A 67947-nucleotide genomic window follows, 5' to 3' on the forward strand; every position below is an offset into this window, starting at 1 on the left:
GGCATCCTCAGAGCTGCTCAGTTGTCAAAATGGGGCATCTATGCACTGGTGAACCCAGCAGCCTCCTGTGGAGCCAGGCCTGCTTCTAGCAGCAGTTGGCAAATCATGGCAGAGACGGCTCACTTGAACAGTTCAGTGTAGTGAGGAGCGAAATATCTGACTCCAGCAGTTTTGCTGGAGTCTCGGGTTCATGCGAGCACTTCTCTGCAGCAGGTGTTTTCCCATCAAACTTCATCCTTGTCAGCATGAATGCATCTCACTTCAAGCCCCATTTATTGTTAGAACAATTTGAGCAATTATCCCGGCAGTCAGAAATAATCACTTTGTCCCTGTTGAATAGAGCTGTTTTTGTAACGAAAGCCCATCTCTTTTGTGGGTGTGGATGAGTGTGGAAGGGGGGCGGTCAGGTGGGGGAGAGTGACAATTGTGCTGATGCTGAATGTCCAAACTCTAAGGCCGATTTGCATGGAGCTTAAGAGTGTGTATGAGTGACTTTACTTTCCATGACTGCATTACTGTACGTTGCTTGCTGAAATAAACATATGTTTGAGTTGAAGGAAGGCTGTATCACAGAATGGAAGGGACCTTTGATGTCCTCCAATCCACCCCACTGTTCAGTGCAGGATGCAGCTGCAGCATCCCTGACTGGTGCTTAAATACCTCCAGTGAAGCATAACTATATTCCTAATCAGTTGGGAGAAATTTTCATTCTAAAATATTGTGTGGTTAATATAGGGGATCTGCTGTCATTAGGTGTTGTGATGGCCGCTAGTTCAGCTAGCTGTAAGGAGATTAGATAAATTAGTGGAAGGGGAGGAGGAGAGGTCTTATCAAAGCCTAGTAAACCCTGATAGCTAAATGGAACCTCCATGTTCAGAGGCAGTATACCATTGAATACCAGTTGCTGGGGAGCAACAATGGGACAATTGCTTTTCCTGCCCTGTCTATGGGCTTCTCAGAGGCATCTGCTAGGCCACCAAATGTGGAAAAGAGGATGCTGGATGAAAAAGACTTTTAGTCTGATCCATTAGGGCTCCTCTTATGAGAGTTTGTAACAAATGGAAGAAGGGAGAATAGTGTTCTATCCCTTTATGAAAAAATGTAGTCAGAATCCAAAACCCACGTGGCTTTTCCAAGCATTAACTATGGACAGTGATTGGCAACAACTGAGCTTCCTCCTGGCAAATACTTCCTGGATTTTTCCAGAAATAGTGTTTCTACACACACACACACCTTCCTACACAGAAATAATTCTCATGGGGGAAAACATCACTTTGGAGGGAAATCCAAAATCTACAAACATGTATTCCCTTTATGAGGGCCAATTAAAATGTCACAAAGTACTGAACAAGCAATTTTGAGTTTTTCAGAGACTCCTGACTAAGCTTAGCAGTTTTGGGATAAGGCTATGAGTTATCTTATGGGTCAATAACTGGTTGAGTAGCTGAAAGCAGCAAGTAAGAATAATGGGGCAGTTCTCACAAGGAAGTGGGTCCCTCAATGATCTATATCAGGGGTGGCCACCTCCCAAGAGACTCTGATCTACTCACAGAGTTTAAAACTGGGGGTGATCTACGCCCTTTTGGGGGGGTTCAGGTCAAAGCTGTTGAGTTTTTTTAAGGAAGGGAAGCCCTGTTTTTTGGGGTTTAGGTCAAACTTGTTGAGCTTCTTTTAGGAGGGAGGGAGGCCCATTTTTGTTTAGGGCTTCAGGTCATAGTTCAACTTTTTTGAGGGAGGAGGAAAATTTTGGGTGAGCTTTTTTTAGGGGTGCCAGTGACCTACCAGTGATCTACCACAGTCATCCAGTGATCTACTGGTAGATCACAATCTACCTGTTGGACGTGCCTGATCTATATTGAAATCTGCTTTAAACTGGTTTTAAATATTGTATTTTAATGTTGTGACCTTCCGTGGAACCTTAGGGTGAAGAATTTGTAATCATAATGGAATATTAATTATCATCATCATCATCATATTGGGATTAATGTTTTTTTCCTTCATAAATGATCTGGAGTTAGGGATGAGCAGTGAGGTTGCTGAGTTTGCTGATGACGCGAAATTATATATAGGGCTGTAAAACCATAATGATTTTAATCTGTATTTCAGTTGATTGCTGAATTTTATGTTTTGGAGTATTACGGTTTATATTTTGATGTTAGCCGCCCTGAGCCCGGTTTGGCCGGGGAGGGCGGGATATAAATAAATAAATAAATATGTTGTTGTTGTTGTTGTTGTTGTTGTTGTTGTTGTTGTTAGGATAACTAAGAGCTCTGAAAGGATCTTTTCAATCTGGGAGAATGGGCATTAAAATGGCATGTGAAGTTCAATGCAAGCAAATGTAAAGTGATACACAAAAAGCCCAGCTTTGCATATACTGATGGGGTCTGAGCTGGGAGTCACTGGTCCAGAAAGGGATCCTGGGTTTGGGATGGATAGCTTGAAGAAAAAGTGGATTCAATGCATAGCAGCCATGAAAAGAAAACTTCCACGTTGGAGATAGTTAGGAAAGCGACTGAAAATAAAACTGTCAATATCATATAGGGTTGGATTGAACTAAGTTCTACTCAGAGTAAAGGTAAAGGTAAAGGTACCCCTGACCATTAGGTCCAGTCATGACCGACTCTGGGGTTGCGCGCTCATCTCGCATTATTGGCTGAGGGAGCCGGCGTATAGCTTCCAGGTCATGTTGATTCAGCCTAATGCCTTTACACAAATCTGTGGTGTGACTGCTCTTGTTTTGTGTACAGGTCTGGTTGCCACCCCCCCCCACACACACACATACACACACACACTGGAAAAGACCTGATGTTGGGAAAGATGGAGGGCACAAGGAGAAGGGGACGACAGAGGACGAGATGGTTGGACAGTGTTCTCGAAGCTACGAACATGAGTTTGACCAAACTGCGGGAGGCAGTGGAAGACAGGAGTGCCTGGCGTGCTATGGTCCATGGGGTCACGAAGAGTCGGACACGACTAAACGACTAAACAACAACATACACACACACACATATATTCACACACTAGCTGGCCCTGCCACGTGTTGCTGTGGGTTATTTGTGTGATTTCCCCTACCCTGTGCCAATATATATGCTGTAAAACTGGCAGAAAGGGTTAACAGGCAACGATCAAGGAGATGGAGCACCTCTGCAACATTTGAGTCTTTTTTGTTTGGAAAAAAAGCAAAAAAGTAGGGATATGACAGAGGTGTAAACAATACGCATAGTGTGGAAAGAAAGCAGTCCCCCCCCCTTAAATATAAGAAGTGAAGCTGAAAGTTGGGAGATTTGGGACAGATAAAAATAAGTACTTTCACCAGTTAAGCTATGGAATTCAGGGCACAAGTTGCAGTGATGGCTGTCAACTTGGATGGTTCTTAAATGAGTTTAGACAAAATCACAAAGATAAGGCAATATTTCTTGCCTTCAGTATGCCTCTGAATATCAGTTGCTGGGGGTCATAAGTTGGGGAGTGCTACTGTGAGCTTCCCACAGGCATCTGGTTGGTCACTGCGAGAATAGGATGCTGGATTAGAAGGGCCTTTGGCTTGATCCAGTGGGTCTCTTTTTATGTTCTCAATTCTTCTTTAGGCTTAATGTTTTGCTTAATCTTCAGCCTGAAAGAGTTCCAGAAAACTCAAAATCTTGCTTATAGTTTATAGTATTTTGGTTGGTCCTAGTAGAAAGATATTGGCAAAAAACAAACAAGCCCAGTAATGGGTCCTCTGGGCTACATACAAGTTGTGTGCAGTTTTGATTAATTAAAGGAACTACCGTAGTTGCAGTATTCCCCGTCCATGGTACTGAATTGCCATGAGCCCCGATTGCAGATGCTGTCCAACGTCCTGAAAAGGCTAAATAGGTCAGACTGACCAAGTTAAGCTATTGCAGCTGCCCAGAGTGTATTGCACAAATCTTCCCGCCTTCTCTCTTCTCTCTGTTTTTCTGATTTTTCTTATAATGGGACACATAGGCTTTGAAGCTGCCTCTCTTCAGATTATGTTAAATTTTCCCCTTGAGTGTTAAAGTTTCTATTATTTGCTGGAGTATTTATTGCAAATGCTGTGAAACGGCCTTTTAATGACACAGAAATGGTGATTGGATTAGAGCTCTGTTCCCTCTGTGCTCATGTGCATCCCATCAGGGTGGCTGCAATCAAAAGGAGGAATGTACAGGATATTCTGTTCACAGACTGGCATGGTGTGCACTGAAACTGGAAATGAAGATGGTCATCTAGGGACATACACCAGGAACGGTTTATCGAAGAAGGCAAGAGAAATAATAGGCAACCAAGTTGCAGTCTTGATGATACACATTTTGGTGGTCTGTTGGTGGTCTACCAATAACGCGAGATGAGCGCCGCAACCCCAGAGTCGGTCACAACTGGACCTAATGGTCAGGGGTCCATTTACCTTTAAGCAGGAGTAGGCATTTTTGTGGAAGGATGGTGAGCTCTGTTCTGGTACTCAAAATAAATTCATGGGCTCGGTGCTCTTCAAGTGTAAGCCTGTATCATTTGTCCCAGGCTATGAATAGTTGGTCTTATTAAAGAAATAAAAGAAGATTCCATAAGTCTGAAGTTTGCCCACCCCTGAGCATCATACATTTGATGCTCAAAGCATTCATTTGGTCTTCTCATGATCCAGTTGAGACTTGGGGGAAGGGCAGGTAGAATATTCTGGTCACTAAAAAGGAAATGGCAGAGTTTCACAAACCTTGGCACAAGGTCTTCCCCCTCACCTCTTTCCCTGAAGATTGGAGCTCAGCTTTCTATCTAGAGTCCAAGCTGAGGAGAGTGTTGGGTGGCTCAGTGGCAGAAATAGATTGTGGTTTGGATAGTTATAAATACATAGATTTATGATACTTCCATGACCATGACCGAAATTGCTTTGGGACATCTGTGTGTTTTCCTGTCCAGATTTCTGTTCAGTAATTCTCTGTGAGCTGAACAGGCATTCTTTCGGTGTGGAGACTTACCCTGAATTGAGCTTACCCCACAATGTGACTGATAAACACAAACAAAAACTCGCAATGACTTGGCTTTATTGATCATGCATCTGTTCACTATTTTCTGCCAACCAACCAAATTCCTACTGGAAGGCAGAGCATCCTGATTATTGTCCTTACCAGTGACTAATCAAGAGCTACTAAGAAGTTTTCCCACCTAACTGGCCTAATTTGTCTAAGATGGGGTAGTCAATGCAGTGCCCACATATGTTGCTGAGTTGCAACTCCCATCATGCCTGACCATTGGCCATGTTAGCTGAGGCTCATGGGAATTGCAGAGTACTGCTGTGGTTACCCTTGTCTAATAGAAAGGGGAGAAACCATCTATCACAGGCTTCCCCAACCTCGGCCCTCCAGATGTTTTTGGCCTACAACTCCCATGATACTTAGCTAGCAGGACCAGTGGTCAAGGATGATGGGAATTGTAATCTCAAAACAACTGGAGGGCTGAGGTTGAGGAAGCCTGATCTACCCTGTTTCTCATATTTTAAGACATACCCATAAAATAAGCCATAGCAGGATTTTTAAGCATTCAAGGAATATAAGCCATACCCCGAAAATAAGACATAGTGATAGGCGCAGCAGCAATGCTGGCCGCGGCAGAAGGAGGAGGAAAAAAATAAGACATCCCTTGAAAATAAGCCATAGTGTGTTTTTTTGAGGAAAAAATAAATATAAGACGTGTCTTATAATATGAGAAACACGGTATCAGGTGTGATTTAGTCAATCGAAATGAGTCCAGAAAGAACTTTTCTTAGGCTTTCTACAAGCCAGCTTTGATTCTTCTAGTTCTTAGTCTTTCTATTTTTCCTCTTGTTATCCCTGTGGGAACAGAGAACCCATGCATTATTTTACATAACAATAGATCTCAGAAGCCTTGGATATGCTAACCAAAGCAACCTGCTTCTGAGCTTAGATGATGGACTCCATGGGAAAATCCATGGGAAGTAAGAGAAATAATGTTGTTGCAACTTGTTTCTTAATTTTCAACAGTCCTCTTCCCACTGAGATCCAACTCCAAGAATATTTCCATGACCAGTAGACCAACCTTGTTGTCGATTGTGGTAGATGCCTACTGGGACAGTTAGAGCGGAAGGGAGGGAGATCAACAGCAGGTGTAGCCAACCCAAGGACAGGCAGAGCCAGCTACTTCTAGTTGGTACCCCTCCCCCCTCCTCCTCCCTAATGAGTTCTACAAGACTGAGACTAGGGCGGAGGAAGCTGGCAGACAGTGCCAACTCCTGGACCAGTTGTAAGTAAGAAGGCATGCAGGTGGGGGCTGGCTGTGGGAAGATTGAGACTGATGGGATAGTACCTCATTCTCCCTAGTGGACCAGATTCTACTGTATGATGCTGGGCTGTACATGTGCTCACGAAAGAGGGCATAAGAGAAGGCAGCAAGTGAGCTAAGCACTTTGTCACCAAGATACATTGCAAGGCTTCTTTGTGAGGGGTCTCTGTCTCCCCATTCTCCAGATACTTGGTGTCCTTCCCCTTTCACATTTCTGTTACTGGCTGAAGACATTGGGTGGGTGTGTCATTCTCTGCTTTAATTTATTACATTAAAGTCCACTTTTCCTTGAAGGATCTTAAGGCATCATATGTGGTTTTCAGGTCTCCCATTGTATAATCCTAAAGGAGGGAGCACAGATGATGTTGTAGGTGAAATGTGGGTACAGTTTGGCTTTGGAGTGCATTACTCATACTTGCACATCTTCTGGCAATTAGGCACAAAAGGTGGCCCTAGGGACTGAGTACCATGTTGCAGCCTTGTCATGTTATCTGGCCTCTATCCCCCTAGCTTAGAGGAAGATTCAGAGTGAGAGGAGTCCTCTCCACCCACTATAGACTAGAATGTGGCTTTGCTGGGTTCCTCAGACTTGGAACATACCCCAGATGCAGTTCTTACTGCCTCCACTCCGTAAAAAAACCCGTAACTGCAGAAACACAGGGAGCTTTTCAGCGAGGTGGTGTAAACAGCTTGACCAGCCAGCCTTCAGACGGCCTCAGCATGCTTCTGTGGCAACAGCTCTCCTTAGGTGAGCTGGAGCCAGTATGGCCACAGTGATCTGTCCAAGGTCCTGAAAAGGCTGGCCTTGCCTGTTGCAATCCTGCATAACTTTCCAATTCTGGACATGACCCTGTCCTTCTAGTACTGCATATGCTGTGGCTTCCAACCAGCATACCCTGGGAGCCCTGAGTCAAACTAAGGCAGAAGAAGCCTGGCTTTAACTCCATAGAAGCTGATACAAGCTTTTACAAAAGAAAAAAGAAAAAAAATTAATGAATAAATCCTGCCATTTCAAAGATTCAAAGAAAGGAAATCAAATCTCTGGCTTTGATTTCAGGCTCTCTATAGCCGCCAACACTATGCAAACAGACCTCTGTCTGTTCCTATGTGGCTGAACTTCAAAAAAAAGGAGAGGCTGATAGGAGAGAAGCATCAGTGGTTTTAAGCAGGGTTGCCTTTTAGGCTTCCCACCACTTTATTTGTAAAATAGACTGCGGCCTCAGCTCCTATTAAGAGGTCGCTGCTTTTCATCTCTAATTGGCATCACTGGTCTCCATCCAGACATGTCTTGTATGCGTAACTGTCGGGAAACATAGGACCAGGATTTTTTTGATTTTTTAAAAATGTCTTAGTGAAATTCAGAGCCTGATTAGACCCTGAAAAAGCAACACCCCAGTTGGACATGGAACAACCGGCACAATAACACAGCAGGGGTGTAATTCTGCACGCACGCACACACACACACACACACGTATGCATATGGAAAGCACATTTATTTCAGTGGAATTTGTGGGACTGCAACCATGCACAAGGTTCCAGCAATTGCATCATTTCTGTTGCTTCTTTAAAGTGGAGCCAGTTCTGACATTTAACAGAATCTGTGTAGATGTGGCCACCTCCTGTTTGCAAATTCAATTACTAAGCTGCCCAGACATGCCATGATATTTTGCTGTCAAGAAAATGCTGTACTGAATAAGCCAAGGTGTTTGCCCCACCAATTATTTGTGTCATTGCAAGGCATGCTGGGAAGAGGCCTCTGGGGTGACACCTAACTACTATGTGGGCACCCTCCCAAAAATCACTGCCTCCAGGAACAACACCATGATGTAGTAGCCATGATGGCTATGCTCTGCCTCCCTGGTTGGAGGCAGTTGGAAACCATGAGTGGGAGGGGATGCTCCTGCGCTTTGGTTCTGCTTGCAGATTTCCCACAGGCACATGCATTTGAGAACAGGACGCTGGACTTGATGGGGCATTGGCTTGATCCAGCAGCTCTTATTGAGATGCTGCTCATCTCAGCTCCTGTGAATTGGCTCCAACACCACTACTGTTCAGTAGCCTTACTTTGGGGCGCATTTTAACTTTCCACATCAGAAAAAGTGCAGAGAACAAGGGGGAACAGAACATATCCTTTTATTTGGCTGCCTCTTTTGGTACATCAAGTAGATTTGTCATGCAAACCTTAGGCAAACAACAACATCATAGTGAAAGACAACCACGTACCATGTGGAGGAGTAGGCAGAGCTGGGCATGGTGCCTCCACAGGAACCCAATGAACTTCATGCACAGGATGGGATGGTGAAATGGACATAAGTGCAATAGCAATGTATCTGGGGACCCTCTTAAGCCAGTCTTCCTCAGTCACGTATTTCTCCAAACATTTTGGACTACAATTTCCATTAGTCCCAGCCAGCATGGCTAATGGTCAACAGTGATGGGAGGTGCAGTCCAAAACATCTGGAGGTTGTGGAAGGCTGGCTCAAGCTGTCCACTGAGGCCACACCCTGTGTGCCATGTAGAGGGAGAGCCATGCCCCTAATGTCAATGCCCCCCCATGGTGCTGGGCATCAAGGGAAAGTTGAGGGACTCCAGCTGGTCAAGAGAATCAAGGATGGTTTGGGGTTGGTTTTCTCCAGTTGACATGTTCTTGCAGGGACTCTGCCTTTGCTCCTCTCATCTTTCTTAAACTATGGGGTGGGTGGCACCTGGCATTATTACAGCAACACACACCAGCAGTCAAGGGGAAAAGGCAGCACCAACTCCAGCAGCATAAGGGGGGAGGCATTTCCTCTCCTCTGTTCCCTCTCTCCTCTTCCACCATCCTTTCTGCTTCACTAGCTCATCCACTTCCACCAGGCCTCTCCATGGAAGCAAATGGGAGCTGCAGACTCCCTTGCCACAGTGTCATCCAAGAAGAGAGAGGCATATTCACCCTGGGGGTGAGGGTTGGATGGAAAGCAGAAGTAAACAAGGTCAGAACTACCTTTTTGGGCAATGGTGTGTGTGTGTGTGTGTGTGTGTGTGTGTGTGTGTGTGTGTGAATGATATGGGGACAAAGCTACTCATTCCGCCCCCACCCATTAAGCTTTCTGCATCCTTCCCTGCCCTGTCTCCCATCTCCCAATGGCCAACACAGGGAATGCCAGTTGCCCACCCAATGCCCTCTCTCCCCTTTTCTGTAGGTGAGATAGAAGTGGGTTTTCTCATTGTGCTTTAGGTATCTCCTGGGCCAAACTGCATACACAAGGTGTAGTGGTTAAGAGTGGTAGACTCGTAATCTGGGAAACCGGGTTCGCATCTCTGCTCCTTCACATGCAGCTGCTGGGTGACCTTGGGCTAGTCACACTTCTCTGAAGTCTCTCAGCCCCACTCACCTCACAGAGTGTTTGTTGTGGGGGAGGAAGGGAAAGGAGAATGTTAGCCGCTTTGAGACTCCTTCGGGTAGTGATAAAGCGGGATATCAAATCCAAACAAGGGAATTTGTCATACAGTGTGTTCTGCCTGGGGTAGTGGTGGCCCTTTTCTTTCTCTTGGGAGAGATGGGTCCTCCTAGAACTCACTCGCTTCCAAGGGGCCAGCTCTGATCTCTTATAGTGCCACTGGGAGAAGGACATGTGAGGGATGTGGTGGTGTTGGTGACAGGCTAGCCTTCTCCTCTCCTTTTTTGGTGGCTAAAGTTTCTTGCAGACCCGGGAACCTTATATCCTCCCTGGCACTGGTTTGGGCTCCCTTTTCTCTCTCTTCTACTTCACTGGGGAAAGGAACTGGTAGATGGAGGGAAGACAGACAATGTGGCTGAGGCCCAAAGGGGTGGGGGCCCTTGTCACTGGGGTGAGGGTGAGTTCAGAGTCGGGTCAGGGGTGCTGCCTTTGGGGCATCGGGGAGGTAAGGCCTTGTAGCTGTAATATTCCACAACCTGCTTGGGCACCTCTGCCAACACACATTTGGCCAGGGCAGTCGGGGAGGCCTGGAAGGAAGAGGAAGGAAAAGATTAGCTGGTCTCTTGCCCGTATCTAGAATTGATGCTGACATCAAAATGCATTTCAATGGCCATTTGGAAGGACATGTTGCTGTGCGCTGTCACTTTAGGATTAGGAACCTAGGAAACAGCCAGGCCATAGCTCAGTGTTGTCTACACAACCAGAGTGGAAAACTGGATTCAACCAGCAGGCAAGATTCCTGATTGCCACCCATTCTGCCCCTCTGGGTGAACTTTAACAGGTGAGCAGGGCTGCCCACCTGTCAATCACCTGGTGCCACAATGACAACAGGTGATTGACACCTGCCACAGTTCAAAAGAGGTGACCGTCACCAGCTGTTTGGCAGATACAGCAGCTTCCTTTTAAGATGCACTTCCTGTGCCAATCAGCTGACTGGGTCTGGAGCTTGCCTTCAAAGGTGCGGTTTACAGAGAGTTCCTCTGAAGTCCTTTTTGAAGCCATACTGCTTCCTCTGCTCCAAACTGCTTCCTCCAGCTGTCTTGGCTGCACTAGGGATTTCCCAGTGGGGAGCTCCCTAGTACAGGCGATCCCAACATAGCTCCCTGCCTGTGCTGATCAGGTGGTCAGCGCTGACCGGGAGCCCAGCTAGCAAAGGAACAATTGGGAGGTCACATTAAGCTCCCAATTGTTCATTTGTAGCTGCATCCTCCCCAGACCTGATGCCACATCAAGTGGGGGCAGGTAGATGCAGCTTGTAGTGAATGACTGAACGAACTAAACAGGGACCTATCCTGGGCCCAATTAGTCTACACTGGCTGGCAGTGGTTCTCCAGGGCTCCAACTCTTTTTGGAGATGATGGGGATTTACTGTAACTTGGAACTTTCTGCATGCAAAGCAGATGCTCTGCCACTGAGTTACAGCCCCTCCCCAAAATCCCTAATGCAGAGACCTCATAGCCTTGCAAGGTCCCCCCCCCCCCACAGAAGGAAGGCTCCTGCTTTGCTGCTTCCCTTCCTCCTCCTGAGCAGGATTGGGAATGTTGCTAGGATGAGGGCATTCTGAGGAAGGGCAAGTTGTCTCCCTCCTCCTTCCTGCAGAGAAGGTCCACGTCTGCCTCTCTCTCTCGACTAATAGCGCCTGTCACTTCTCGGCGCTCTTGGCGCCAGGGCCCAGAGGGTTAATCTCGCCTCACAGCTCACTCGGGCTAAGCAACAGACAGCTTGTCTCCCGAGGCCTAAATTACTGACAATCAAGCCCAATTAGGCCTTCGCAATGGCCAAGCGTCTTGTGCCTCCGGCTGCCAGAAATACCCAACTATGGATTTTCCTTTCCGACATGCTGTGGAGTGAGAAAACAGGCAAAGTGAGAGAGAAAACCCCCAGCAGGCCTGTCCTGCCCTGCTCCTACACTACTCAGCCCTCTCCACCCCCTCATGTTTCAGGGCTGGGAGGGTTTTGGGGGAGACACTGCAAGTCACAGTCTATGCTAGTGGCCTAGATCATGCTTCCCGCACCATTGTGCTCTTCAGCTGCAAAACCAGGGGTTGGGGGACCCCTTTTCAGTTCGAGGGCAAAAGCAGGCAGAGCAATAAATGTGATTTTTTTTTTTAACCTTTGTAGAGAAGGCTAATTTCTTTCTTCTTTCTTTACAACCCAATCATATTTATTTATTTTTTATTTAGGGGGCGGGGAATGGATAAACCACTTAATAAAAAATTGTGAACAATGCCCATTGTGGGGAGACATTTAAGTTTGTGAAATATAATGGAAATGGAATTAAATAGTTTGCCAAATGTTATTCATTAATTTATCTTAAAAAGGGGTTGTCTCTGTTCGTTGTCTCTTATAATTAAGTAGATTTACTGGATACAGTAGATTCCCCCCCCCCCGAAATAGAGATTTTAGAGGGCAAATTGTGTTATCATACTATGAGCATAATGTGTATATTGTAAATGGATTTAGAACCGGTGTTGTTTATAATTTCTAAAAAAATGTGAGATATTTCTTTTTTTAAAAAAAAACACCTCTAAGTGGTGTGCATAAAACAATTATTGATAATGCACACATAAACTCAGCAAAATGTTAAAGACAACTAGGCAGAACTAAATCATAAGCCTGGGTAGGCTTCCTGAAATAAAAATCAGTAGACTAGTTTCTATAGACGCTCACAAACACCTGCTCTATCCTCTACCCAGGTAACCGAGAGGCATGATCAGAGTTCAAGGACACATTCCAGCCGGACTGGTACTAAGAGAAGTTTTATCAGATGTGTTAAGAAGAGGGTACCTTCCAGCCCTGTGATCCTGTAACTCTGGGTTTAGAATCTGCAAGAGATGCATGCAACACCAGAGAAAACAAGTCTGTCCTAACAGAGCGGGAGAAACTAGAGGGAAGATGCAAGTGTGTCTGCATTACAGGGCAACTTACATTCTTGAACTCTCGGAAGGGGACAAACTGCACAATGTCACGCAGGACGGGCTCGCCTTTCGGGGAGCGCAGGATGCCATCATCCCCATCCAAGACCTGCATGTCAGTGAAATCAGCATTGCCCACGCCTACGATGATGATGGACATGGGCAGGTAGGAGGCTCGGACGATGGCCTCCCGTGTGTCTCCCATGTCACTCACGACCCCGTCCGTCAGGATCAGCAGGATGAAATATTGCTGCGGAGAGAGATGAAAAAGATGAGGGGTCAGGGAAAAGGGAACCAGGAGGGCGGCTAGAAGGTCCAGCCCCAAAAGGATCTCCAAGGTTCATTGTGGGAATTTGGAGCACAGTTCCTCATACAAGATGCATTTTATCTGAATGTCACTTTTCCAAAGTTAAAACCATGCTCAAGGTGGGTTACAACTTCTAAAATAAATAAATAAATAAATTTAAATCACATAAAATAACAATAGTAGTCATGAACAATGAATTAAAAGTACATGCTGAACAATGTCCATAACAAAAACCCCTAAATATTACCCCAGCTCAAGAGTCTGTTCCGCAGCCTCAACTTTTGTAGCTGGAGTCAGTCCTGGCCCCACCCTCCCAGGCCAGGTGGAAAAGGCCTGCAGGGTAGGGAGCAGGTCTACCCAGGACTCACAACCAAGGTGGTTTCTAGCCTCTTCCGATAAGCATCCAGCAGGCTGCCCTCAACAGATAGTGCAGCACAAAGATCAAAGAGGAGATGCAGCTTTCAGGGTACCAAAGCCTTGAGGTCACCAGCACAGAGGGTCCCTATGCCCTCTGGAAATTGCTGGCCTACAATTCCTATCATCCTTACCGTAGATATTGGCTCTGGTAATTGCTGGGAGCTGGAGTCCAACAACAACTGCAGTGGGCTCACACCCCCAAGCTTGCTATTCCCCGTCATCAAACACACTGAGCCCACAATACAGTCTCTGCTTACCCCCACCCCAAATAAAGCCCCCTCAGGTTGACATCCTTCATGCACAGCTCAAACCAAATCAGGGAAAGGCTATTTGCAGCCCCTACCCACCCACCTGAAGCTCAGGCCCGTAACGCCACATTAACTACTGTCACTAATTGATGGGCTCAGCAGCAAAGCTTTCAGACATTTAGTGAGCAAAGAGCTGACAAGATCCCAGAAGAATCCAAACTGGCATGTCCCTGGGTCCCAGAGTACTTGGTGTGTGTAAATAATGAAGGAGAATTTAGTTAAAGTCCCTTTAACCTGTCCAGGGCTTTCGTGCATGCATGCAAATGGCCTAAGCAAACCCTCCAGAATGTAAATCCCCCAGCCCCAGCACTCGGTAGATTTCCATCAAGCAGGACGAGGTGAGGGGGCAGGGCTATGAAGCATCCAAATTTCATCTCACACACAAATCCTTGAAATTCTGGGGTGTGAGCAGCCTTGCCATCCTAACCATCCCAGAACATAGGAAGCTGCCTTATGCCAAGGCAGACGAGGGACCAGTGAGCTCAGTGTTGTCTGTGCTGACTTGACAGCAACTCTCCAGGGTTTCAGAAATGATACTTTCCCAGCCCTGCCTGGAGATGCCAGGACTGAACATGGTACTTTCTGGATGCAAAGCAGATGCTCTGCTACCGAGCTATGGTGAGAAAATACAGGGAACCTAGGAAGCCACTGGTCCACCTAGCTTAGTACTGCTGACACTTTAACCGGCAGCAGCTCTTCTGGGTCTTGGGCAGGAGACTCTCCCAGCCCTGCCTGGAGATGCCATGGATTGAACCTGGAGCCTCCTGCATGCAAAGCAGGCACTCCACAACTGAGCTGCAGCCCCAGGCTTGGTGGCCCACTTACGGAGGCTTCCTTTGTTTTCTCCTCGTCTGCTGCGACTCTGGCTACCTTGGAAATGATTGGCGCCACATTAGTTGGCCCGTAGAGCTGTATCTTGGGCAAGCAGCTTTGATAGGACTCCACCACGCCTTGGATTCCTAGCACGAAGAGGGAAAGGCTGGAGTTAGGGGTGGCCAGAAGCCGTTGCCTTCGGTGGAGCACTCTGATAAGGCAATCTCCAGGGTTTCAAGCAGGAGCATTTTCCAGTCCCGGCTGGAGATGCTTCCAGGGATTGAACCTGAGACTTTTTGCATGCAAAGCCAAGGCTCTTCCTGCTGAGCTATGGCCCTCTCCTGAAAACAGACCTGGAAGTGCCAATCTAGGTTCAAGTACACTCCTGATGGACTCAGGGGTTGGGGTGGGGGATGGGGGGTTGATAGACTCAGGCATTGGCTTGAGGGGGGGTGATAGAATGAAGACTCCAAAGCAACCCTAGTCAGTTTCTTACCTTCACACTCATCATCGTTTGGGTTGAAGTTAATGGCAAAATCATGGGAGATCTGCCCAGGACAGGAAAGACAAACATCAGCATGTATATGAAAGGGACCCACAACACCAGCCCCTTCTTCTCATACCCTCCTCTGGCACTGATCCCTCCCCATCCTCCCTTATTTCCAACCCTGTCCAGCGGCCTCTTTGCCCTCCCAGCCCCATCATTTCCCAGATGATCCATCACTTACTTCGTAATTGGGTGGGATTCTGGCTCCAAAGCCTAAGGCGGAGAATTTCTTATCACTGTGGAGAAGCAGGGTGCAAGGTCTTAGGGTGTGCACTGGAATGGTTTCCCTGCATTCTTGGTTTGGCACCGTAAACGCATGAAGAGGCGTCCCAAGAAACCAAGGTCATATTCACACTGTAACACCCACACCATATATTTTAAGCAGATGGCTTTCCCCAAGCTATCCTGGGAACTGTACTTTGTTAAGGGTGCTGGGAACTATAGCTCTATGAGTAGTGGACTACAGCACCCATGATTCATTGAGGAAAGCCATGTGTGGTGGCTTTAAAGTATGGTGCAGATGTGACCAGGGACCTCTTTCCTGTTCTTCCACCCACCCACTTCTGGAAGATGCTCAGGGACAGCCCAGAACATCCAGCCTCACCATGTGAGAGGTTTTCCCCATCATCCTTCATTATTGTGGCACAGAGATGATGTCTGTGTGCCATTCTCCCTTGTTGCTGGGGATGAAACATTATCAGCCCAAGCAGACACAATGGTTGCTTGTGCAACTGTTCTAGCACTGAAGGTGAAACTGGATGCAACCGTTAAATGCATCTTCATTTAATGTGCATTTTTGTAAATGTACACAATAGCTTCTAGGGGGTGGCGATAATTATCAGAAGTGCAGCAGGTTTTGAGGGAGAGTTTAGTTTGACAAAAATGGCTTTTCCCAGAGCATCTAGTTGCATTGGGGTGGAACCTGGAACTTTTGTTAGAAGTACAGCAGATGAAAGGTAAAAAAAGGTAAAGGACCCCCTGGATGGTTAAGTCCAGTCAAAGGCGACTATGGGGTGCAGTGCTCATCTCGCTTTTCAGGCCAAGGGAGCCGGCATTTGTCCACAGACAGCTTTCCATGTGGCCAGCATGACTAAACTGCTTCTGCCACAATGGAACACTGTGATGGAAGCCAGAGCTCATGGAAAAACCGTTTACCTTCCCGCCACAGGAGTTCCTATTTATCTACTTGCACTAGTGTGCTTTCAAACTGCTAGGTTGGCAAAAGGTGGGACAGAGCAACAGGAGCTCACTACCGTTGCACGGATTCAAACTGCCAACCTTCCGATCAGCAAGCCCAAGGGGCTCAATGGTTTAGACCACAGTGCCACACACTTCAGCAGATGAGGAAAGGGCTAAACTCCTCACTTGTTCAGATCTGGAAAATGATCAGCCCCACCCACCCATCAGCTCTCTGCATTATTTTTAAAAAGTGTGCACATTAAGGGTATAGTCCAAAGGCACTAGAGGCCACCCCCATGTTCCTGAAACTAAGAAGGTCCGTGTCTGGTCAGTGTCTGGATGCACTGGGAACTACCTGTACACTACCTTAGGTTCCATGATGGATGAAAGGCAGGATCTAAAGCAATAAAATAATTAACTGAAGATGCATCTAAGACCACATCTCATTTGGTCCTGACCATGTTCTTCAAGAGACAGTTGTGTTCATTGCAGGGGGTGACTCTGTTATACCAAGTACATTGATGAATATGCTACAGCAGGAGTAGAGCACTGGTGGCTCTCCAGGTGCTGCCAGACTACAACTCCCATCATCCCTGAACCCTGGCCATGCTGTCTGGGGCTGATGGGAGCTGGAGTCCAAAATCATCATCCTTCTACAAGCTTGGCTGAAAGAGGAGGCAGACTTGTCAACTCCAAGCCCCCAGTCTCCTCTTCCCCCCACCTCAACACATGGATGTTATGGCTGTTCCTGCCCTACTCTCTCTGCCCCACCCCAGCCCAGATGTCCTTGGGCAGGGCTGTTGAGTAAGAGGTGAGGGGGCTCAGGTCTGCTCAGGAAGCAAGAGTAGGAGCCAAGACACATCGGGTCACCTGTCATAGTCTTGGCAAATCTCCCCCACGGCTACCAATGCCTTCAGGTATTCATTGGGCTGGTAGGGGTTGATGTAGTGGAGGGAGCAGCTGTTTCGGGGGTCTCCGTTGGAAGCTGTGAAGTCAATGGCCACCTGGAAGGCAGAAGAGCAGAGAGGGAATATAACACAGGAGGATCCTCCACTTGGCTAGCCAAACTATCCTCTTGGATAACCTCCCATCCACACTTACCTTTTGCCACACGTTTTCTAGGCACAGAAAAAGTTCCATGTCCGAGTGTTGTCGTCCCCCCCCCCCACTTTTCCAAGGAAAACATGGTATTTAACGCTGAATCAGAAACAAACAGCCATTCATGTTTTGATTTGTGATGGTCTGACAGGGTGATTGGGGATGGTGGGAGTCCAAACTACCTTGAAATGTTACAGATCCTCTTGTTTTGGTTTAAACATGCCAAAGTCCACAGTCCCCACATCAGATCTCAATGCAGACAGGCAACCCACTAAGATGCTTACAAGAGCATCTCCCTGCTTCGTTCTCTCAGTTTCACTCAAGCTACAGTCTGTTCTTCTTTTACAAGACAGACACCTAGATTAAAACACCCCTTTGCTGCGGGTGGGGAGTTCTGTCTTTTGCACACACACCCAGAAAATGTTCTAACAATTAGTTCCCATGGAAACAAAATGCCTGCAACTGACACTCTTGTGACAAGACTTTTGTCTAGCCAGGAACTGCCTCAGGGCAACCAGATCGCCCTTCTCACAGATGCCTGATAGGAAAGTCACAACAATTTGTATTTGCCTTAACAAAGCAGCCGCCTCATTCTCCCACTTGTTCTCCGCTTTCACACCTCTCTCAGCCGAGAAAAGAACAGGAGCTCCAAGTGTGTTTATTGGGTTGAAATAAACCGTTCATGCAGTGATGCAGGCGTGCCGTTTGCAGGTTTATGAGAATAGACCCGTCAAAACCAGAAGCGAGTTAGCAGGAGGCAGATAAATCCCAAAGTGGTAGGCTTGAAGGTGGTAGCCTTGACGATGGGCCACCTCCCACTCAACAAGGCAGAACCAGGAAGATCTGCTAAGATCCTCACTCTATCTCCAATCCAGCTGCAGTGCTTAGCAGTTTTACAAGGAGAGTTTGGAGCAACCCTGAAATATCTGGCAAAGCCTCCCCAATTCAGCATGCACACCCGGCCAGCCGATGTTTCTGACTATCAGCTCCGCCAATGACTCCCGTTTATTGAGCTTTCATCTTGACTTGTTCAAACAAAGCTGACACGGAGCTTAGAATAGACCCAGTCCTTACTGAGCATTCCTTCAGATTTCTTTGCGGGGAACTACTAATTTATTTATTTATCACATTTATATCCCATCTTTTTCTCAGGGAGCTCAGGGTGGTGGATATGGTTCTTCCCCTTCCTTATTTAATCCCCACAACAACCCTGCAAGGTAGGTTAGGCTGAGAGGCCCAAGGTCACCCAGTGAACTTCATGGCTGAGTGAGGATTTGAACCTTGGTCTCTCCCAGGCATGGGCATAGCCAGCGCGGGGGTGGGGCACAGCTGCCTCCCATCAAGTAAATAAATAAAAAATACTTACAGTAACTACCAATTGCATTGCAGATAGCTCAGTCCTGCCCCCCTTCCCACACAAATCTTGGCTACACCCATGCTCCCAGGTTCAACACTAATGGTTCCAGGGGCCAGCAACCTTTTTCAGCCGTGGGCTGCCGTCCCTCAGACCATGTGGTGGGCCAGACTATTGGGGGGGGGTGAATGGATTCCTATGCCCCACAAATAACCCAGAGATGCAATTTAAATAAAAGCACACATTCTACTCATGTAAAAACACCAGGCAGGCCCCACAAATAACCCAGAGATGCATTTTAAATAAAAGGAGATATTCTACTCATGTAAAAACATGCTGATTCCCGGACTGTCCGTGGGCCAGATTTAGAAGGCGCTTGGGCCGGATCCAGCCCCTGGGCCTTAGGTTGCCTACCCTGAGTTCCCTTCCAATGAGGCATAAAGCATTCATCTTGCATTCATCCTGATTTGCTCACATAGCAGTTATGCATCTCCCATTGATCATTCATTCATTCCATACTTTTCAATGCATTTTCCTGTAACTTTCCTAATTGAGAAAAGAGGGTTTCTTTTTCTAAAGTGGATTTGTTGTGTTAGGGTGCTTTAATCCACTGCCCAAACTTAAGCTTCCTTGTAGGCACTCACTTATATTCCTCCCACACGGTAGTGAAGCACCCTATAACTCCCAGCAGCCCCAGACAACACAGCTGTGCTGGCTGGACCTGATGGTAGTTCTTGTCCAAAACACCTTGAAGGCACCAGGTTGGAGAAGGTTGCTATTTAGCCAAGCAATTTTCTGACTGTGGATGTGAAAGGAGGGGCCCAGAGCAATGAGCCTCTTCTCTTCCTTGGAAGATGAAGCAAGCTTTTTTTCTGCTGCTCCAGAGGGTAGCACTTGAACCAATGGATTCAAATTACAAGAAAGGAGATTCCAACTAAACTTTAGGAAGAACTTACTGATGGCAACAGCTATTAGGCAGTGGAACGGACTGCCTCAGAAATGGTGGACTCTCCATCATGGGAGGTTTTGAAGCAGAAGTTGGATGGCCATCTGCCAGGGATTCTTTAGTTGTGATTCCTGCATTGCAGGGGGTTGGACTAGATCCATTCCAACTCTACAGTTCTATGATTCCTTCTCCTCCCCTTGCTAAGTAGCTGAATGGATCCATCCCAACCTGATATCTCCTGAAAACTGGCATTTGCTCCTAGACTTGGACTCAAAGGGAGGAGTGCCATCTTGGTGCGCTTTCCCATTTTGCACACCAGGGGCAGCACCAAGCACAGCTCAGCTTTGTGCCACCTGCTGATACCATTTCTGCTGTTCGCCTCTACGTCGTGGCACCAACAAGCAACAGGCCTTGGCACCTCCAGACATGGCGAGCCTCTAATTCCTGGGATCGTTCCCAGCTCGTATCCCAGCGAGCGGAGAGGCTGAGAGCCAGCAATCTGTTCCTTGAATGTTCTAGGATCTGACTCACTCCAAGAAGGAGAGTTGCTCTTTCAAAACGCAATCTGGGCACTGGTTGTTTTCAAGGGAGAAAAATCTGTGCGAAGCTGCAGTGAAGGCCTGGCAGCAGGGACTGTGAAAGCCCGAGGAGGAAAAGGAGCTGCTCCCCACACATGCCCACCTGGCATCTCACCAAGACCTGGGGGAGGATCACTGAAGAAGCCTCCATTTGCAAAACTGCCTGGCCAAGCCTGTGGTTGATTTGCACGTGACAAGCTGGCCTGCTAAGGCAAGGCTGTCTGTGTGCACATGTGTGCAGAAAGCATACCCTAAGCCTGTATCCTACAACAGTGTTAGCGACAGCAACCAGGGAAGTGACATCCCCATATGGAGGAGAGCTGACAAGCCTAGTATCTTTGCTGAGATCTACACTGCCTTTGAGCATATGCAGTGTTTGGAGGGTTTTCTGTATTTCTGTTCTACTGCAATGTGTGGAACATGCTTTTGAACCTCGAACAAGCATGGTGGTCCAGGACAGTGACAGGCTCCCACGGATTTGCAGCATGTGAAAAGGCAGGATGTTGCTGCTTCACGTATGGAGATATAAAGGGCTCGCTGGTGCCCATTTAGACTGGTAGGGCGGAAGGGAGGGAGCCCAACATTAGGTGGCACCAGAGCCAATGGCAAACAGAGCCAACTAGCTCTAGTTTTGTCCCCATCCTCCTTCTCCCTGCTGAATTCTACATGGACAACCCTTGTAATTGAGGTGGAAGAAGCTGATAGGACTGGTTGGAAGTAAGAAGGCAGGCAGGTGGGGATGGCTGAGCATAGACTGAGGTTGTTGGGGCAGTGCCCCATTTGCCCTAATGGACTGGCCTCCAGTGAAAGACACACACTCATCAGAAGACTTGCCTTAAAAACCCAAACCATCCAATGATGTTCAGTAGAGGCTAGAATGGGTTCACTGTGCAGCAGGGGAAGGCAAGCGTTGCTACTCACCGTGAAATGGATCTGGCAACCACCCATGATGAAATCCAGGAAGGAGTAGACCCTGTGAATCTTTCAGACAAAGAGTGTGTTAGCCAATGCTATGGATAGGCACACCCTCCTTCCTCCTGCAGTCTTCCAGGCATGAGGAGGCAGCCATTAAGGCTGCACATCCAGTTAGAGGGGGGGGGCAGAGAATTCAATGAGGACCTGGAAGGACCTGGCCTTGCTTACAGCACAGCAACCCACCAGATTCCAGAGGGGAAAGATCTGGAGAAATTCCCAGTCAGAGATGGGCAAATATACTCCATCTTGCTTTCTCTCCATTTCTCATTTTTTTTCCAATCTTAAATACAGTTCTCTGCAATTCCACATCAGTTGGTTGTTGTTGTTTTTTTAAAAAAGTTTTCATCAGCATTTCAGTGTTAATTTCTCCCAATATATACAACCCTGTATGCAGTTTTGCCAAAAGTACACATTTTCCCAAAGCAATTTCCCCATATGTAATGCATATTTGTATGTTACTTTCACTATCATATGCATTTATATGCATGCTTTACTCTTTTAGATGTACATTATTTCTGAACACCTTACTTGTTTGGAGAAGTACTTTACAAAATTCTCAGAACTGTGAATTTCGAAGATGGCTGTGAATTAGTCTGCTTACTGCAGGGGTCCCCAGACTACGGCCCCCGGGCCGGATGTGGCCCAATTGGCCTCCCAATCCGGCCCGCGACGCCCCCCGCCACCCGCTGCCGCCACCCGCTCTTACGGCGCGCGGCGCGGCGGTGATCTTCAAAATCGGGGGAAAAAATCGCCGAAAATCCTTTGTGCGCAAGCGTATGGGCCTCTCCCGACCCAGAAGAGGTCATTTCCGGTGCACTTCCGGGTCGGGGGAGGCCCATACGCATGTGCACAAGCGATTTTCGGCGGTTTTTTCTGACCGTGTGCGCATGCGCACGTGCAGGGGCGCGCACTCCCCCGCCCTCCGGCCCGCTGCGCGCACCCTCCCCTACCCTCCAGCCCGCCGCGCAGTCGGCGCGGCGGGCACCGGCCCGAAGCTCGGTAAGTCTGGGGACCCCTGGCTTACTGTTTGGGACTGTGTAAATGGGGTCAGTTCCCCATGCAAACTGAGTCAAGTTTCAAGTTTCTTCCTCATCCCTACTCTCTGATATTACCAAACTGACGCAGCCAGACTGGGGGAGTGAAGGGGTAGCCAGCAGCAGAAGACTCAGTGTTTCTGCTGGGTTGCAAAGATGTCTTTCTACCCTTCTATCCCTACCCGTGTAGATTTCCCCCTCCCCTGCCCAGACACTGGGCAACCTCTTCTCTCAGAGGAAAACTCTCCCATATTGTGTACAACCCTCCCCACCACACAACTCACCTTCAAGTCTAAGAGAATGACCACACCCGAGTTCTTGTAGTTTCGCTTCTTCAGCTTGTACTTCGGATTCATACAATCCCACTGGATCTGATTTGGGGAGGAGAAGCAAAGGTGAGCAGCTATGCTGACCTTATGAGAGGTAGGCACTGCTGGGAAATGAAAGTGTTCCCTTCCCATACCAGGTGTCTCCCTTGCAAGCTCCATCAAGACAAGTGGGGGCTCTGAGCAAGCGAGATCACAACACCTGGTGCTGGACACATGTTGTGTTCAGCTGGGACCAGGTAAGGTCTGAATGAAAGGGGAACCTGACTGTGTGTAGTATGGCAACCCTTGAGGCATCTTCCCCAGGGTATGCTCACACTAAGCCATCTAGAACAACGAAAGGGAAAGTGGGTGGGAAGGGCTGGTGCCAAGGGATGGCATGGTTAGGCATCTACCAAGGGTCCCCACCCCAGCAGGGCCCCACTGAAAAGAGCCCTTCTGCCGGGATGAGTTGGCTCAATGGCAGAGGGGACCCCATGGAGCATGTCTTCCCCAAGGGCCCTCCAAAATGAGAGGGGGAACTCTTGTCCATTACAAGCGCATGGTGGGCTGTCACATGGGCCTCTCTCACACTCTCTCACACTCTCTCACACACCAACCTTGTTGCCCCCCTTTGCTTTCTGCATCTCCTCAAAGGTGGTGTAAAATTCTCCGATGAAGTCGTGTTTGCCCCGGGAGTCATAGTCAAATACGACGCACTGAATGCGGAGAGAGAGAAAGAGAGAGAAAAAGAGAGAGGTGCTTAGTACGTGGAAAGGGTGGGCAAGGTCCCTTCTGCTGCAAGGCCCAGTGGTGTAATGGTCCATGGTTGGGGGCAAGGGTCGAAGATCCATTACGCTTTCTGCAGCAGGGTCCCAGCAGAGTTCCAGTCTCCAGCATCCTAGAGCTGCCCCATCAGCATGAAAGGGGAGCAATTTAGCCACTGAGAAGTAGCCTTCTCACCCTTTGTGCTGATTGGAGCCAATCAGAGTGAAAGGAGGCGAGTCTTCCACTAAGGATTGGCTCCTAGGGTCACTCTGGAGAAGGCACACAGGAAAAACACAGAGGAGGCGGGAGTGGCAATGGTTCTTGATGCTCCAGAGCTAAGCCTTTTGGAACACTGAAACACAAGTTGCTTTCCTTTCAAGAGAATATGTACATGTTCTGCTATGTACAATGAAACTTCATGGAAACCACAACTAGATATTAGAGCACTCTAGATCATTTGCCTATTTATGTGGACAGAAAATAGTAGATCTCTCATTCATATTACACACACACACACACACACACACACATTTTACATACTTTAACATATCCAGTGACTTCCCTTCTTCTCTTTCCACGGTTCATTTTGCATCTCTTACATCCCTGCATATTTTACAATAACTATCCCAATCATTTTTCTACTATTACATCCATCTAAAATTATTTACTCTGTTGAATTTATCTTAATGCTGCCAGCATTTTCCACTGTACAGTTATTTTCCATATACTCAAGAAGTGTTTTCCAACCTTCTTTAAATGTATGTTCTTCTTGCTCTCTTATTCTATATGTTAAACCCGCAAGTTGCGCATATTCCGTCAACTTAAATTACAGATCTCACTGGAAGGCAGCACATGGAAATCTGTACTGATCATGGCAATGCATCCCTAATGATTGTTATTTAATAATTAAAAAATTATTGCTTGCATAATCTTAGAAGGGGGCATGGCAGTAAGGGGGTATTGCTGCGACTATCATGAAGGGACCCTGCACTTCTGAATTCACCCCTGCACTACTGGCACGGTCAGCCTCCCTGCTGAGTGTGCTGTCCAGTCACAGGCTCCCCCGTTTTCCCATTTTGGACTTACCCTCAGCTTCCGCTTCTCCTCACAGCTGCACAGAGAGTTCAGTGAGACTTTAAATGGCTCCCACACGGGACTCAGGTTGTTCTTGACAAACTGCAAAGCACAGGCAGGAGAGGGCTGGTGATTATTGACAGCAAAGTCTTACGGAGTGGACTTTCCTTCTCAGGGGGCTGCCCCTATCCTTGGCTCCCTTCACCTGGAGGCTCATCTAATCAGAGGTCATATCCACACCATACATTTGAAGTGTATGGTGTCCTCCCACAGAACCCTGGGAATGGTAGTTTGAAGGGTAAACTACTGTGGTCTCTTTCTACATTTAAGTTTCAGGTTTATTTCCATGTTGTGGCTTCCCCCACTTCCTTTAGAATGCACAGTTCTGCTCTTCTCTCTCCTTCTGGTAGTGTTATTATGGTTTTCTTAAGGATAGTAGTGCTTTTATAGCCTGCTTCTGTGGACATGGCATTTTTCCCTGTATCTCTATCTAAGGCCCTTGTGGAATTCCAGTAAATAAACACATGATTCAGGGCACTCCAATTGCCTCTCAGAAGGCGTAAAAGAGGTGTCACTGCTCATCCCCAACACTTCCCCAGGATTTTAGAAGGACCAGCTCAAAGATGAATACTGGGAGCCTACGATAAAGGAGCAACACACTTTGATCTGAACCCTCATTTTCTCTTCCACTCTGGGTTCTCAGTCAATTGGCCTGGAGTGAAAGTGTTGGGGAATTATACCTTTTGGCCTCCACTGGACACTCTTACCTCTGTGCGGTGAACCAGCTGCTCACTCCCATCATCATTGATCCGGTAGATCTCCAGAAAGGGATCTGATTTGCTGAAGAGATCCTGTGGGGAGGGAGGGTATGAGTCCCATGATCTTGATGTCAGGTGATTTATTATTGTTGCTGCTGCTGCTGCTGCTATTTCATGGAGGAGAGGGCTGTCGAAGGCTACAAGCCATGCTGACTATGCTGTGCCTCCACAGCCAGAGGCAGTAATGCTTCTGAATATCAGTTGCTGGAAATCACAGGATGGGAGTGTCCTGCTCTCATGCCTGAATTCTGCTTGCAGGTTTCCCACAGGCATACAGTTGGCCACTGTGAGAACAGGATGCTGGACTAGACAGGCCATTGGCCTGATCCAGCAGGGTTCTTCTTATGTGCTTCATAATACAGTAATTAATTAGATGTATTGTGTTGTTGGCTCCCCTCCGCCCATGGGTGCTTCAATAAACAGCCCAGAGCCAGCCCTCCCAACAGAATGTGGCTAAAAAATGGAAGGTTCAACCACTTGCTGTGTGTGTGTGTGTGTGTGTGTGTGTGTGAGAGAGAGAGAGAGAGAGAGAGAGAGAGAGAGAGAGAGAGAGGTCCTTTGTGCCCCCCGCTACCTTGTCATCCAGCTTCTTCGCTCGGAAGAATAGTTCCACAAAACCATTGTCCCCAGAAATCTCTTCTGACGTCACCTGTTGTGGGGCGGAGGTTCAAGAGGGAAGCCAGTCAGAAGTCATTCTTGAGGAGATTTTATTTATTAACTTTGTATACCACCCTTCACCTGAAGATCATGGGTGGTTCACCACATAAAAATACAAAATAAAAACATAAAATACCTAATAAAAACAAGACCAAAACCAAAACAAACCCATAATCCCCACAGGGCCTCAGACCATGGAGGCCAGAAGGCTGTCATAAAACGTCCGCTTCTGTGACCGAGCTGCTCACCGTAATGGTGGACTTGCCCGCATACTTCCCGTACTTCAGGAACAGAGGCTTGGTCACCCGCTTCTGGGCCACAATCTGCAAAGGAGGGCAGAGAGAAAAGATTTGTTTATTTGACCATGTTTTCTGTGCTGCTTGGTTGTAATAAAACTCAAGGCGCTTCCCAACAAATGTTAAAATGAACACGAAAAATCTGTTAAAAGCAATCAATCAAAAACCTTTAAAAGATAATGGAAATGAACAGTAAGTTAAAAAGAAATCAAAACACGTCAACATCTGTGTGTCTGGATAGGCTTGCCTCAAGAATAATGTTTTAAGATGGTGTTGAAAGCAGTACATAGAGAAGGTGCCTGCCTGATGTCAATAGACAGGGAGCTCCAAAGTGTAGGTGCTGCCACACTGAAATACTAAAATTCAACACTACTCCTACTCTGGAGTAGACCCATTGAAGTTAATGGACATGACTTACTTTGGTTCATTAATTTAAATGGCTGGAGCAGGACTTAGTTAAATGGGGTGACACTCAGGAGCCCTTCCAACTCTGTGATTCTATGAATTTCAATTTTCTTACAAGTGAGAAATGATTATTATATAGCATCTATAACAGACTGAAGTGGTCAGGTGGGCACTATGGGGGTCAGGCAATCCCACAAGTTAGTATATCCCACAAGACAGCTTCCCATTGATGCTTGACTTGGATCACTAGCAAGAGTCACCTCTTTCTATCTCTGCTCTGCAGGGCCCCAGTATACCACTCCTCATGCATTTTTACACTCTCCATGTGATGCACTGCTTCACTTGGAAGAAGTGTTGGAGCCTATTGGCATATTGGGGTGCAGGATGGAGCTTGAGGCAGTCCCACATATAACACGTTTCTGTAACCTAACCTAGAGGTTACCAGAGCATAGACATAGACATGCAGTGCATAGTTATGGAGCTCACTCCCACAGGAGGCAGCGGTGGTCACCAACTTGGATGGTTTTAAAAGAGGGTTGGAAAAATTCATGGAAGATAAGGCTGTCAATGGCTACTAACCCTGGTGGTTATGCCCTACCTCCCCTGTCAGAGGCAGTAATGCTTCTGAATAGCAGCTGCTGGGAATCAGAAATGGGGAGAGTGCTATTGCACTCACTTTCTGCTTGTGGTCTTCCAACAAACATCTGGTTGGCCATTGTGAGAACAGGATGCTGGACTAGATGGGCCATTGGCCTGATGCAGCAGGCTCTTCTTATGGTTTTTTTTTAATGGGAAATGATCTCAGCACTGGCTCAGGGACCAAAATAGGTGAGTCACACAATGGTTCTGCCTGACAAAAAAGCACAATGAGGGGGAATCCTGCAGCATGCTGGGTGTGGGGGAGACTCAGCAGGCAGACCCGTGGAAGCTGCTCAGAGCCTCAAGATATTTGCTCATCAGTGCTTTTACACATGAGCCACACAGCAAAGCCACAGGAGGCTGGCAATGGCTGGCAGTTATCCCATGGCGAAAGAGAGTGGAGAGCTCCAGTCTGCATGATGCTTCTTGCTTTTAAGGGGCAATCGCTGTGGACAAGCTGCAGCAGGAAAGTGGATGGCAGGTCTTTGCAGAATTCGGAAAGTCCATTTTTAAACGGGACTTGTTTGAGCTCAACTTCAGCATATCTAAAAGGGAACTGAATCCAGTTCACATTTGTCCCTTTGCAAAATGAATTAGTTCAGTTCACATTCATTGCACAACTCAATTCAAGTTCAACCAAGCAATCCTCGGCAATTTTTTGGTCTGCATTCATTTGGTTACAAACTGCTGTGCTGACATATAAAATATATCCTTGGGCTGGTCACTCCCTCTCAGCTTAATCTACCTCACAGGGTTGTTGTGAGGATTAAACAAGGACAGGGAGAACCACATATACCATCTTGAGCTCCTTAGAGAAAAGGTGGGATATATGCAATGCAATGCAATACAATGCTGAACTAGCTTGGTCCAAGGACTGGGCCTTTTTGTTGGCTCCCAAATTGGCCCTGCACCTCTTTCTCTTTCTCTCATTTGGAGCAAAGGAGAGCTGTTCTGTTCTGCTACCACTGTTTGTGCCAACCTCATGAGGCGGCACCTGCCCCTCCTTACCTGGCCCACTGTGCATTCCATGCCACCCAAGAAGTCGTCATCATGGGTCCCAATGCTGCTGTGGCCATGAATGTCATACACCTCAAACCGCAGTTTCTGCACCTCCTCAAAGTAATAGTCAACCATGAAGACTTTGGCAAAGATGGGGTTCAGGTTGCTTCTGATGACCTCTGATCGGTCCACCTGTGGAACGCATGGGAGGAAAAGCAGACATTCAAGATGAGTGGGATATCAAGTTCAGGGATAGTGGAAAGGAAGCTTCGAAATGAGCCACTCACAGGGCTGGCCATATTCTTAGGCAGAGCGAGGCAACTACCTCTTGCAGCATATCTTGAGGGCCAGGGATTGAACACAGATGGATGTACCGTGCAGTCTTTCTGCTGTGCTCAGTGCAAGTGGAGGACCCTATCCTATCACCAGTGTCAAAATAAGATTCAGCTACCAGGCAAGTTAGATTTTTTCATGGAGTGGTGAGGTGCCATTTTTGCTTCAGACAGCAAAATGCCTTGGGCCAGCCAGCCCTGGACATCAGATCCAAGTCCAACCACCTTTGCCACTGACTTACTTGTGGCCTCAGGAGAGTCGAACAAAGACTGTAAGCTGTTTTGCAAATTCACAGTGCAATCCTAGGCATGTTGTGAGTCCCACTGGTGTACTTGGCTGAGCTGACTGACAAGTTAAGTGTGCGCAGAACTGTAGCCTAAACATAGTGTAGACATTATAGAGAAGGGGAGAGGAGACAAGCACAGGGTCGCTACACCTGGAGTAATGCCAGTTTCTTGAGCAGGCAAAGCAGGCGGCAGACCGGTGCCATTCACTGCCTGTAGTGGGAGGTTGAAACACTGCATGCTGGAGTCACCATTTGGTGTCCCTGAGCCAGAACACAGTGCCTGTGGTGAAGACAGACCCAACTCTGATCACTTCCTTCTTCTCCTATGTCTTGTGGGCGAAATATCATTGAGTCCAGCTCACCAAAGCATTTGTTCTTTTAGCTCATATTAAAACAGAATGCAAAAGGGACAGGGGTATGTATGCATTATTTTTGAGTTCAGAAAGTGCTGTCACACAGTGGTACAGCACACACACCCAGTTTCAACCCCTAGCTTCTGTAGCTTGGGCAGAGAAAAACTGCCCTGTCTGAAACTCTGGAGAGCCACTGCTAGCCAATGAAGATGATACAGAGTTAGATGGACCAATGGTCTGACTCAGGACTCATTCTGACTTCCTTCTGTGCCGCGTTTCTAGGCACAGGTGCAGACTTTAGAATTCCGTGTCCAAATGGTGTTTATTATTATTATTTGTCCTGGCAGCTTACCTGGGGAAACCTGCACTTTACTGCTGAACTGGAGCAAACACCATTCAGTTTTTTTCTGTGGATTGCCGCTTGTTACGATTGGAAGGCAGCTTCCAATGTTCCTATTGAAATCAGCTCTTATTCAAAATCATGAGGACTGAGGTGAGGCTAGGAAAACTCCGTCTGAAACGCTGGAAATCTGCTGCCACTCAGAACAACTAAGAGTCTTGTGGCACCTTAAAGACAAACAAATACTGAGCTAGATGGACTGCCAGCCTGACTCAGTAGAATGCAGCTTCCTGTGACTGGAAAGTACTCAGGGCTTCACCAGCTAAGTGATGATGAGCTTCACGTTTTTCTCCAGAGACCTACCTCTAAGTCCCCTGTCTTCTGAAGTTAGGCAGGTGGATTGTGGGGGGCGGGGCAGTTGTGGCTGTGGCACCCCATGTGTGGAAAGCCTTCCGGGGGGGGGGGGTCCCGCCTTGCATCACATACAATTTTGAGGTTTTTCCAGTGCTAGGCAGAGTTTTTATGCTTGCCCAGGACTTCCAGCATGTTACTGATGCAGTTTTTGTTTTTCCCCAGTTGGTTATTTCTGCTAGATATTATTGCTTTGCTGTTGCATTGGTTTCTTTCTGCAGATATTAACGCTGAGTTTGCTTGTATTTGTTATTTTATCATTTTAAATTATATGCAACCATTTAGTTTAAACAAAATAAAGGTCACACGATGGCTCATACGAGTATGTTGAATATATAAAAAATAGAAATGGGTGATTTAAAAAAACAAAAACAAAACACCAAACCAAGAGTAGGAAGAAAACAAATTCTGGAGCCAATATTTTATTTATAAATAATATGAAATGTTGGAGAAAATGCCGCAAATCCGCAGGCCCTGTTCTCTGCGTTCTCTACATTAGCAATATCAGAGTCTCTCTCTCTCTCTCTCCCCTGGATTAGCAGTGGAATTATTCTGATGAAGGAAAGGATATTCGTGGTGGGAAGGGAAGGGAAGAGTGAGTGCCGTCTCCTGCCCTTTATCTCCAGCTCCAGAGGGCTGGTTATTTGAGGCTGGTTATTTGCGGAACCCGGATAGCATCACAGCTCCCTCCCTTCCTCTCCTCCTCCTCCTACCTACCTTCTTAAGGGATAGAAGCTGGTGCTCTTACGGAAATGGAATAGAATTTTGCCTAAACATTCGGGGAATGGAATCGTTACTGTGGTGAATGCAGATGAGATGCTAATGAGCCATTCCTCAGGCACTGATCCCAGTTTTTGTGGGGAGGCTTTGTGAGGGTGCCAGGTTTTTTGGGGTGGGGTGGGGAGATTGTCAGGGTGGCTGGCAGCCTCAAGCTGAAGGTACCTGCCCTGCCTCTCCACCAGCGTTCAAGAGGGCCACTCCAGACTGGTGCTTGGTGTTTTTTTGCAGCGTATACTGCAACACCGATGCAACCATAGTTTGCTGGCGGTGGGTATAAACTGGACCCATCCACACATCTGTCTGAATGATGAGTTATCCTGTAATAATTCACCAATGATGAGTTATCCTGTAATAATTCACCAATGTCGCCACATCATGGCCATGCAAAAAGCGAGGCAAAAAAATAAGCCGGAATATTTGGGGTATGGAAAGTTGCCGGATTTCAGCAGAAAGTTATGGGACATGCACCGACTGGAAATGAAGCAGTCCAAAAAACTTTTGCAGGTGCAAACAGTATGGAAAGCAGAACCTCGTGAGACCACCACAATACCATTGTAAGCACAAATAATCAGGAATGCAAAATAAAAGGGGGTCCTTCCCTTCTGCTCACTTGGTCAGTGGCTGTCCCCTTTCTCTCTTGTCTAAAGTAGATCACAGGTCCTCTGTTCCTAGTATGTGAGTAGTGCTCTGTAAACAACAACAACCCCTAGGCAGTGGTGGATCCGTGGCTGTCCTAGGTTCAGTCCCCAGCATCTCCACATAGGGGTGGGAGAGACTCCTTCATGAAATTGTAGAGAGCTACTGCTAGTCCGTGAAGTAGAAAATACTGAGCTAGATAAACCAAAGGCCTGACTCAGTATCCTATGAATCTATCCCAGGCAGCCTGAGCTTTCTTTCACTTGCTGTCCCTTCACTGCCCCCGCCTCAACACATGCAAGCACAATGATGGCATCAGAATCCACTCTAGCTCCATATTCCATCAGGGCTGGCACCAGCAACTTTTCATGACAGCATCCCTTGGGGTGCCAGTGAGGGTGCCAGGGTGCCACTGCTTCATAGCAGTTCAGATTGGCATTGACCAAGCCCAGGAATGTGGCTTGGCTTGCTTGCACGAGCCATCTGCAGCTTTCCTTCTGCGGGCACCACTTTCAGTGCCTCTGCTCTCCAGTTCTGGCACACTGTGGCAGTGGAGATTGGTTCAGTTGGTTGCGGCAGGAGCCGATGACAGAGTTGGCCATGCCTTGGAGAAGGCGGAAGATGAACGGGAGGTGTGCAAGTGTGCTGGGGCCCTATGGAGCAGCTCCCGCTTCGCTCAATGAGCTTGTGCAGGAGGCGCTCCTGGTGCTGTTTGTCCAAAAGCGATTTCTTTTTTTTGTTCCCAATTCCTCAAGCTGAATTAAAGCCTTTCAGACCAGCAGCCTGTTCCTTTGGGGGAGGGAAGAAAGTGCTCTTGCTTGCTTTCCCACCTGAAAGTGGGAACTTTCTTTCTCATCCTGGCAGGGAAGGGAGCAAGATTAGCCTGGCACAATGCCTCTCTGCTTTCCATATTGATTACGCAGCAGCAGGGAGGGCCCTTCCATTTGCTTCCCCAAATCCTGATTTCATTTGAGTTTCAATGAGCCAGCCGGAGGGATGCACGCTCCATGGCAATCGATTCCCCTAAAGCTCCTTCATCTCAGGAAACCTCACCAAAAACCTCCCTTCTAATGAGCAGGAATTTATTAATTTGATGCAATAACTGTCAGCTCTAATCTCCTCCAAATGTATGGCTAAGATCATCCTGGAGCAGCGCTCACCATCCCTCAAGATGCACTCTGAGGGTTTAATGCCAAGGGTCAGTGGCCGAACTGGACATGTCAGAGCAGACAGGGCAGCTTCCAAGTCCTGTCCATCATGTATGCTCCAGCTGGAGCTGCTGGCTGTAATTTTCTGTTTAATGGATTGATTGGCTCAGTTTTCCCCACTAAGTGACAGCCGCTTCAAAGCTGCTTGTCCAGTTGCACTGAACAGCAGAGGGCTTTGAGAGAAACAAAAAATGAGGCTGAGGTTGAGTTTCCTTGAACGAGTCGAGCCTCCCTCAACCTTGGGTCCTCCCAGATGCTTTGGACTACAATACCCACCAGCCCCAACTGGCCAAAACATCAGGAGGGCCCCAGCTTGAAGGAGGCTGTGCTAGTTGCTGGAAATGAGACTTTGGAAAATTATCCCTGTTGTGTTCTGCCTTTAGTGGATTCTGGAGCATGTGTTTATCTGCAATGAGGCAGGCATTGCCCTGGCATGTAGCCTGGAAACAAAGAGATCTTTGCAAAGATGCTGTAATGAGCCGTCCATTTTCAGTTGCACAAAGATAGGTGATCTACCTCAGTGGTTCCCAATGAGCGAAGTACTGCAGACCCCTGGTCTTTCAAAAGCTAAGTCATGGACTCCTTACTTTTGAAAATGTTGATGTCTCTGTGGTAGTGTTTGATATGTGAGCGGTGCCACCCTACCCTTCAACATGACCCAGCAGAAAACTGGGATGTGTGTCTTCCAGGCTACACTACTGTGCAAGTCATATGATCCGCATGAGAGCATGTTGCCCCAAACTGCAAATTTTTGGGCATTGCAATCTCATGCAAGATATGTATCTGGTCATGCATGATCTTGCATGCTTTTGGGTGCCATGCTCTCATGCAAGAGCACAGCCCCCCAAAACAGGATGTCTCAAGAAAGTTGAGGGATATGTACCACGGACTCCCTGGGTGGGTTACTCAGACTCCTGGGGTTCGAGTCACCTTTTGCTAACCAGCAACCAGAGAAGGTAAATGGTTGTTTCCTCTCCCGCCCTCAGAGCTGTCCTGGTTACACAGCAAGCAACAGGTGCCGAGCTGTGGAGTTGGCCTCGGTGTCAGCTGCCAATAACCCTTTGTCCACGGACGCTCCCAGAGGAAGGCAGAAATTGCTGCTACATTGCTGTACTTCTGTAATGATTTTTAAATAATGACAAAGCACAAAATGGTAACTTTATCAACGTCAGGGCAAAGCGCGCCGTCGGGATGCTGGCCAAAGTGATTTTCCATGGCCGCTAATATGGGCCAAGACTGCTGGGCTCCCTCGAAAATACAAGAGCCCATTTCAATATTGATTTTCGCCATGCCATCTAAGTGCAAACTGTGGATTTGCACTGCCTGCTTCAGACAATAAATTAGCCTCAACAACAGCCAAGTGGGCTTGTTCCAGGAAGGAAGACTTTTACTATGCTCAGCACCGCTCGGACCTGTCCCTTTCGCAGGGTGATCTTCTGGACGCTTTCCATGCTGTGCCGGGCCAAAGATCCACTTAGCCCAGAGCTTTGTTCTCTGGCAGAGGCTAGCCAAGTGCCCTTGGGAGGCTTTCAAACAAGACACGAGACCTTTTGCAGAGAGACAGCAGCTGTGCTGCCCTGGCAGAGAAACCAGCCAAGATTCCTGTAGCACCTCAAAGGCAGACACATTTATTAGGGTATGTCCAGTGCATTTCAAACAATATGGATCCAACTGCCCAAAGAAGTGGGTGTGCATAGCTGGCTCATTATCTACTGGATTAGGCTTCAGAATATACTGCCTTGGATCTATTGATACGAAAGAACACAAAGCTGCGATCTCAGATGAAAAGCGTCACATGCTCTCTGGCTCTGCTATAATTGTCTCTTCATCGTCACATTTCAAAGTAGCTCTTCCCCAGAATCGAGGCCGAGTCTGGCTTACTGGGCCTCTGCCAGAGAAGGGGATGACAAAAGCTAGGACTGGACAACTCTCCTCCTGCTAAACAACTTTCAGGCTGGCTTCCCTCCCTCTGAAAGCAGCTCCCTTAATTCAGCCTTTGTTCGGCTCCGTTTCCACTTCACTGTGGATTTTTCACAATGTGGTAGGCAATTAGAGCCTGCTTTCCAGAGCTCAGCTCGCTAGACCAGATGAAAGAATCATGAGAGGTGTTGCTTGCTGCCAATTAAATTTCTTTTGGAATGACCAGGTGGGTGGGCCACATTTTGCTCAGGGTCTGTCATATATTTGGGATTGAGAAGGGTGTTTAACCAAAATAAAAAACGAAAATAAAAATCTAGCTTTTAGGAGGCTTTTCTAGGTTTGGCTCCCCTGCAGTTCGTTGGTGGCTTGGCTCACTTTGGCTTCTCTCATTCTGCAATGCACCACATCTCTGCTGAGTCTGGGGCTGCCCAGGCTGCTTATTGCCTTCTGCCATGCTGGGACAGAGAATGGTGGAGCAGAGGAACATAGGAAGCTGCCTTACTCTGAGTCAGATCAGCAGTCCAGTATTGCCTACCCGTGAGGCAGGGAGCCAAATGCAGCTCTCCAAGCCTCTCTCTCTGGCCCTTGGGACTTGGCTCATGTCATACACCCTCCCTACTTATACCTCCACCAGCCCTTTTTGCTTTTTGCCTGGATGGAATGTGCCCTTGAACTCTGGTCATTAATCTTACTTGCCTCTGGCTCCACCTTCTGCTGGCATGTGGCCCTTGGAAGATTGCCCAGGACTGAGTGGAGCCCTTGGGTTAAAAAAAGGTTCCTCACCCCTAGACTACACTGACTGGAAGCAACTCTCCAGGATTTTAGGTTTCCTTTGCAGGAGATGCCAGGAATTGAACCAGGTACTATCTGCATGCAAAGCAAATGCTCTACCACTGAGTTATGTCCCCCCCCGCCCCCTTTTGGCACAGTTTTGGGCTAGGCATCCCTCTGGCAACTATTCTGAAACTAAGCTTCTTTAAAGTAAGCCTTGTAGAATGAAGAGAGGCTGAAGCAGAGATCCATGCAAGACCAGAGCAGATTAATGCGATTCTGCTAAACCTTAGCTGTTAGGTAGCTCAGATATACAAAAAATGCCACAGAGCTTTCATGCAGCAACTTTGTCAGTCTGGTAAGAAGGTGACGCATGACCCAGAACTTACAAATGACAGATAATGACACACACTTAAAAAGAGATAATAACGTAGGCCGTGCTGCTGTAAAATTGAGCTGTTTAGAGACACACACACCCCAACTCCACAATTAGGCTTCGTGAGGAGTGTGATCTGTATTAATGCAAATCTTAAGATCTATATTACTCAAGGAGGGCTGCATTGTTTTATTCTTCATGGCAGCTGTCTGGCGCCCTCACCTCAGGATGTCTTGCAGTGTTGCTGTGGGTCTGTGGTCCCTAAGGTTCTTCCTGATGACCTCCTTTATTGAGCCTTCGCCCTGATTTGCTTGCACAAAAACCTGAGTGGAGCTTAGAACATAGCTGGTCTTTACTGAGCTGTATTCCTATTTGTTTGTGGGGAAGTTCTATGACAATGAGCCTTCGTCCTGCCTTCATTCTAGCTTGCCCAGCATCCACCCTAGTTTGGTGCTTCTATGTCTTGCCGTTAGCTCTTTGTTCATCCCCCCGTGTTTCAGTGCATTTCCCAGTCGGTCTTCCAAACCACAGATGTCAGTTTCTTTTTAAAAGCAGATTTGTGGCACCAGGGCAACAGAGCCTTTTCATCCGCTTCAATGGCACAAACATTAAGTTCCAGTATGCACATCACATCCACCCCCCTTCCTGCGAAATAGTGGCATTTTTGAGGCACTCTCAGACCATGCAAGCCTGGAGTTACCACTCCAGTATTTATGGAGTATTTCTATACCGCTATATCATATCATAAAACATCTGGGCACTATACAACACTAAAACATAAGGAGAGCTAGTGTGGCATAGTGGTTAGAACATTGGACTAGGACCTGGGAGACCAGGGTTTAAATCCCTGCCATTATGCTTACTGGGTGAGCTTGGACCAGTCAGTCTCTCAGTCTAACCTACCTCATAGGGTTGTTGTGAGGATAACATGGAGAGCAGGAGAAACAACTGTTCCGCCTCGAGCTCTTTGAATGGAAGGTGGGATATAAAACTAACGACAGCAATCAGCATTAAAAAGAACAACAACAGATACCGGTAATTATGAAGAGACTGAATAATCAAAAAAGTAATAATTAAACTGCTACAAGAGCCTGTCGGCATAAAAAGGTCTCCAAGGGATGCCTAACAGTCAAAAGCAATGGCTGCAGAATTTTCAGGGTGACTTAGAAAAATTAATGAATTGCAAACTGATGTGTAAGTGTGGGTACGGTAACTGAATTTAGGATTGGGGGGGAAAGGAGAAGCGAGAAAATTGACAGATTTCCCCCAGGGAAATGTATGTAGGCTGTAATCCTGTGTACACAATTTCCTGGGAGTAAGTCTCATTGAACTCAGTGGTGCTTACACATCTGAGTAGGCATGTCTAGGATTGCATGCTAATTTGCCTTCTTTTGAATTTTCAAAAGTTGGCAAGCACGTTGGTTGACGGCTGCTACAAGCAGGGATTGAGTGGAGGCAGAACAGCTGATTTTTGCTAATTTTTAAGAACTGTCGAACAATCCCAGCTTGTTGGCAACCTTGCATTCTTCTGCCCTTGACCAAAACACTTCTCCTGCTGCTCCTTTCTATCAGCCACTGATGTCTCTCCTGACACTGCGGTGGGGACAAACAGCTTAGCAGTTGCCAACTTTTTTTTACCAGCTCGGCACCTGCGCCCTTAACGACGGCTTAATCTGGAGAGCAGGAACTGTAGCTCAATGGTAGAACGTATGCACTGCATGCAGGAGGTCCCAGGTTCAATTCCCAGTACCTCTAGGTAGAGCCAGGCGAGATCTCTGCCTAAAACCATGGGAAAGCAACTGCATGTCAGTGTAGACAATACTGGGTTGGATGGACCATTTGTCTTCCTTGGTAAAAGCTAGCTTCATCATATGCTCTTGTGCAGATTGTAACAGGAGGAGACAGCACTGACCTCCATGCCATAAAAGCTTCACCTGATCCAGCCAACATTAGTGGCACAGGAGCAGCCGGGGCCATTCTTTTCCTGGTCAGTTGGCAACCCTGACCAAATTCTCTCTGTTGATAGCATGACATCTTCTTGGGACCTAGCTAGGAGGACTGAAGAGTGCACTGTGAGCAACTATGCTTATCATTGCAGTAAAGCCTGATCCCGCAGGAAAGGGGGCAGCTGAGGACTGTGCAAGCTTCTCTTGTGCAAGCTTTTGGGTATCACAGAACTCTTTCCCACACTGGATGAAAATGGATCCTTTGGTACCGATGTAGCAGCTGTGAGCAACTGAATAGATTTTAATAGGGTTGAATCCCCTAAACATTTCCCCCTTTCCATGTTCATGATGCCATAGAAGTTGCAGAACGTGAGCAGGGTACTGCACAAATTAGTAGCAGACAAGAAACCCCTTTTGGAGAGGCAAGAAGGACATGAAAGTTCAAAGAATTCCAGGAGCTCTCAAGTCCCAAACCTCACCTGGATCCTTACTAACCACTGCAAATATAGTAAGCATGCCCTTTGGGGAGGGGTGGACTCCCAGAAGGTTTTATGGCACCTTGAAGATGAATAGCAAATTTTATCATGGATTTTATGGGGTCCTCTTCATCAGAAGCTTGAAGCATAATCCTCAGTTGCAGGCAGAGAGAGAAAGAAAGAGAGCACTTAGTTTGTATGGGAGCAAAGGCTCTAAGTCGTGGTGCCAGATGAACATGAAATTCAAAAGGTGTACACATAGTGACAATTCAATTAGAGCCAGAATGAATGTGAGGTGAGCAGAGTGATGCTTTACAACAGCAGAGACAGGCGATAAAACAATCCACTTGGCAATGTTGAGTGAATTAACATCTCTAGTGGGAAAGGAAGGCATGGTCTCCATTCAGACCCAAATGAATAGGGGAGCACTGAAGGGCTACATTTCCTGCATCTGATGAAGTGGACCGTAGTCCATTAATGTCTATGCAGTCATAAAAACACATTCCTCTTCAAGGTGCCACAAGACACTTCGTTGCAACTGACTTACCACAGCTGCTACCCCTCTGGAAATGACCCTTTAGCCTCTTCCAGCTTTGTGTCCTCAAGATGCTGTTTTGAGTTTTCTGACTTTAACTAGACACCACATTTTTCAGAGTCTGGGGCCCCTCCAGGATTAAGGGCTCTGAAGCTTAAGCTTCATTAGTTTCACAGTAGATCCGGCCCTGCAGTGAGAACAGGAAGCTAGACTAGATGGGTCCTCTTTGGCTTTACCCAGGAGTCAGGCTTGTCTTATGCCTTGTGCCAGCAACCTGCTCTCATGCCCTGGGGTGCCTGGTGGATTCCCTCTGCAAGCTGAGCCAGAAAGTCCATCAGCCTGAGCACATCAACCCACATCCTCTGGAATGGATAGCCAAAGCATCTTCTCCAACCCCAGAAGCCCCTAATGGAGAGAAGGGCCTTTGACATTTCAAGGGACTGGCTGTCCATTTCTTCTAGCCCACCTTCCTGGCCTCTATTGCCACTGCCTACTCAGCGATTCATGCAGAGGATGAAAACCTTCAGTGCCAACATCTAACGAGTATCTGAAGCTACAGGCAATTAACCCTGAAACTGTTACAAAAGAGCCATGTGCCGGGAAGTGAGGAGAGGGAATCAGCCTGAGCCAGGAGCAACGAGAAAGCCAGGCGTTCTCCCCCTCCTTTGCTTGCAAGTGTACAAAGGAAGGAAAGGAAGATTTCAGGCAGGAAGCGGTTGGCAAGAGGCCCAGGTGAGGGAGTGAGCAAAGAGTTGTTTGCAGGTGTCGTGACCCAGCAGTTCACTGCTGTGACTCCTCAGAAGCCCCCCCCCCGGGGGCAGCAGCATGGCAAACCAACCTCATTCCCCAGGACATTCCAAGAGAGAATAATCACAGGATCGAACCCTTTTATCCTGCAAAAAGTCACCTGCAAATTTTCCCCTTTACACAGATTAATCAGGATTATGCAGAGTGAGGTAGCTGCCTCAGGCGGCAGGTGAAGCAGGGCAGGCAGCTCAGGCAAGGTGTCGGAGGATAGAGCTGTGGGTGCCCTGGAGGCTGCCCTCTGCACCCTAAGTCTGCTTCCAGGCTGTCAGCATGTTGCAGGAGGAATTCAAGCACATGCTGGAACTGTAGGCTTGTGCATTTAAAGCAGATTATAGTGCTCTGTTGCCCTGGTGAAACAAATCCCCCTTTTGAAAAGACACAGACTTTTTTGTGGTTAAGAAAAGGGCAGAGAAATGCACTGAGAAGTGTGGGATGGTGAATGAATGAGCCGCAGGAAGACGTGTAAACACCATGCAGGGCAAATCAGGGTGAATGCTTATGGTTGTATAACCTCTCTGCAAACCATTTCAGTAAAGACTGAACACAGTCTAACCTCCACATAAGCTTTGTGCTGGCAAATCAGGATGAATGCTGAGGAAGCAGGTTGTCTGCAGGAGTCTTAAGCCTGCCTGCTGCCCTCAGATGCAGTATTGCAATAAGATTCAACTGCCAATTTGATTGGTTTGTCTACTTGGAATACAGCTTGGGAGTGGTGGGGGGATACAGACCACTTTGCCCTTAGCTCAGGCAGGAAAATGCGTCAGAGCTGACCTGGAATTGAAGCCACAAATAATCATGGTTTAGTCCCAGAACATCTCCTTGTTCGATGTCAGGGCTTACTCCTGACGTATGTGACTTGATAATGGAGAAGGGTGCCTCAGAGCAGATCAAGAGGGCATTGCCTTCACCTCACTGAATAATCCCCACCAACTTTCCATGCTTCTGGGATCAGGGAGCAGAGATTCAAAATTCTAGGCAGCTTGTCCATCTAATGCAGGTCTGGGGAACTTCTTGCCCTGCAGATTTTGCTGATCAAAGGCTCCCATTGTCCCTGGCCATTGGCCACGTTTGCTGGGGCTGATGGGATTTATGGTTCAGCAACATCTAGCTTTCCCAAGGCTCCCCACACCAGGTCTCATGCAGTTGCGGTCCTCTGGGCAAGGATGGGCTGCATCTCTTCTAGGAGTTGTAATGAACCTTACCCACTACGTTGTGCAGCCATAGCAGTGACCAGAAAAGGAATGACTGCTGAGATGAACACAGACAGAAGAGACGCCTTGGTGCATCTGCAGCAGCACAACCAGACGCCTTCATCTGTCCCAGCTGCAACAAAACATGTCTTTCCCGTATCATTCTCTACAGCCACAGCAGGTGCTGTAACTCTCCAGCAGTTTGACTTCACCCCCAAAGGCGCACTTCTTTATTGTCTCCCAAGACAGACAGATGCCAACAATAACACTATTTGTTTATTAATTAAATTATTTACGTGCTGCATTTTGGGGCATTGCTGTCCCAAGGTGGCTCACATTATCAGAATAAATAAATAAATACTATCTTTTTTTAAAAAAAAATCAATGGCAACCAGCACTGACAATTATTATAAAAAGCCAGCTTAAAACAGTTACAAAGACTAACAAAAACAGCTAAGCAGAGCTATACTGTATATTCCTGCGTATAAGACTATTTTTTAACCCAGGAAAATCTTCTCAAAAGTCGGGGGTCGTCTTATACGCCGGGTCGTATTTCTTATACGGCGAGTATATCCCAAACTCTATATTTTAACTGGAAAAGTAGGGGGTCGTCTTATACGCCCAGTCGTCTTATACGCCGGAATATACAGGTAATTTTGTAACATAGCGCTGCAAGGAAAGCCTTTAAGAAAAGGAAGCAGAATAAAGGCATGGTTTCTAAATCAGTTTAAGAATCCATAGCATAGAGGCCATGCACCCCTCTGTGGGGACAGAATTCTATTCATTTAAAAGATTCTTTATCATTATTATTTTAAATCATTGTGAACAGCTGAAGAAGTAATTAAGGTCACTATCATCACGAAACACTAATTAGAAATGCAGATTCTTCTATTCCCATTTATCAAAGCACTATGAATGTGCATTCCTCAAGCTCTGCATAGAAAACGTTCCAGATTTTAATAGCATTTATTGGTATCTTCTCTCTCTTTTTAACTATTTGCTTTTTTATCTTTGGTTTATCACCAGACGCATTTAACCTGTAAATAATTAAGCAGAGGAGAAGGTGAGTTTGTGATGCAAATGCATTTTGCTTACTGAGTGGCCACAGCCCGTCATCTCCTATTGGAAAGCAAAGGCCAGGGATGCTGTCCAGGGCAAACTTTGGCCTCCCCAGTGCCTTGATCTTAGAAAGTAGCCACTGAGGCTGGCAGGGGACCTGGTATCCTCTTCCCAGGCCAGTTTGACAGTTCACAGCCAGCAGGAACCAGCATCAATTGAAGCTAAGAGTAAGAATGCCTGGCACATGCTACTCCAGAAGTGCTCCTGTCTTCAACATCAGGTAAGTGCTTTCAGTAGGGATCCATTTGTATTTAACTCTTGCAAAGCACTCAGTAGATTGACAGAGATGCATTCATTCTCACCAAAGATGTGCTTGAGAGCAGAATCTCCAGAAAGACCCTTTCATTGCATCACTGCATCTCCCAATGGATTCCCTTCTAGGCTGGGAGTTGCCAGAGAATGGGAAGGGGTAAAAAGTCATACTGGAGCTGTTCGACATTCACGCACCACCATGGCAAGGTAGGACCATCCTCAAATTGACTCCCTTAGGGCACAACCTGTGGCATACCAGTAGGTCTATGCAATGGGTGAGGAACCCTTTTCAACCCGAGGGCCACATTCCCTTCTGGGTGAGCTAGCAAGGGCCGCATGCCAGTGGTGGGTGGGGCCACAAGCAAAAGTAGGCAGAGCAACAAATGCAGATTTTACTTTTGTACAGGAGGCTAGTTTCTACACATTCACACATCCTTCTCAGTCCTCCATCCTGGTAAACAAGGGTCGTTATCAGCATTTAAGGGAACACTCCAATCAGAGAGGAAAAAATCTCCATGGCCAAAATAGGGTCAGTGATGGGTGTGGCCTGGAGAAAGGGGGCGTGGCCTGAAAGGGGGTGTCCCCAGGGCCAGATAGAGAGTCCTGGGCCTGAGGTTTTGCACATTAGGTGTATGCAGTCCAGTCCACCACAGCAAGCTAAGAGCCAATGCAAAACAGGATGGAGCCAGCCAAGCTCAGAGCTCCAGAGTGAGCCAAGCTGCATTTATGAAGGAAGCTGCATTTATGAAGGAAGACAAAATGCCCCTTATACAACTACAATCTTTAACCAATCAGTTAACTTCATTTTTTTAAAAAAAAAATGACTAAAATGTGTCCCCCAATTAACCAGGCTCCTGCTTTAAAATTACACGGACACACACAAAATTGTAAAAACAGCAGAGGCCCTGCCTTTACTCTCTCATGGAAAAGAGGGAGAACACTGCAAAGATAACAGAGGCATCCTTCCTCTAAAAACGTCTGCATTTTGCTTCAGGAATATGGATTTACCCACATGAAAATATATGCAATTTTAATTGCTAGATTAACTAAATCTCATAGGATTAACTGAGTAAGATTTCTTTAATCAAGTGACAGGCCTAAGTTACTAATCAGTTGAACTTTATAGTGTGTGTGGAGGGGGAAATCGTCCTTCTTGAGCGCAAATCAGGCAATCAGAGTTTGAACATGATAAAATCTGTCTGGTGAGTCTCCGCCAAATCAATTGTGCTGGGCATTGTAAAACCAAGACACCTGGGCAATTAATGCAAGGCTTTTGGAAGTGGGGCTATGTCCCACCCACCCCTGTCTTCCCCAAAGCCAGCCCTTTGTGCCCCTCTGATCCTCACACACACAAAACCACACTCCTGTGAAGTAGCCTACAATTATTCCCATCTGTTGACAGGAATTCAACCATCACAAGCCCATGTGGTGGCTGAAACACAACTGCATGGCAACCACCACACCCTGGGAGCTGCCATTTTGGAAGCAAACAGCGAATCCATCTTTCTGCTCTATAGTTCATCGGGGCAGCCCGGTTTCCAATTTTGATGTTCTCCTCACGAGCCTTGTCCAAGTGAAACCATCCAGGCAATGGGGATTGCAAAGGTTTGCATTCATTCATTCATTCATTCATTCATTCACTCACTCATTCACTCAAAAACCCATTCAGGCCTCTCCTTCCTAGAAGCTCAGTGATATCCAGTTCAACAGTTGAAACCATTATTTTGAAAGCCCTGCCCTTCTACTAGCTCAACCCTAGTCCACAAAATCCAGACCGTCTAGAAAAGGCTTATACTCGGACTTTTGCAGGTCCATAAAAGCAGAACCACCATCAAAAACGCTTCTCAGAAATACACCCTTGCACTTCTATATGTGGCACATGGGTGGAAATGGGAGGAGGGTGCCCTGAGTCAGTTTCATGACCAGGATGAGCTAAAAGATGATGAGCTATAGCATAGGGTCCAATATATCTCAAATAATGCCTAGAAGAAGAGGTGAGAGGAAGGGGAGGCCCCTGCAGTAGTGGCCCTCGTGCTTCCAGCACCAGCAGTTGGTTCACTCTGCTCTGCGCCTGCTGAAGATGGTTGCAGGGCAGCAGGTGAAACCAACCTGGTTGCTTAGCAACACCATACTCCCATCCCTCACCAGCCCGTCTTGCCTGCCTCCCCGCTCTGACCTTCCATTCCCCGCGAGCCTGTTGCCTACCTCCATCCACTGCCCTTGGGACTGCATGAGGAGCACCACGCAGGGATCCGACTTGTTGAGCGTGTCACGGTCAAGCAGGTGCTTGCAGCTGACCCGCAGCTCCACCTTGGAGACGCAGGTGGCAGAGACAACGCCCAGGTTGGCCTGGGAAGTTGGGTCCAGTAACTCGTTCATCCTGCTCAGGGAGGAGGGCCCTCACTCAGCAACAGCTGCAGGTAGCAGAGGCAGCAGATAAGAGTGGCTCAAGGGCTTGGGTGCCCAGGAACATCCACAACCAGATCTGGGGTCCGGTGATGATGGGTTGGCTGCAGGGCGGCTTACGGCACAGCCAAGGAGCCTGGCTCACCTTCAGCCCTGAGGCGTCGCCACTTACCAAGGGACTGCTGGGTTTTGTCTGCAGTCTATGTGGTCAATGCAATCCCAGAAATGTGAGGAGCATAGCCTGAAGGAGGCACTGCCTCTTGTTTGCTTGGCTCCTGCCAAGCAGAGCTAATTAAAGGAGTTTGTCTTCTCCCTACAAATTAACAAGTTGTGTTTTGCTGCCTCCTTCTTCTTCCTCTCACCCGGATGCCAGATCCCACTCAGCTTCCCTCGTTGCTGGCACAGATCTAGCCTGGGTGCATATGTAGCCTGGCACCCTCCCTGGAGAGATTGGGGAAGGAGGTGGCTCTGTCTTCCGGCCTTTGCTGGTCTTCAGGACTTCGGAGAATAACAGGTCAGGTTGGGGAAGAGGATAGGAGTGTGGGAGAGAGAGAGAGAGACGAGGCTCTTTTTCCAAGTCACCAAGAGCAGAAATAACCTGGCAGTCCCCTGGATTTCTGGATCTTGGGTTGACGCAACAGGAGACAGGGCACGGATTTCACAAGGCAGATCTACCAGAGGATACCCTGACGTCTTCTTGTATCTGACTCAAGGCTGGATCTCTAGACATGGGTGGAAACAGCAATCCACAGCAGCACCGGGGTCTTTGTGTGATGCTCACAGACTGGCAGAAAGGGTTACCTTGCCATGGGAAATGTGCTGACAAGGTCACTCAAGCAGCTGCCTAAAGGATATATAAAAAACACAGGGGAGGTAAATTGACAAGCCGCATCCCAAACATTCAGAAATCAGGAGATATCTAAGAATGTAATAAGAGCTGTGCTGGATTAGACCATCTAGGCCAGAATCATGTTTTCATGCGGGGTTGGGGATGGCTGCACAATGCTTTGAGGAAGCACCCAGGGCATGAAGGCATAGTGGTCCCTAGCTGTTCTCCAACAACTTGTATCCAAATGTAGACTGCCTTTGAACTTGGAGGCTCCACATAAGCATCATGACTAAGGGCTGAGATTGAGTTGGAGACAGTGAAGTCAATTTACATGAGCATTTCTGAATCATCACAACTGAGCGGCAAGAGCAGAGTCTCTCTTGCAAGCTTTTCAAAAGGTGAGGATGCAGTGGAGCTCTGATCCATGTCAGACCAGTCATACCAAACATTAGCTTAACTGACAATTATTATGAAATATTTGCCAAATGATCTATAACTCCATTAAGGCCTTAAACATGTATCTTCTCATTTGTCTTTGGAGTGCCGCTATGGTAATTGTCAAAAAAGCTGCTATGCCATCTACCTAGTGGAATTGTCCATTTATACGGGAGTTATGAACACAAAAACAAAGGAGAAAAAAAATCAAAGAAGTAACAGGTTTGGGAATCTCTATAGATCCTATAATTCCTCTCCACAAAGATAGCCGTATTAGTTTCTTGCAGCAAGAGCAACCAGGTGTTTTATCACATCTTAAAGACTCACGAATTTATTGTGATATAAGCTTTCATAGGCTACAGTGCACACCAGCAGAGTCATATGATCATCTGATAGTAGATTGTAGAGCACAAAGGTGTATATTATAGAAGATTTGTTAGTCTTTAATGTAACCACAAGACTCTTTGCTATAACTTTTTTATTAGGGTATCTGGAAGGAAAAGGATCAAATTAAAATTAAAATATTACTAGCATCAAGAATTTTGGTAGCACTGGTAATTATTGAATGGCAAATTAGGATATGGTCCTTAGTTAAATATGTCAGAATCACTTCCCCTAAATGAAAAATAGGGAAGAAATAAGTAAATAATAACAACAAAGAGTATTTTTAAGAAATAGTTTTTCTTTTCTGCACCAAGATCCTAAACCAATTGGACTGATATTATGCACTATTTTTCTAAACAGATTATTGGATCCAGATTGCTCCTTGCACTTGTGAATTGCTAGAGGGTTCCTAGAGGTATTTGGCTGGCTGATGTGAGAAAAGGATGCTGGAGTAAGTGAGTCTTTGGTCCGATCCAGCAGAGTCCTTATGCTGGATATAATGGCCAGTTTGATATAGATTAAATTCAAGGAAGTTTCAAGGTGTTGTAGATTGATGTGAATGGAATTAAAGATAGATGCTAAACAAAACATTGGATATCTGTTAAGAATTGCTATTGGAAATTTGATCTATTTCTCTGTGTGTGTTATAAGGGGAGTTACACCAACCATCACCAACTTGATCTCTGCAGAATCTGAAGAAGTGTGTGTGCACACAAAAGCTCATACTAAAATAGAAACTTAGTTGGTCTTTAAGGTGCTGCTGGAAGGAATTTTTTTATTTGATCTCTGCAGGTATTTTCCCTACCAACCCTTCCATCCAATGGGATTGGATGGGCACCAGCTTGTATTTTGCTCATGTGACTTGATAGACCTTGGCTGTAACCAAATCCTTTGGTCTGATGTAGCAGGACTCTCTGTTGTTCCCCAGCAACAGGTAGCCAAGTCCTCGCGTCTCCATGTGACACATTTGCAAAAACTCTCCGTCATGTATGCACACTTTAATTAAGAGCAGAAAGTCGTGAGCACCTATCACTGCAATGGTGCACCTAGATTCCAACCCTCCACTATGCATGCTGGCAGTCAGCTGTGTCAGGTATCTCTGCCTGAGCCATTGCCATCCAATGGCTCACAGACATTTTGGAACTCTGGGTCATGTCAATTGAGCGCTCCCTCTCTCTCTCTCACACACACACCTTCGCTGGAGGTTGGTGGAGCAGCAGGATGAACAGGGTGACATCTTTAGAGGCTTTCCCCATAAACTAGAGAAGACAGAAAAGAAGCCTGTTTTCTTCAGAGTCCATCTGGTCAGTGTTTGGGGTTGAACGGTTCCTGGAGATTTTCTCTAACCCGGGAAGCCCTGTTGCAAGCTTGCTGCCAAGGCCCCAAACCAGAACCGGCAGTGCAGTGGACTGTCATTGTGGTGTTTGGCACACCAGCAACTTAATATAGAAAATAGTATAGGGTGTCATGGGAGTAACATGGGAATTCTTGTGGCTTTTCTTTCTGCCCATTCTGTCAGAGCAGAGCTCAGAACTTTCTCTGGCAACTAATTCCTGGGCTCTGGGAAGTTCCAAATTCTTGACCCTGCACACACACACACCCCATGGCAAGTGGAAAGCGCAGCAGGGGGTCCCCCCAAAGGGGAGGAAGTTGGGGGCGTTCCTGTGGCCAAGCACTTACTTAATTGCACACAGCTGGTGCCTCGGCTTGTCAGTGCCTGGGATTGGCGAGGAGACTTTTTGATGCATGTTTGTCTCTCCCCCCCCCCCACAAAACATACAACCCACATTTGCCAGTGCATGGAGATGCTCAGAAGCATACAGTCCCATATGCACGCACATGTGGGCACATTCCTCAGTGTAAACGCCATCGATTATAGATGCACACTTCTGTAAACATTCCCACATGCATGGGCAGTTAATAAGCTTGTTAGCTATTTTTGTTATTGTCCAGAAAGAGAAATGCATGTTTTGTGAGATACAAGCATAAAATCAAAGTTACACTTAACATGTATAATACAGCATCAATCAGGCTATGAATTACCCTGCTTGCCACCCAAATGGTAAATAAATGTTCATGCAAAGGTGTGTGTTTCCTTGCATATGCACCCATTTCCTGACTGTTGCATGTCATTTTCCTCAGAGGTTTCATTCACAATCCAATAATGAACACCTTACTGTGCAAACATTGGTGTGCTTCCTTTTGCTCCTTCTAAGCCTATCAGGAAGCCAGTATAGGTATCTTCTTACCAACGCATTATGGTGCAAATACAGTTTTGCTGACACATAAATATTGCTGTCTAAAAAAGTAGTGCAGGGAGCATCCTCCAGGTGTATTTACACACTCACTGGTGCATGCACCCCAAATGCACACACGCACACACACACAATTTCCTGCATGCACACTTCTGTCAGGCTAACACAACTGCTCAGGCACAGAGATGACGCCCATGCTGCCACAAACACACCTGCACAAAGTTTGCGGGCTCTTCCCACGTACAAAAAAGAGAAAAAGGCAGGCATGGGTGTAATGCCCCTGTGCTCATGTTCAACGCCACGTGTCTGGAATTTCGGTTCACGCATCCACACGTTTAACATTCACGTGTCTCCTTCCGGAGTAGCTAGAGAGCCTCCCTTTCCCTGCGCGGATCTGGAGCTCGGCGGTGGGAAGGCTGCCTGGCAGCGTCGGCTGCCCCGCCGCGTCCGGAGCTCGTCCTGCCAAAGTTGCCGGCAAAGGTGCTGACCTCCCTGGCTCTGGCCCCTTGCCCACCCCGGAGCAGCTCACCCGCCGCCTGGCGCCTTGGCTCCCCCACTCACCGGCTTTAGCCACAGCGCGCGTCCCTCTGTCCGCCTGCCAGCAACGCTCGCTCGCTGCTGCGCCTCTTCTGCCAGCGCCAAGATCCGCGCTCTGCCTTCCTGCGCCCGCTCTCTCCTGCGGAGCTCCGAGAGCCAGACTCAACGACAGCAACAGCGCAGGGATTAACTGCTTCAGCGCCGGCTCTCTTCTCAGTCGCGGGTGGAGGGTGGGGGACTGCTCAGTCCTCACAGTGGAAAGATTGGGGCGCTGTCCCACCAACCTGCCCTTAGCCAGCCCAGCTCCCACCTGCCTGCTTACTTACTTATCATCCAATCCAGGGGGTGGCACCGCCTGCCAGTTTCCTCCCCCTCTTGAATATCAAGAGTTGTGCTTGTAGAGCTTAGCGGGGGGGGGGGCAAAATTAGGATGAGTTGCCAGTCATTGGTTCTGGGGCCTCTTGCTGTTTGGGCTCCATGCCTTCCTCCTTGCCAGACCAATGGGCACCAGCCACCTCTGAACGCTCAAGATAGGGGTCTCTGTCTCCGAGGAGGGTTAGGTCCTTTGCCTGAAACCAGAGCCTCCCCTCTTTCCCATTTTTATCACACGTCCATCCTGGCCTGCAAACAGGTTACTGCAAAATAAATGTACACTCTCCCCCAATCTCAGTAATGCTCAGCGTTTTGCAAAATCTGGCCTGGCTGCTGGTGGTGGGAAATTCTGCTTGTGCTGCTTCGACTCAGTGAGCCAACAGCACACCTGTGCCCTCTCCCTTAAAGGTGGGGCCATTGCCTCCGACAGCACGCAACAGATAGCGACCTTTCCCTCCAGATGAATTGATGCAGCGTCGTGGCACGTGCTGGCCCTAGAACTCACATCCCAAAACCCCATTTAGAATCATCTTCCTCCTCTCTCCAAAATCATCTTGCTGGTATCCACCTGTCTCGTTTGCAGCACCCAACTGACCTCCTGCGATGTGGAGGTCCTGGGTTGCTCAGATGACAAGAATCCCCTCTCCGCCTCACTGATGTCCAAAGGAAAGCAGAGCATTACATTTGGCACCAGCTTGGCTGCAGGAGTTGCCAGTATAAGGTGCCATCCAACTAAGGACTCCACTCCAGATACGGTAGCAGCAGTTAAATATCAGAGTTTTCCTTCTCTTAGAAGGGCTCCCTTCCCAGATTGAGGAGCCCCATCTGCCCCTCACTTCCCCCTACATCTTCCCTCTTCTTGACCATTGGACCCACTAATGGTCTCCTCCACTCAATCCACTGGAGCTTGTATTCACATGCAGGGAAAGTCCATAACTCAACAAGGATTTGAGACCAGAGGTGCCAACTTGAATAAAATAGGGGGGGGGAGAGAGATAAGTCCCGTCCCACACAATCAATCATGTGAACACCATTTGAATGAAAATGCCTATCAACTTTGGAGTGGGTTGCTATATTTGAGATCCATCGGCTACCCTCACCTGGTTTAGCTGGCCACTGCAGTCAAAACCATTTCACAGGGTGTGGCCACTGTCGCATGCTTGACAGCTTCTAGGAACCACAGGTGAGAGCTGAGTGCAGAGTGGGGGCCAAAGGTGGACAAACTATCCCAGAAGGAGCATGGTTTATCCCCCACCAGAGGTACTACCCTTCCCCTAACACCCCATTCACCGCAAAACAAAAGAAACATCTATTGAAACAATAACCTTCCTCCACTACCAAATCCACCCTTTCATTTCCAGGTGGATCAGCCTGGCTGCAAGCACAAAGAGCTCAATGCGTAGCATGCTGGCTAATCTGTCAGAGCCAGTGTGGTGCAATGGTTAAAGTGTCAGGCTAGGACCTGAGAAGCTGGGGTTCAAATCTCCACTCGGCCACAAAAGTGTACAGGCTGACCTCAGGATAGCCAGCAGCCTAATCTATCTCCCAGGGTTGTTGGGGAAAATACTGCCTCATCTACCTTACAAGCTGGTTGTGAAGTCACCTCCTTCTTCTTTAGCTCCTTAGAGGAAAGAGGGGATATTAATAAAATACAAAAATAAAAAATAAAAAGCATTTTTGAGTTTGCATCCCTAGAACTGAAAGCACCCTGCTCCTACATTTGGGGTCAAGGGAGTCCCTTCTGGATTTGTCCATCCATCTCATGGTTCTGGAGAACCTCAGATCATATCGGCCTCTCCAACTGGTCCTCTTTCTACAGCTCAGTTGCTGGGCTGAGCTGTCTCTTGCAGTCTTTGGCCAACTTCCCGCCTTTCCATTTTGCTCAATGTTGAAGTCTCAGTGATGTCTGCCTCAGTTTCCCTCCTCCTTTCATACCAGGGACAGAATCACACCTCTGCTTGCAGACTTGGCGCCTCCTAATTTCCCCTGCCTTCGATTTTTAGCCGCTAATTTGGCGGGAACCTGCCTCAAAAGCTTCACACCTGTCTCTGTGAAAAATAATTTGCCATCCTGTGATCATTCTGGGCAATGCGCCAGCTTTGATCTCTCCTGCCTGGGGGCTCCTATATACCGTAGTTGTTTTCTTTGTCAACAGACTTTCTGGGAATTTTTCTGGGGTGGCCGTCCCTGTCCAGAACCCTCTTCCAAGCTGCAGACTGACAAAACAAGCCTGTTTTCCAGCACTATGTGTTTGGAACATAAAAGTATCTCTGCTGGGTGGTACCAAAGGCATATCTGGTCCAGCATCCTTTCCCCCAAAGTGAGCAGCCAGATGCCTCTGGGAAGCACACAACCAGGGCAGCAGGGCAGAGGTAGACTGCCTTTGAACAGGGAGGTTCTAGTCATCATGGATAGCAGCCATTGAGAGACCCGTCCCTTTTTAAAGCCATAAAATCTTGTCGCAATTAGCTGCTTTGAAGAAAATAGCACCAGATGTTGTTTGTTTTTGCATTGAAGAATTTTGCTGAAAATTTGCTGGCACCAGTATCTCTGCCATAGGAAGTGATACCCGCCTCCCTCCAGCTGGTTAGTGTTTCAGGCCACACAGGTAGGCAGAATGGTGCGCCAAGCCTGCCAGTTCTACAGCAACAAGTTAGCGGGAGGACTGTAGCTCCGTGGTAGAGCATCTGCTTTGCACACACAAGCTCTCAGATTCAATCCCTCGCGTCTCCGGGTGGGGCTGGGGATGGCCCTTGCCTGAAAGTCACTTCCAGTCAGTATATATACACTACTGAGCTAGATGGACCAGTGGTATGACTTGGTATTAGGGAGCATCCCGTGTTCCTTTGTTTCATTTGCACAGGGCTGCAATGCCAGCGCTTCTTCCAGACAAAGGGAGCCCAGTGAATGCATGTGCAGAGTTATCGCTCTGCAACATGGCAGCCAGGCCAGCACTGCAGCGCTGGCAAACTGCAAGCAACAGTTGCATGTGAATCCAACTGCTGCCCCTGGGGCATAAACTGGCCTGCCCTACCATTGAACTCAAGAACAGTGTCTTAACAACAGCTCTCCAACGGGGCTATTCACATTTTTAATCTCTCTCCTCGAAAGAAACCTGTCCACACACCAATCCTAGCACCTTTTGCATGTGTGAGAGTGCACACAATTCTTATGTGCATACACACTTGTCCACTCTGTTTCTGGGAAGGGAAGGAAGGTGCAAGAAAGATGGGTGGGATGGCGGAAATAGCCAATATTTCAAAGATTTTGCAATGCAAATGCTCTGGATGAGCCTGTTGATGGAGGCCACAGCAGGAGCTAATCCCCTCACTGCTGGCAGAAATAGGACACCTGCCTCTTAGTTCAGCAAGGTACACAGCATGAGGCAACTTTGTGGGGTCCACATGCTGGGGTCCACGTGCGCCTCCATGCAGAAAGCTGGGAGCTGACATGCTCTTATGCAAGGACATCTCCTGTGCACGCACAAGGTCCCAGTTCAATTCCTGGCATCTCTAGGTAGGGCTGGGAAAGATTCTCTACCTTAAAGATTCTCTACCTTAAATGCTGCCAGTCAGTGTAGAGTATACTGAGCTGGCTAGACTAATGGACTGACCCTATGTTCCCTGGAGTGCAGGAAGGAATTGTGAAGGGGCAGGGAATTCTATTATAGAGGATCTAAAGGGCTCACATCTAAAGGTAAAAGCAAAGGTCCAGTCGTGACCGACTCTGGGGTTGCGACGCTCATCTCGCATTATTGGCCAAGGGAGCCGGCGTACAGCTTCCGGGTCATGTGGCCAGCATGGCAAAGCCACTTCTGGCGAACAAGAGCAGCACACGGAAACGCCATTTACCTTCCCACTGTAGCGGTACCTATTTATCTACTTGCACTTTGATGTGCTTTTGAACTGCTAGTTTGGCAGGAGCTGGGACCGAGCAACGGGAGCTCACCCCGTCGCGGGGATTCGAACCGCCGACCTTCTGATCGGCAAGCCCTAGGCTCTGTGGTTTAACCCACAGCGCCACCCGCGTCCCTGTGACGGGGCAGGGAATTCCATTATAGAGGATCTCAAGGGCTCACGTCTAAAAGAGAGCAAAACAGTATGCTCTGCTCTCATAGGTACATAAGGGGCTGCTATATACTGAGTCAGACTGCTGCTCCATCTAGACCAGCATTGTCTACACTGAGTGGCAGCGGCTCCCCAGGGTTTCAAGGAAAGCGGCTTTCTTTGCTCTGCTAACAGATGCTGGGGAACAAATTCCAGGCCATCAACATGGAAAGTCAATGTTCTACCCTCCTTAACAGGGTGGGAGATCATTTGCTTCTGGGCAACCCTTGGAGGACCAAATGCCAGCAGTTGGTGGAGCAATGTGTGTAACTTGAATGTGGGAGGCTAGTTTCTACCCACACTTGCACAGCTTCTCTATCCTCCATCTAGTCCAGGATGCATTGTCAGAGTTCAAGGCCAGGCAAAAACACTGGAGGAGGAGGAGGAGGAGGAGGAGGAGGAGGAGGAGGAGGAGGAGGAGGGTGTGGAGGAGGAGGTGTGAAGAGGGGCTGGTGAGGGGCGTGGCTTGGTCAGAAGGGGTGTGGCTGGGGAGGGTGTGTGGTTTGGGGAACATTCTGAGGGCCAGAGAGAGACCTGGAGGGCCTGATCCCTTGCCTCTGCTCCTCAGTAATGGGGCCAAGCGGCAACTGATTGCAGGTCTTTTACCACTTAGAATAAGGTTGCCAGATTTTTTTCAATGAATCCAGGGACACTTTTCAACTTCAGTCGGAATGGATGGATTTTGTCAGGGGACTGATTTCTAAATCCGGGGACTATCCCTGGGAAACGGGGACGTCTGGTAACCTTAACTTAGAATGACACGGAGAGTCTATGAAACAAGAGCCACTCCAACCAACAAGGACCCTGTTCCAGTGCATGAACTGAAGATTAACCTTATCTCCGGGCCCTTTGATCCCCAGCAGGAACAACAGGTTGGATGCAGGAGCTCCAAAGCTTCTTCTCGTGAGGCTGCCAAGTAAGTCAGACAACAGACCAGAAATCAGAGCAGGAGTGGTTGGCTGGAGGCAGGCAGGAAGGCCCCCCAAAGACATCCACAATTAGGAAGCCGCGCTGCCGGTGCTGCTGGAGTGGTGCTAATCTTGTGAAATTGTGTGGGTGGGCAGATCTGCTTGGCAAGGAACCAGGCTTCCTAATTCTAGAAATGTGGGGACTGGCTGCGGTTAATAGCATAAGAGGAGTCCAGACCCTCTAAGTTGTCCCTATTTTGCAGGGAAAGTCCTGGATTTACAGAAGCCCTCCATGTTTCTGATTTGTTCTCGGAATGTCCCACTTTTCCTTAAGACATCCCTACTATCATCAGAGAAATGTTAGAGGGAATGGAGTTATGCGACCCCCAAGCCAAGGAGATAAGTAACTATATAACCTTTAGAAGACCTCTGACGGCAGCCCAGTACAGGGAAGTTTTTTTAATGGTTAATGTTTTAAAATGTTTCTATATATGTTGGAAGCCTCCCAGCATAGCTGGGAGTATTATTATTATTATTATTATTTATTATTATTAAATATCCCTGTTTTCATCAGAGAAATGTTGGAGGGTATGAGAGTCTGGTGGATCAGGCCAGCATCCCGTTCTCACAATGGCCAATCAGATGGCCCTGTGGGACCCAGGCACAAGAGCACTCCTCCCTCCCGAGGTTTCCAGCTGCTTGCACCCAGAAGCATTTATTGCCCTCTGACTGCGGAGATGGAACATAGCCATTGTGTCTAGTAGCCATTGATAGGCTTATCCTCCATGAATTTCTCCAATCCCGAGTGAGTTGTTCAGAAGGTGAGGGAGGGATGCTCTGTACGTGCTCAGAGCAACTCATCCATTTTGCAAAGGTGATGGTTGTGGCGGGATAAATCCCAGCTAATGCCATAACATTGCTTATTTGATCCCCGGGGATGAAACTAAATTAGGATGCCATATGATTTCCTGCTGGGCACCAATAAGTTGATGGAGCCAGGTGGGTGTGAGAGGACATGGTAAGCACTGGGCTGTTCTCTCTCTCTCTCTTTCTCTTTCTCTTCTCTCTCTCTCTCTCTCTCTCTCTCTCTCTCTCTCTCTCTCTCTCTCTCTCTCAAGGGTCTCCCTGCTCCTTGTTGTACTAAGCTGTCACTGCCCTCTGCTGGGCTCTGCCACCATCAGCCAGGATGGTGCCTGATGAAGAGGCACAAGAAGTAAAGGAGAAAATAAATCAGGTTCACTTTGCATGTAAAAGGGATTCTGACTAATTCAGACTTCCTGAAGGAACACACAAGCCAAAACACATGCATCTTTCAAAATACTCACTTCTCAGAATGTTACAATGCAGATCTCAAGCGGAGAAACAGATGCATATAAATGTATATATTAGCGAAAACAGCATCCAAAATTATTAGGGCGAGATTGCTTTGCAAATGCATGTGTTAGATAAGACTGTTTGTGTGTGTATATACATGGAAAAATGTACACTAAAATGTTGGTGAATTTTCATGAGCTTTTTAAGGAGGAGGAGGAGGAGGAGGAGGAAGAATGCAAAATGATGCGGAATAGTGGAGATTGGGAAAATGAGCAACTGAGAGAATCTGAAATATATATTCGCCTCCCTAGGTATACCATAGCTGACACACTGAAAGGCAGGGACAACAGCCTAGAGACCCTGGGTTAGGTCTGGGTCATATGTTCATCCCAGGAAACCTGGAATCTCATCCAATTATTGCCATATTGCTGGACCCCAGCCAGCCCCTCAAACAATCAAATGATAAACCCCACTGGCATTAACTAGGAATTCTACCTCACCTTTCCTTGGCCTTTCTTTTCCTTTGCCTCAGTTTTCTTGAGCTCCCAATTCCTTTGGAATCTGTCTGTAATATTTAAACTGTTACGTAGACTCCTGGCTTCTGATACAGTAATTTGAAATACAGGTGGATGGAGGGATAATTATACAGGTTCACCTTGCATGGCTGTTGTATGCAAAGGATTACTATTCTAACCTATGCAAAGTACTTTGAACAACCTAAAGCACTACATAAGTGCTAAAAATATTAATCATTATTGGAAGATTCATGCAGGATTACAGGAGTTCATCTCTCTGACATTCTTTTGGTTACACAGCAGTTGGAATCCAATTTATGGTAAAACAAGCAAAAAGATTATGAAGGAAGCTGTAGGGTGGGAAAGGAATAAGGTCAAAAAGAAGCAATGAATATTGGCAGCGGTTTTGGGGGGGGTCAGGTGCAAACAGAAGCTTGAACTTTGCTCTTTTCAACAACTACTAGCATATTTATTTACTTATTCATTTCAGAAGCTGCTTAGTCAAAGAGCTCTCCAAGCAGAGTGCAAATAAAATTAAAGCTACAATGCAGCTAAAAATCAACAAAACTATTTTAAAAAGCACTTAAAATTGTTATAATTAAAACACAGATCAAATCAGTAAACAATTGAAATGTGAATTGTTGTTTTTAGTCATTATGTCGAGCTACGGCAATACCTTTAAACGCCTTCAATCGTGTGACTCTAAAGTTCCCATATGTGCTGGAAGACCGTCTGTGAAATAATGACTATCTGGAGAAGCCTAGAAACTCTTCCTTGCAAAGTGGCAAGGAAAACAATATCCCAAGCTGGGACCCTCCAGACAAGAGAAAATAAGTGTGTGCTGTACAGCATTTCTTAACGCTTATGGCTTACTACATCCAGGTTATGTCCCTTAGGGCCCCATGTTGGCAAAGGCTGCCCTAACCCCTTTGGAATAGAAGGGGCAATCCATCCCAGTTCACTCATTCTATATATCAACATACTCAGAACTCAAGAGAATAAATGACACATTTTTACGACTTTACAGAAATTTGACTAGTGTGAGCCATGAGCAGGAAGGTTCAGGTGACAGAGAGGAAGTCCTCATTCTGAAGAATAGGCAGCCCTACTGAGTCAACCATGCCTGTGGCTCTCATCCATAATCATGACGCAGTAATATGCACTTTCTCTATCCGAGAGCATGTCTGGCTTCCTCCCAGCATCTGCTCAGCAGCATCTCATTTCTGGATTCTATGTTTTAATCCTAACCAATGCTGGTGATTCAGAACTCCTAGCCTGGGCAATGCATAATCCCCGTGGGCCTCTGGACACGCCTTCCAAATAGTCACCAACAAACAGTGGCTATGAGTTATTCCTTTTCTGGGAGAGAATTCTTGGCAGAGAGCCCTTAGGCCCATCCAGGCATCCTTTCGATGGAGCAACTGTATGATTTGTGCTCTTGAAGGTATCAAAGTGGTTATCCACAAGCCCACTTTTAACACTGTTTACACCCGCAAAAGTTTAATGGTGGACAGGCCACTTTCTTTCCAGTTGGTGCATATGCTGGAACACCCTGCTGAAATCCTGTAACTTTTCATCATACAAATATCCCTGGGTGCTTTTGCTGAACAGTGCTAGAGTGCAAGAGTGACTCTCCAGATGGCAATAATGGGGAAGCATCACAGAACAACTCAGAAGGAGAAATGATGTGTGAACGCAGCCCAGTACAAATCCACTGCTAACCCACTGTGATTGCAGCCTTTTCACACAGAGGCCAGCCACATGCCTAAGGGAAGCCCATAAGCAGCAAAACAGCTCTGGATCTGTAGAAGATTTGGAGAGGCAGGTATCATCACCCAGGCAGCACTTAAAGCCCAGGGAATGTAATTCTTCTGAATGTCCAGCTAACTCCAAGGCACCAATTTGAAAAGCTTTAAAAGAGGATTAGACAAATGCATAGAGGGTAAGGCTATGAATGGCTTCTAGCCACAATGGCTATATTCTACGTCCACTATTGGATGCAGTGTGCTTCTGAATACCAGCTACTGGGGATCTGTTGTACTCATGTCCTGCTTGTGGTTGGCTGCTGTGAGAATATGATGCTGGACTAGATTGGCCATTGACCTGGTCTTTCAGAGTTCTTCTTAGGTTCTTATTTAGTCATACGAAGCTGTCTTAAACCAGTTGCAGACCATTGATCCACCTAGCCCAGGATAGCCTACTGACTAGTAATGCCTCCCCCAGAGTCTCTTCGGCTGGGGTCTCTGGAGATGCTGGGAACCTTCTTCATGCAAAGCAGATACTCCATCACTCCCTACCGACAACAGTCCTTTTCTGTGGTCAATCTGATCTATGCATCATGCAGCATGTTGGCTGAACTGAGTCTGGATTGCCTATGCTGATCTGGAAGGATTCTGAGTGGGCTGAAGTGTGGGGCAACCCAGTTGTGTTCCAAGGGGTGCTGGATTAGGTGGCCCCTAGGTCACGTCCATCTCCTGAATTCAGGGGTTAAGAAACCAAGCAAGTAATCAGCTAGCAAGTCTGCAAGAATGAGAAACCACACAGGCTGTTTGAAGAACAATTTGCCTAGAAGAAATTTATTGTAGCTTAAGCTTTTGTGGGCAACAGCCCATTGGATGCCGGGTTCTTGCTCATGCATGCAGAAAGGAGATGCAGCAGCCCAGAGATCCTTGCCCTGCCAGGATAAATGCCTTGGCGTTGGGTGCTGAAGGCTGCACCCAGCCACTGATGCTCCCATTGCTGGGGGCAGATGGCAGCAGATGGATGCTTTTCATTAGTCGTCCTTTCTTATTGCTGCCATTCATCCTTGGTGAAGAAAGCTTAGGAGGTGCTGCAGGTCTGATGGTCTGTGTCTTATCTGTGGCTGAGATTTCTTGCAATATTGAGGCCACACATCCCCAAAGACATAGTGTAAAACGCTCCTTCTGAAAGCTTAGATCTCATGATTGCTCCCAATGTAAAATAAAGTCACCACCCCTATACGAAAGCGTCCTGGCATTCCCCCACAACCAGTCCGTTTTCACTCTGTTCTCTTTCAGCCCAGTACACTCAGCTACAAAGCAACCCACACAATGACCAATGTCTTTCCCGTATTGGTCTCTACAGCCACAGCAGGCACTGTAGCTCTCCAACATTTTGACTTCACCCCCGAAGGGTGAAGTCCAATGTCTTCCAAAGTCCCCTGAGACAGACAGATGCTGCCAACCTTTTCATTAACCCCACCCCAGTCTGTGCTCTTCTATGGATGGGCCCCATATGTCTGCTGCTCATATTTCCTCTGCCCCTTTAGAGGAAGGGCCATCATAGCTTAGTGGTATAACATCAACTTTGCATGCAGAAGGTCCCAGATTCAATCCTTAGCATCTCTAGCTAGGGCTAGGAAATACTCCTGTCTGAAAGCCTGGAGAGTCACTGCCAATCAGTGTAGGATCCATGGTCTGACCCAGCAAAAGATAGCTTCTGATCTGTCAGTGCAAGTATTCTTACATCACCTGATTTTTTTTGGGGGGGGGGCAAACTTGGGAGTCTGTGGGCACCAGTTGTGATGCATGGGTATCAAGGTTTCAGGCAATCCTATCCCTCTCATGCAGAAAAACAAGAAGAGTTATTACCAGGTAGTTTATTCAATATTCACAGAGAGAGATGAAGGAATGTAGTTTCTCTTAGTTAATGGCATGGCTCCAAGTAAAGTCCCATCCCCTCAGTCCCTCCTATTCTACGTCACCCCTACGCCAGCTGAACTGTGCTTTCTGCCTCTCAGTTTTCTGTTCTATTACACTCAAGGCACGCCTGGTTCTGGGAGACGGGGGTGAGTCAGGAATGCTTTCAAGAGACACTGGGTCTGTAAGCTGTCTCTCCCCTAGTGCTTCTTCCTGCTGCTCTCCCAATATTTCCCAGCTCCTTCCCTCTGCAGCCTCGGAACTATGACCTCCTGCAAACCACTGTTCTAAATCTATACTGTCCTCTTCTCGGGAAGGTGCAAGAAGAGGGGGGCAGATGGTTCCCACCATTCCTCCTTAGCCCAGCCCCTGACAGTGGGTGGGTGGGTGAGTGTTTGCACCCAGCGAGTTCTCCCCAGTCCTATTCCACCCCGATTTTGTTGTTTGGCCACATCCCCACCCAAAATCCTTCCTCTTCATCTCACACATTTCCACATACAAGAGTGGGTTTTCTAAAGCTCGCATTGCCAGGTGGTATAATGGTTAGAGTGTTGGACTATGACAGGGCAGACCAGAGTTTGAATCCCCATTCAGCCATGTAGTTAGCTGGGTGACCTTGGGCCAGTCACTTGCCTAACCTACCTCACAGAGTTGTTGCAAGGACTTAAATGGGGAGGAGGAGAACTATGCACATTGCTTCAAGATCCTTGGAGGGGAAGGTGGTATATAAATGTATATAATAAACAAACAACAACAACAACAACAACAACAATATATAGACATTTACATCTGTAGGATGGTATGAAGTACACCAGGAAGGTTTAAAAGGCCCAGCCCAGGGTCTTTATGACTGAGAGACGTTTGTCCCAGTCCTGCGACTTGAAGTCCTGGGAATTAAACCTGGCTTGTTTTTTTTTGTTTTTTCCCCTGCATGCATAGAATGTACTGTACCAGTGAGTTACTGCCTCTTCCCTAAATGCTTCCCCCCCCCCTTGGTTGCATCATCCTTGTATCATCACTCTGATTCAAGATGGAACTTTGTTATTCCAGAACTCTCATCAGCATGAAAATCCCTACATGTGTGCGATGGTGTTTTGTTTTTCTCCCTTTTGAAAATCTCTGTAAAATCTCTTGCTCTTCCACGTGCCGTTTGCTGATTACTCAGGCGGCTCCCTTGGCTCACACGCACACAGGCTTTTCTGCTGCTGCCCTGACATTTGAGCAAGCAACATTTCATCTGATCCAAAGCAGCTTTCTTACATACTCCCAAGGAAGTTGCATTACAACACGACCTGGTCAGCACCCACTCCTTGTCTCAAGCGAAGCCTGCTTTTCCAAGGCAAGGGATGGTGTGCTATGTGGAGACATTGCTGTGCCAGTCAAGGCACTGTTCCCTTCCCGGGGAAGCTTGCCTTACTACTGAGTCAGACGATTGGTTCCCCTAGCTCAGGTTTGTCTACACTAACAGCCAGGGGGTTTCCAAGGTTTCAGACAGGGTCCCCCCACCCACCCAACCCTACTTAGAGATGCTGGAGACGGGATCTGAGGCCTTCTGCACCCAAAGCATGTGCTTCACCAGGGGACTAAGATTCCATTCCTCCTGGTTCTGAATAAAGGGCTGGCTTAAATAGGATCACAGCAAACCGCTTTCTACCCAGTCAGACCACTAGGTTCATCTGGCTCAATATTGTCTACACCAGGTGTGAGGAACCTTTGTCCCTCCAGGTCGGGTTGCCAGGTCAGAAGCATCCCAGACCCTGAGATTTCAGGGCTCAAACTTGAAACCTAGGGATGGGCCCTGGTGATGTCACTGAGGCAATCCCCAGTGATGTCATGGAGGGTGATGTCATTAAGCATGATGCAGTAAACATTGGCCACAATCGTCGAGAGCATGTCGTTCAAACAAAAACACAGTCTAACAAATTAGCAGATATGTTATTGGCTGGAAGTTAAACCTTAGCTAAAGTAGGTTGATCCCAGGTCCAACTTAATAAAAACCATTTTTTAAAGGCACTCTCCCCCATGTGGAGAGAAGAAGAAGAAGAAGAAGAAGAAGAAGAAGAAGAAGAAGAAGAAGAAGAAGAAGAAGAAGAAGAAGAAGAAGAAGAAGAAGAAGAAGAAGAAGAAGAAGAAGAAGAAGAAGATAAAGGGAGTTTGGATTTGATATCCCGCTTTATCACTACCCGAAGGAGTCTCAAAGCGGCTAACAATCTCCTTTCCCCTCCTCCCCCACAACAGACACCCTGTGAGGTGGGTGGGGCTGAGAGACTTCAGAGAAGTGTGACTAGCCCAAGGTCACCCAGCAGCTGCATGTGGAGGAGCGGAGACGCGAACCCGGTTCCCCAGATTACGAGTCTACCGCTCTTAACCACTACACCACACTGGCTCTCTGGAGATTCAAGCCCCCCATCTGCCCCCTGGAGGGGGGCAGACAAACCTGGAGACTCCAGAGCAACCTCGAGGTGATGCTGAACTGCAACTCCCATCATCCCTGGCCCAAAGCCATTTTAGTTGGAGCTGATTGGAGGTCTCCATACTATGCTAACTGCAACAGATCTCCAGGGTTTCCAAGAGGATATTTTCCCAGCTGCACCTGCAGAAGCCGGGGGTAGAACCTGGGACTGCCTGCATGCAGAAGGGAAGCTTCGCCACTGAGCTGCAGCAGCTGCTTTCCAGCTGGCAGGAGATTGGAGGAGAAAAGGGTTGTTTTTTAACCAGAGCTGCCACCCCAGACCCTTTGATCTGAGCCTCTTCTTCCCTGTGTTATCAGTGAGGGGCTGCCAACCCTGCTCCACTGGGACTGCGAGGGGCTACACTCCTCTTGCCCCCATCAGAAAGAAAGAGCTGTTTCCTCTTGCTGGGCCAAGGGAGCCACTGCAGCCATACAGCTCCGTGTCCCAAGTGAGCCGGCAGGCAGGTTAATTATAACAAATGGCTGTAATTAGCAGAAGGAAAATCAATGCAGGAAAAATCACCCTCCTGCTGCCTCTTGTTTTTCAACATGGATAATTGCCTGGGACACAGGTCAGCACTTTGGAGAAGGAGGCTTCTTCAGTCAGTTTCTTTCTTTCTTTCTTTCTTTCTTTCTTTCTTTCTCTCTCTCTCTCTCTCTCTCTCTCTCTCTCTCTCTCTCTCTCACACACACACACACACACACACTCTTACCTCGGAGGAAGTTTCACCAAATACAGCATTAAACTGGACTTACATTCTATCTATCATCTATCTATCTATCTATCTATCTCTCTATCTATCTCTCTATCTATCTCTCTATCTCTCTCTCTCTAGCTATCTAGCTATCTACCGTATATTCCAGCGTATAAGACAACTGGGCGTTTAATACGACCCCCAACTTTTCCAGTTAAAATATAGAGTTTGGGATATACTCGCTGTATAAGAAATATGACCCGGCGTATAAGACAACCCCCGACTTTTGATAAGATTTTTCTGGGTTAAAAGTAGTCTTATACGCAGGAATATACAGTATCTATCTATCTCATCTAACTACCAGCCCACCAACCAAAAACAACAGGGCTTATATCTTGAATAGACATTGTTAGGATTGTGCTGACACATGGGATTTTCCTGAACGGAGGGTGCTTTCTTTCTTTCTTTCTTTCTTTCTTTCTTTCTTTCTTTCTTTCTTTCTTTCTTTCAAGATGCTTTGGGAACTTAGCTGGTCTGAAAAGAGGTAATGTAAATAAATTCAGTAAACTGTGTATTATAAATGCTGCACAGACATTTTCACCCAGGCATCTTTTGCTTAAATTTGCACAGCCTCACAGACAGTCTTAATGTTTCTGTTCATGTCTGGAGGAGCAGAGATGTGAGTTGAAGAACAGAACATCCACTGTTTTTAACCTGGCCTTTCAAACATGGGAATCTGGGCCAAGGGAACCTCAGTTGTGGTCCTCCCGGTCTCAGGGTTCCCATTCTAGGCTATACCGCTCACTTGGTCCAAGCCCCACTTTCCTTGAATGCTTTTGGCTCCCACTTGCCTGGGAGGAGAGGGGTGTGAATGGAAACCTCTGACTGGCTAAGAGCCTCGTTTATTGCTTCCCCCATTTTTGTCTCCATTTTGACTGCCCTCCCACCCACTGCGGCCACGTAGCCCCAGGTGCGAATATGGCCATGAGCGAATATGGCCTCTGGGCTGGAAAAGGGCCATAGCGCAGTGGTTAGGGCATCTGCCTTGCAAGCAGAAGGTCACAGGTTTAATCCTTGACATCTCCAGGTAGGGCTAGGAATGAGCCCAGTTTGCAATCCCGGAGAACTGTTGCCAGTCAGTGCAGACAATACTACCGGTAAGCTAGATGCTCCGATGGCCTGACGCAGTAGGAGGCAGCTTCCTGCGTTCTTGTCTCTGATCTAGACTACACAGATGGCTGGCATGGATGGGTTAAAAATATATCGAGAATACAAAATGTGCTCATTGCTGTGGCGCTGAAAACATCGGAGAGCTGAAAACCTGCCTGGCTGAACACTCAGCGGATTCAATAAAAGCACCGTGGGATTAATTCTGCGACGCTGCCTTAATGTTTGGAAGAGGGCTTTGAATTGACAGGCAAGTCCCACTATTGACGGATTTCAGCCGCATCCCAAAGTATTTATCTGTTCAGCAGCAACAAATCGTTGATGACTCATTCGTCAGCACTAATTCTCCTCCTCTTCATGTTTGTTGTACATTCACTCTCTGCCCCCCCTTGTAGGTTTTTCTCAGCCTGCAATTTCATTTTTATTGTTTGCCGCCGAACACTCCAACATCTGAAGGTCATTTTTTAATTCAAAAGTTCTTCCCAGAAATGCCTACACATCCGCTCTCGCCTCCCACCCACTTTGTGCAACAGGCACCTCTAACATGCCCTCCTCTTTCCACCGTGAGCCTGTCCCTGAACGTAACTACGTGGAGGCACATGCCGCCGGAGACACACCGCGTCCTTGGAACAGTGATGAGGAGACCCCTCCTGAGAAAGCTGGCGATTGGCTCGATCTCTCTAACTCAGCAGCGGCAACCTGGCAACACAGCTTCCTCTCCCTACGAAAGGGAGGCTCACAGAGCATATGCAGAGTGGGTACACCTCCCCTCAAAGGGCCCTTGCCTTTTGCACACATCCACCCTTCCTTCCAAGGTGCAAGAGGGAGGGCATTAGTGGCTATGGCAGGAGGAGGAGGAGAGCAGAGCCCAATGCTGGCTGTGAAGACACAAGCCACAGTGGCCGCTGTCCAGAGCCCTCTGAGACAGCATGTCTTCCTCCATGTGGTGCCCTCCAGGTGTTTGGGAATACAACTCCCATGAGCCGCAGTTGGCTCAGCCCAATGGAAGTTATGGTCCAAAACAGCTGGAGGGCACCAGGTTGGGGAAGGCAGAGGTGGGGAACATTTTTCAGCCTGAGGTTCACATTCTCTTCAGGCCAATATGCCCGCAGTGGTGGTACCGTAGGGGATCAGAAGCAAAGGTGGGCAGAGCAGTTTGTTGAAGTTTTATATTTGCAGAGTAGGTTAGTTTCTGCTCATTCACAGCCTCCTTCATGCTGCTCCAGAGAGTAGGACTCGAACCCATGGATTCAAGTGACAAGAAAGGAGATTCCAACTCAACATCAGGAAGAACCTTCTGGCAGTTAGAGCTGTTTGACAGTGGAATGGACTCCCTCGGAAGGTGGTGGGCTCTCCTTCCTTGGAGGCTTTTGAGCAAAGGTTGGGTAGTCATCAGTTATGGATGCTTTAGTTAAGGTTCCTGCATTGCAGGGGGTTGGACTAGATGACCCTGAGGCCCCTTGCAACTCTGAAATTCTGTCATTCTGTGATTCATTTGAAGGAAACCAAACTCTGGATGTGCTTGGAACCACAGGAGTCTCCTAAATAAATAAGCCGTATCTTAAACCGCTGCTTGACTCTTCAGTCCCGAGAGCCTCCTATTGATGTCTTCACCAAGCCAGGGTGAGATGTGTCAAAGAATCCCTGGTAAAAAGCAAAGAGACGTTTGACTCGAGCACATCCAAACTGACTGTGTGAATCAGCCAGAATGCTCAGTCCCGTCCCCTCCGGCCCAATCAGTCAGTGACTTTTTTGTGGTCCACGGAGCCAAGAGGCCTCCTTCCTTCCCCCTCGCAGAGCAGCCCAGGTTCAGCTGCCTGGGCCAAGTAGCTGCCAGAGAGTCAGGCTAATTAAGCCGCTCAGTCAAAAGGTCGGCATTTGCTAATTAAATGAGTGTTAACAAGTGCCTGGGAGCCAAAAGGAGAAGGCGGGGGAAAGAGAGTCGGCTCCATCACATGCTGAATTAATATCAACATGGGTCCTTGGGGAGGGGGGCCCACTAGGCTTCCCCCTCTCAATAAGCAACGCTCACCCACAGATGAAAGGCTGTCCTTCTCTACGGCCATTTTTATACAATACGATCCAAGATCTTAAAAGACAGCTTGGTTTCTCCGAATGCAGCAAGGTGCCTTTTTATCAAGTCAAAGCATTGCCGATCTAAGCTAGTAAGCAGTGGCTTCTCCAGGGTTTCAGGCAGGGCACATTCTCAGCCCTACCTAGGGATGCCAGGAATTGAACCCTGGACCTTCGGCATACAAAGTGGATCATCTACCCACCAGGGGTGTTGCTCAGGGCACAAGCCCAGGGCATAAATCTGCATGATGTTTGCGTACGCTAATTTATATGCAGAGGTACAAACACGGGTCGATTTCAGAGGGAAAATGAAGTCTGGCTCTTGCTGTCAGGGCTTACTCTCACCCTCTCCTCAGTCTGTGGGCAAGAACTACTGGTGACGTATATAAGGAAACCAAAGCAAGTCTTATCCACCATCTAATGCAGGGTGGGGAATTTGTCAGCCCCAGAGCCACATTTCTTTCTGGGCCGCCCACCAGATGCCAGTGGAGGGCAGGACCAGATGCAAAAGTGGACAGAGCAACAAATGCAAAGTTTACCTTTCTATGGTAAGTTGGTTTCTACGCACACTTACATATCCTGCTCTGTCCTCCATCCAGACAAGCAAGAGGCACATTTGCCTGCTCCAAGTCACCATAGAGAGATGGAGATTTTGGAGATAGCAACTGATACCAAAGGCTGGGAAACTCACACTGTGGCTGCTTAACAATGTTTCCTTCCGCAGGCCCCGAGGATTAGGAGCCCCCTGGCAAAAGCAGCTGCCCGCTGTACCCTCATCAAGCTCCGTGAGGCCTCTGCCAAGCAGGCAAGCATGTCCCCCTCACAACCTGCCAGCACCCGGGATTTGATCAAGCTGGGCGAGTTCACTATGACTCCTGTTCCTCCACTGGGGTCTCTTTCTAGTTCACAGCGCGTGTTAGCAGCTTCCCTGTGCCTGCAAGATGATTGACAGCTCTGGGGAAGATTCTGCTCATAGCGGGGCAGCCCAGAAGAAAGAGCATCCTCAGCAGGGCCAAAGGGTGGGGATCTCCATCTGTCAATTTCCTTCCCAGTTTGCTCCTGACAGCTCCATAGGAGTGGGCCAATCTCAGCTCCTGTTTAAAAAAAACAAAACAGATTCATGGAGGAAAGGGCTATCAATGACTACTAGACACAATGGCTATGTTCGATCTCAAGTGTAGAGGCAGTATGCTTTTCCTAACAGTTACTTGGGAGCACAAGTGAGGAGAGCTAGTGGGCTTTCTGATTGACCAGTGTGAGGTCAGGATGCTGGACTAGATAAGCCTGAGGTTTGATCTCAGGTTTGATGGGGAACAAGTAGAATGATAAAAGCAGAGCTGTATGGTGAGGACCAGGTAGGGGAGCAGGAAATAGAACCCAGAGGAAAGCTGAAAAGGGCATCCCATGATTTGAGAAGCACCTTGGACCACCGGCAGAGAAAGCATCACCCTTCCACCTGCCAGGAGGCACAGCCAACGTTTTGTCTTGTGTGCAAGGCTGTGCGTCACAATGCGCAGGGAAAGGGCAGCGCTCGTTGCCGCATGCGCTAGGACGGAAGTCACTGCCTGCACTCGGAGGCAGCGGCTTCTGCAAAGCAGGAACATTACTCAGAGTAGCCCCTTCCCATCTGTGCTCCCAGCCATGGCAGGTGCCCAAGAGTCTGCCTAGGACCAGAGCCCAGCAAAAGAGAAGCTGCGCTGGCTGAACACGCAAAGTGGGCAGCATTTCCTGCCTCTAATGAGAACAATTTGCAATGCTGGCTGCTTCCTGGTGAAGTCTCTGGAACACAGAGTTTCCCTTGAAATTTGCTTGATAGAGTAGAAGGCATGCTAAACTTCATTGTCCAAGGAGCTCTGATGTCCTAGTCTCTGCAGAAATTCAGTTCCTTCTAGAATGGAGGAGGGATCCACCCATTAGTGACACGGGTGGCACTGT

At 47.6% G+C, this 67947-nt stretch overlaps 1 protein-coding gene across 1 annotated transcript; it reads right to left on the reverse strand.

The window, feature by feature from the left end:
* Positions 1-8417: 8417 nt before the first annotated feature.
* On the reverse strand, positions 8418-45155 carry CPNE7 (copine 7). The gene is made up of 15 exons (XM_035118586.3): positions 44111-45155; positions 28176-28358; positions 26076-26150; positions 25745-25819; positions 25120-25203; positions 24365-24454; positions 23131-23229; positions 22490-22576; positions 21118-21177; positions 17091-17224; positions 15223-15277; positions 14991-15042; positions 14507-14640; positions 12663-12899; positions 8418-10261 (listed from the first exon to the last, which is right to left on the reverse strand). The coding sequence occupies exons 1-15, from the start codon at positions 44282-44284 to the stop codon at positions 10118-10120; spliced, it is 1683 nt and encodes a 560-aa protein (XP_034974477.3). The 5' UTR covers positions 44285-45155; the 3' UTR covers positions 8418-10117.
* Positions 45156-67947: the final 22792 nt, after the last annotated feature.

This window comes from Zootoca vivipara, chromosome 6 (genome assembly GCF_965207765.1).
Source record: "Zootoca vivipara chromosome 6, rZooViv2.hap1.1, whole genome shotgun sequence".
Classification (NCBI taxonomy): domain Eukaryota; kingdom Metazoa; phylum Chordata; class Lepidosauria; order Squamata; family Lacertidae; genus Zootoca; species Zootoca vivipara.

What these genes read in the sequence shown, in the direction of transcription:
- CPNE7 (XM_035118586.3), bottom strand. Translation starts at nt 44,284, where the DNA reads ATGAACGAGTTACTGGACCCAACTTCCCAGGCCAACCTGGGCGTTGTC. An exon ending in CCCAAGGGCAGTGGATGGAG is followed by an intron (nt 28,359 to 44,110) that starts GTAGGCAACAGG and finishes TGCGTTCCACAG; the next exon opens with GTGGACCGATCAGAGGTCAT. An exon ending in CGGGCAAGTCCACCATTACG is followed by an intron (nt 25,820 to 26,075) that starts GTGAGCAGCTCG and finishes GCCCCACAACAG; the next exon opens with GTGACGTCAGAAGAGATTTC.